A 72,089-nucleotide genomic window follows, 5' to 3' on the forward strand; every position below is an offset into this window, starting at 1 on the left:
TCGGATCCCTAGTCGAAGCGAAATGGAGCGCACATTGATCTAGTAAGAATGATATAGGCATTTAGAATAACCCATCGAGCCAAAAATCCAACCCGAGAATATGTATCAATTAGAACCCACTCACAAAAAGCCGAACGATTTACTTCTCTCGATACTTAGTTAGAAAAAGTCGAGCCAATAATTTTGAAACCCCACAAAGAACCCCACTAACGTTAGCGACTCTTGAGTGTCAACATGAGTGATTTTGTTTTTTACGATTTTGTGATGTGTTCATTGACTAGTCTCTACATGTCTATTAGATCATTAGACACCACGCCAGTGATCTTGATTGTCGAAAAAAAAATAATAAAAAAAGAAAAAAAAGGTGTGTGCTTTTATTTTGTTTATTTTCTTAATTCTTTCTGTGATTTGTTTTGGTGTGGTGTTCTGTGAAGTTAAGTTTAGAGACTTGTGTGTGCTTAATTGAAGTTTGGGGGGAAAACACGGGAAAAGTAAGACTAAGTGTGAATGAGCTTTGTATGAGGGTTATGATTTTGGTGAGAAATTGAGTCGCTAAGGTTAGTGTTTGAGCCATTCAAAAATTCCATTCCTTTCCATACCTTTGACCCGAGCCTAAAACATTACAAGCTTTTATGACCTATTGACGAGCTAGAAATGACGTGTGCGCTTTAGTGGAGATCAAGGGTGAAGAGAAGGCTTATGGTGTGTTGAATCGTATAAATCATCATTCAAAGGAATCGATTCTTGTGGTCGCATATTAGGATTGGAAAGGCTACGAGACTGGGGATCGAAAGCTAATCGAGACAAAAGAACATTGCAAACGGCTTGAGCTAATACGAACTTGTATGGATTCATTTACATTTGATAGTTGACTTAGAGTTTAAAACGATGGATTTTCGTGATGATGTAAGTCTAGAGGGTTGAAGTTGAGGCAAATATGAGTTAGTCATTCTACTTAAAGCATTGAGATTTACCATTTTAGTGTAGGTAACTTCTTTGGTGTGTTTTATTTTGTGTTTATGGTTTTGTTGCTTGAGGACAACGAAGGTTTAAGTTTGGGGGTGTTTGATAGGTGTCTGTCGTACGTAGAAAATCCTATCATCCAGACTAAATCCGGGCTTGTTCTTGAGTAGTTTTGAGGTTTTTCGTATGTTTTGAAGGCTTTTAGGTCAAGATGGGATTGTTATGATACTTTGGGTAAATCTGTACAAAGCGAGGCATTCGGGATCGAAAATGAGTAAAAAAATGAAGAAGGATTCAAGAAAAAGTGCAACCTCGAGCCACGATAGGCCAACTGCGCGCCGCGAGTTCTGGAGATCCCACCCACGCCAATCTCTGAGCGTATTGCGCGTTCCGTGATGTTGTGGAAATGTTTACCTCACGCCGCGACCTCCATACTGCGTGTTGTTGCGAAAATTCTCGCACACACAAGTGCACGTGGTCGCAATAGTAATAAATCATAAGAACGAGTTGATCCCTCGAGGATTAGCTAAATAAGTAATCCGATAATCACAAGCTAATATAGAACTAAAGATAAGTGATGGAGTTGTTGTCACAAATATTCATTAACAAGTCACAAAATTAAACAAATAAATGGCACGAAATTTCTAATGGATGAACGGAAGGACTATGGTTCACGACACGACTTGGATTCGCAGAACTAAGAAAAGAAACAAGCTATTGAGTTTCACACATTTTACTACTCATACTCACTTCGATAATATTGATAAATCTCTCTCAAGCATCTAACAACCTAACCGATACCGAAATTTAATCTCTCGATCTCAACTCCTAACAAGCACGGCTAGCATTAAAATCAAGAGTATTCGCACGAGTCTAAAATAGCCTAGCTATGTCTAGCCTAGGAATGTATTCTAGTAACCCAAAACAAAAGCACAACAACCTAATATTTCTCAAGCATTAGAGTTGAAAATAAACCAAGCATGAGTTCATGACATTCATACAAGCATTAAGCAAACTTTTGGATTAAGTCAAAGTGATGAGAAAATCAACAACTTAGCAATTCTAATTCAATGAATCCTACATCGTTATGAACCCGCTATACCATAGCCCTCTATGAGATTAGTTCATATTGATGACTATGACAATAGTAATACACAAAGATGAACACAAGAACAATAAACCAAAAGACATCATACTTGAATTAAAGAGAGTAAGAGATAGAGAACCAAAAGACATCATACTTGAATTAAAGAGAGTAAGAGATAGAGAATATAACACTGTTTAAGTTTGTAGCATTGGTAGAACTCGGCAACTCAATCCTTCTCTTCAAATTTGAGCCACCAAGAATGAACAAAATTCTGGAAAATTTTGGAAAAAATAAGAAAATAAAAAAATAAAAAGATGTTCTTGATAGATTCCACAATGTCTCCCTCCTTGCATGACTTCTTCTGAAAGCATTTATCTTTTTAAGGCTGAAGGGACTTGTTTTCGGAGCAACCTAGGCTTTCCAATCGCATCAAATGGCTGAAAATCACTTTAAAAATTGATGAGAACGAAGTCTGATAGGAGGAGCGCGCGCCGTGCGCTTCACCGTTTGCGCCGCGCGGTCCTTTTTTTCGCTTCCGCGCGGTCCGCGCATAAGACTCTGTATCTTTTTTATGTAGTTTTTCCACTCCGCGGGGCGCGCGAATTAGACCTCGCGGTGCGCGGAGTTGAAAAATTTCTTTCCTTCGCTTTTTTTCTTCGTTTTCGCTCTGTTTTGACTCCAACTAGCTTATTTTTCCATAGTGAGACTCCAAACACTAGTAAAACCCACATAGACTAGAAAATCCATCAAAACACTCTAAAAACAATTAAAATCCTTGATGACTCGTTGGTTTTAGGCTCGGGAGATAGGAGTTTTACTCTTGATTAACGCACCTATCAAATCCCCCCAAACTTAAACTGTGACTTGTCCTCAAGTAACAAAAGAAAATGAGACACACAAATAAAAAAAGGAAGAAAGATAAAAATATGTGGATAGAATTCTAATGCTAAAAAAAATGCCTCAAACAACTTGTCAATGCCTCAACTCAAATTTATGGATTTATGTAGACATGAAAACCCATAGACTACCAAATGTAATAGAAATCTTATGAGCTCATGTTACCTTATACCATTTTATAATGCTTACCGTCTTGTGAACTTTTGGAATCCGGGTCTCATAGTCTTTCCAATCGCCGTCAAGAGAACACAAAATCGAAAATGAATGGGAATTTATTTCGATTCGACACATCCATATGCCCATTCTTCTTAAATTGCTCTCTACTAATGTGCATACATCATCTCCAGCTCGTCAATGAGGTCTTAAAAGGCTTATAATGTTCAAGGTGATCGATATCTTTGCACCAACTTGAGGGGGAGTGTTAAATTATGGAATTTTTAGTAGCTCAAACATCAACCTTAGCGACTCAAATCTCACCAAAAATACAATCCTCACATGAAGTTCACTCACTCACCCATCCCTACGTTCTTGGCATCAAATTTTGCCTAACAAGAATGTTTTACTTAGTCTTTTATTCCCCGTATTTTCCCCCCAAACTTCAACTCAACAACAACAAGTGGCAAGTCTCTAAAACAAAAACATAGAACACCACGCCAAAATAAAATATATGACATAAATAAACACTTTTTCGGTACATAACAATATAAATAATCACCGGTGTGCTGTGTCTAGTGGACAATGTAATATGTAGGGATGAGTCAAAGAACATGTCGTAAAATAGAGAAAATTTCACTCAATCGTGTCACTCAAGATTCGCTAAAGTCAACGAGGTTCTTTGTGGAATTTTCAAATCATTGGCTCGGCTTTTTTTTACTACGTATCGAGAATGGATAGTGTTTGGCCTTTTGTGAGTGGGTTCTAAAAGATAAACAATTATGGGTTGACGTTTTGGCTTGACGGGCTATTCCTAATGCCTAAATCATCCTTGCTAGATCAATGTGCACTCAATTTCGCTTCAGTTAGGGATCGGAGAAGGTTCTAGTGTGTTTGGTGTTCTTAACAACCGGTTAAACTAATCCTCCCGGTTCCTTAGGCTTCGAGACATAAAAAATTTGGGTCTAATTTGGCAACAACCTAGCTCACTACACTTCTTTCACACAAGGTAGCACATGGGTCTATTTTCACTATCTATGGCTTAAGATTTTAATATCATTGGCTATCACAAGTGGATCATTGGCAATTGAGCATAAATTCTACTAGAAACACACAAAAATTGAAATTAAAACATCCGATTTATGTACAAAAATCACCCCCGCAAGAGAAGAAAAACTCTCCCCCCCACCCAAACTTAAAACACTACATTGTCCTCGATGTAAATAAAAAAGGAGGAAAAGTACAAACCTCGCGGGGGTGGTCAAACTCCTCTACTCGTCGTCGTCATATTTCTCATCCTCATCATCGTTATCGTCTTCGGCTTCGGGAGGAACGTATGGGCTTGGTTCCCATGGAGGATAGAAGGTATAAGGCTCCATGAGGCGTTGTGGGTAAGCCGGGTAGACGGGGACGTTGGGGTAGGCACCGGTACTCGCATCGGGAGGAGGCACGTAAAATAGGTGTTAGCGAGACATCCATTGATTGTATACACTCGGGTGGAATTCATCTATCTCCCGCTCGCGCTCCCCGAAATCGTTGAGGAAACTCCCAAGCACGTTGGTCCTATGACCAAGGGTGAGCACATTGTTGTCGATGCGGCCCAATTGTTCCCCAAAGTTTTGCATCATGGCCATTAGTTCTTGATTGTGGTTTCCCGCCGGTGGTCCTTTGGCTTGGGCTAGTGGCGGTGGCTGCTCAACCTTGGGCTCGTCATAGATAGAGGCGCTGGGGACCACTTGATATCGCTCCGGGACATCGGTAAAACGCCAGCCGCGTGGGTGTGCTTGTCCATTGCTTCCATTGCGGGAGCTTCAAGATCTTCTCATCGTTAATTGGGATGTCAAGCAGTGCGCGTTGCTCGGAGTTTGGAATTTTGAACTTGGCGTCGAGGAAGAGTTGCGTAATTAGCCCGTCGTGGCCAAGCGTGACATCGGTGTCACGTCTTGCGCAAAACAAGAATCGTTCTTGTAGGAGCCTCCCGATATTGATCCCTTGTCACGTGACAATGCACACCAAAAGAGCTAATCTTTGGTGGTCGAGTTGGTGTGGCCGCAGGTTTGGGAGGATCAAAGCACAAATGAAATATGGCCATGCTTTGGCGAAGTGGTTGGTGCCCGAGATTGGGAGGAAGCTTGGGACTACTTGCCCGTGCACGGTCTTCATCTTGTAAGTGGCACCAGGATAAGCAAGCAACCGGATCCACTCTTCCCATTGAGGTTGGATAGTGAGGTTGAAGTAGTTGTCATTCTCAGGCTCAGGTATGCCGATATATGCACTGAGAGCGGTCGGCGAAATGCTGATGCAGACATTCCGGACCCGGACTACATTTCCCTCCATCACCGAGAGATTGGCGTAGAATTCTCTTACTAGTTTCGGTGAGGCTGGCGTAGTGATGTTGCACAAATTTCCCCACCCAAGAGCCTCGATTTGAGCCACCATATCTCTGCATTGTGTAGTAGGCTCTAAGGTCTGCTCGGGAATCAACCCATTTTTTGAGATGACATCACATACTTCTCCCACGCCCTCTAGCAATGTCGATGGCCGAGTCAATGAGGCTCCCGATCGTCGGACTCTCTTAGGTTGGGTACGCGATAATGACGCTCGATGCAACTACACAAGTAAGCACGTAATAAGTGAACGTTGTTAGATCTAATGCTTAAATCATGAACTTATCTCCCCCCCCCCCCCCCCAAACATAATTCTAACCCATTCTTAAAATCAAATATAAATATTCACATCACATATGTCTATTTTCATGAAAGGATTTTCACTCAGGTATTTCATAGTAGGATATGATTTAAAAGTGATTAGGCCTCTAAAAGTGTGTTTGATTTCGAGAAAAAAAAAATGAGATTTGGAGAGAAAATGAGTTAGGGTTTGGAAGAAATTCGGAGAAGAAAAGAGGAGAGAAAGAGTCTGCAAGTTTTTTAAACCAGATTTTTGGTTCCGCGCGCCGCGCGGTCCAAATTTTTGGTTTTGCACGTTCCGCGCGTATGACTCCGGATCTATACGCGTCAAAATTTTTGGACCTCGCGGAACGCGCGTAAGACTCTGGCAAAATTTTTTATAAATTTTTTCGATTTTTTTACAAACAAATTGAAAAACTGTTAACGAAAATAGTTCTAAATAATGCAATAAAAGAAAAACGCTGGTTGCCTCCCATGAAGCGCTTTAGTTAACGTCAATAGCTTGATGGGGTACTAATTTCTTATTCGATGATGTCGAGTTATGCCACCGCTTTCTCGTTTTCGAATACGCCGCCATAGTATGGCTTCACTCTTTGCCCATTCACCATGAATTTGTCGCCACTAATGCTCTCGAGCTCGTACATGCCCGATGAGAATGTTTGCGTGATTGTGAACGGTCCGGACCACCTTGACTTGAGCTTTTCAGGAAAGAGCCTCAACCGGGAGTTATAGAGAAGGACTTGTTGTCCCGGCTTGATCTCCTTTGACACGATATGTTTGTCATGCCATGCCTTCATATTCTCCTTTTAGATCCTCGCGTTCTCGAATGCTTCTTGTCGAAACTCGTCAAGTTCATTGAGTTCGAGGAGTCTTTGTTTCCCGGCTGCCTCGTCGTCAAAGTTGAGGAACTTCATCGCCCTCAAAGCTCTATGTTCGAGCTCTACCGGAAGATGGCACGCCTTGCCATAGACTAGTTTGTATGGAGACATACCGATAGGGGTCTTGAAGGATGTCTGTGTTGTCAATGGTGCCCACAAGAAGAGTTGTAATCTTTATATTGTACATTTGATGTAATAAAGTCTCATGAAGACTCTTGCTTGTAATTGCTTATTCAATAATAAAAAGTTGAAACGTTCATTCAATCTTCCTTGTTTAAAACTTTATGATAAAACCTTAATCTTTAGTCCATAAACAAACTAAACAACTTACGAAGAGACAAATGTAGATTTGCATGAACAAACTCTTCGTAGTTTGCTTAAAACGATATATTCGCAATCTAAGGGTCAAAGGACTATTGACCTCAGTATGATTGTTAGAAGAATCTATGATGTCTGGTTATGAGGCATTGAGAGTTGGAGACTCTATAGTTCTTCTAGGTATCTTCTGAAGGTACTGAATTGACCAGTACACTTCTAGAGACAAGATAAGAACAAACAATTTAACCTCTTATGTCTCAAAGTCACTACGTATGACTTGCATCGTGCTTACCTTAATCCTGAAATGAGACATGTCATTTCACACCTTAGTATTCTCATTTGAGAAAGTCAGAGTTCGGACTCACTATGTCATTCCGAACAAAGCCTATTGGTGAAGTACTAAGTTGTGAGAATGTCATGAGTAACTTTGTGAAGTTCTCATAGATATGGAATTCATGTACAAGATTGCTGAAGTGCAATGTATATCACATCATGCTTTGTTCCTTGGAGTGTGAATAAATGAACTGGCCAGTGTCCAAATTGAGTCCTGACTCTTTTGAATGAAACAATGTGACTTGTTAGCTCCTCGTCAATACATTGTTTCTAACTTATTCACAAGCGACAAAGGAGTTGAGGAAATAACAGCTAGAAGGGTAAAATTGTAATTTTGTAAATCCCGACTAGCTGATGATATTCATGAAGGGTAAACACTGATAATATTCTGTGGATCCACTCATCATAATTAGGTTGAATTCTTGAGTAGAAAATAAATGCATTTGAACCGAGAGATTTTCAGTGTCAACTCTTTAGTGGAGTCAATTGACATTAAGCTAAACTTGGAAAATGTTTGTGAACTTTTGAGTCCAAGTATTTAGCTCAAGCTTAGTTCATTTGGGTCCATGAGGTCACTGTCACGAATCACATCGAGTAGGAATAGTTAAACTGGAAGCTAAGTCAAAACAAGAACGAAAATTGTCAAAAGGGTATTTTTATCTTTTGAGACATAGGATGAAATGAATGTCAATAAATTTTTTGACAAGTTCATTTGATGACTTAATGTCACTCGGCCAAATTAGAATAATTGGGCCTTGTGAATTAATTTCATTTCATAAGAATTTTATTGAAAATTCTTAATGGGCCTTTTTCATGTTGTCATGAACAAGTGGAAAAGCTTCTAGAAGGCCTTTCTAGATTGAGATAGGCGCCCAACATACCCAAGAGAAAGAGAGAATTATTTGTGCATAAATGTATGAAGATACTTGCCAAAAGAAAAAGAGGAAACAAATTTCCCCTAAGAGGAAATGAGGTAGGCGCCCAAGAGAAAGACAAGGCAAGGCAAGGAACAAAAAAGGAAACAAATCCAAGCCTTCTAGAAGGCTTGCCTTGGCCGAGTATGTCATAGAGGAAAAGAGGAAATTGGCTCATGAATATGTGATATTCTATAGAAGAGGAAACTACCTTATTGAAGGTAAGACTTCTCCTATAAATAGGAGCCTCATTCTTCTCATTTTTCTCATTCCACATAAGTTAGAGATTGAGAGCCTCTCTCTCTAGAACTTGTGGTTGCCGCCCCTTCCTCTCTCTCTCTAGTTTATTTTCGATTTTTGTTTTGGCACCTAGGTCCTCATTTGACCTAGTGTTTAGCTCTGCGACTTCAAGACTCGTTCTTAAGTCGTAGTGTTTAAAAGTGCCCACTCACTAATTCCTTTTCTCTCGAGTGATTTAGTGATAGAAACTTTCGCGGTTGCTCGAGGTGCCGAGGAAAGGAAGAGAGACGTGCTGCGAGGGGAGACGAACGTTGCAACCTTTTTCCAAAAGCTTCTCAACGTTCAAGCGTCTAAAAAGGTTAGTAAACTTCTATGCTCATAATTGTTTTTATTTACATGTGCTTGCACTTTGTCTAGGTTAGTAAAAACTGTTTTACTTGAAAAATAAAATTTTTAAAATTCTGCCGCTTAACGAAGTGTTAAACTTAACCCTAGATCAATTCCAACAGTCTGGTATGCCCATAGAGCATCGTCGAGCTTGTGAGCCTAGTCCTTGCACGAGCTTCCCACCGTCTTCTCTAGGATCTTCTTTATCTCGCGGTTAGAGACTTTGGCTTGACCGTTGGATTGAGGGTGATACGCCAAGGCTTTCCGGTGAGTAGTGACACTATATTTTGCAAGAAGTGCAGCGAATTAACGATTGCAAAAGTGAGAGCCTCCGTCACTTACAATTGCTCGCGATGTGTCATGGCGTGTGAAGATGTTGTGCTTGAGGAAGCGGAGGACTTCTTTCCCGTCGCTTGTTGGAATGTATTCTAGTAACCCAAAACAAAAGCACAACAACCTAATATTTCTCAAGCATTAGAGTTGAAAATAAACCAAGCATGAGTTCATGACATTCATACAAGCATGAAGCAAACTTTTGGATTAAGTCAAAGTGATGAGAAAATCAACAACTTAGCAATTCTAATGCAATGAATCCTACATCGTTATGAACCTGCTATACCATAGCCCTCTATGAGATTAGTTCATATTGATGACTATGACAATAGTAATACACAAAGATGAACACAAGAACAATAAACCAAAAGACATCATACTTGAATTAAAGAGAGTAAGAGATAGAGAATAGAACACTGTTTAAGTTTCTAGCAATGGTAGAACTCAGCAACTCAATCCTTGTCTTCAAATTTGAGCCACCAAGAATGAACAAAAGTCAGGAAAATTTTGGAAAAAATAAGAAAATAAAAAAATGAAAAGATGTTCTTGATAGATTCTACAATGTCTCCCTCCTTGCATGACTTCTTCTAAAAGCATTTGTCTTTTTAAAGCTAAAGGGACTTGTTTTCGGAGCAATCTAGGCCTTCCAATCGCATCCAATGGCTGAAAATCACTTTAAAAATTGATGAGAACAAAGTCTAAGAGGAGAACCGCGCGCCGCGTGCTCACCACGCAGTCCTTTTTTTTCGCTTTCGCGCAGTCCGTGCGTAAGACTCTGCATCTTTTTTATGCAGTTTTTCCACTCCGCGCAGCCTCGCGGCGCGCAGAGTTGGAAAATTTGTTTCCTTCGCTTTTTTCCTTCGTTTTCGCTCCGTTTTGACTCCGACTAGCTTATTTTTCCATAGTGAGACTCCAAACACTAGTAAAACCCACATAGACCTGAAAATTCATCAAAACACTCTAAAAACAATTAAAATCCTTGAGGACTCGTTGGTTTTAGGCTTGGGAGATAGGAGTTCTACACGTGATTAACACACCTATCACGCGCCGCGAGGTAAAGAAATTTGGGCGCCGAAATTCTCCGAGCGTGAGGCGCGGAACGCGATGTCCCAAAGATGTCAACCTCGCGCCACGACCATTACACCGCGCACCACGAGGTGCGCCAAGACAAAAAGAGGAAACACGGATTTTGAGTCGATCTGAGCCGTTGGATCACTTTTAATTACCCATTATGTTCCGAAAATTAAGAGAAACACAAGGATTTCGACCTAGGTCTATAAATACACCTCTCAACCTCTTGTTTAAGGATCGTAGTTCTTTTTTTATAGTTTTTACTTAGTGCTTGTGAGAGATAGAGAAAGAGAGGAGAGCCGTTCTTCATCAATTCTCGTCAATTACAGTTTTCTTCTTCTCTTTTACTCTTGAACTCTCGTATTTTAATTTACAATTGAGTTTTTAATTATGGTTTCTTCTTTTTCTTATTATATTTTTGTTTTCTCGCTACGCCATGACCTAATTCCATTAAGGACTATGGCATAGCGGGTTTAGGAACTTTCTTTTTGTCCAAGTTTCTTCTCTTTTTGTCTAACTCACTTCCTTTTTCTTTGTGAGTTTCGATTCGGTTATGGATATGATGTAGTATATTGAAGTTCAATTTTCATTATCTACTGCTTTTCTTAATTCAAATCTGTTTTAATGCTTGATCGAGATTAGCTACCTTGTTCATGATATCGATATTGTACTTCAACTTGATGCTTGAGAAAGATTAGGTTGTTAGTGTTACGGTTTGAATTACTATGATGCATTCTTAGGCTAGAGATAGCTAGGTTTTCATAGAATCGTGTGAATTCTCTTAATATCAATGCATGTTTTTGTTAGGGATTGAGATCGAGAGAAGATTTTCCTAATTTTGACATAGGTTGTTAGATGCTCGAGAGAGATTTAGCAATATTATTTTGTGAGTATGACTAGCAAAGAGTAGTGAGTTGATTATTGATTGTGCGTGAAACTCGTGTATCTGAACCGTTGAATAAACCCGTGAAGCCTTGGTCCTTAGCCTCTCTTTCTACTTACAACTGTTATTTGAGTGTTTTGTTATTAATTGCTTTAGAACTTGTCAAAAATTTGTGACATCTGTTCATCTCCTCTTCAAGTTCAATTCGTGCTAGTTGATTTGTTTGTTAATTAAGTTTTTTCCTCGTGGGATCGACACTCGTACTTAATTCACTATACTACTTGAGCGACACGTGCACTTGCGCGCATAAAAATTGCAACACCTAGCCAAACGTTGACTATTTATATGAATTTGATAAATCGCTCATCTTAACACGATTAAGTCAACTAAATAATTAATTTCTAAATTTAAACACATAACAATTCAAATTTAAATGAAGGACTCACAAAAATATTCAAATAAAAAAGTAGAATAAATAAGTTAATATCTATTAATATGTGTCAATTGTTGTAAATATTCTATAAATATATGTAAATACGTATAAATGTGAACTAAGATTTTAAAGAACACAGAATCAGGGAAAAAAAAAGAACTGTTGCGTATATTTTGGACATTGATATACTATCGGAAATCTACAAAATAATGTAGAAATAACTGCTTTCTGTATTTTTTGAAATATAAGAGAGAATATTTAAAATTTAAAATTTAAAAAAATTCCCTTAAATAAAATGTTGTATTAATAATCAAAATTTAAATAAAAATTCGGAAATAAAAAAGAGGGACAAACCTGAAAAGCATAAAATTTTCTGATAGGTTACGTCCTCTTTGTGGCTATTTAACTAAGATTTACGAAACATTGACTATATAATAATATCAAACATTTAAGTTAAACTATTTTCCTAATGGACCCTTCCTAATATTACATTCAAATATACAATATAAATAATGTTCTTTTTAAATTAGTTATAAACTTCATAACAAATGCTCAAACGAAAAAGTAACCACAAATCTACCTCAAGCGAAAGCATGTGGTTGGTAAGCTGTTGGTTTTTTAATAAGACAAAAATATCTTTCTTTTTCTAAATGTAACTGGCTATGAGCTTAAAGGTAAATCAAAACTTTTAAGAAGTTTTTTCTTTTTCACTCCCTCAAATACCAAGACTTGTAAACGCACAGCATATTACATACAAATGTTGTACAATTTTTTGGATCATTCATCTTTAGTTTACTCAAAATGGCACACTGTATTTCTGCAGTCGTTTCTATATATAAGGAGCGTAGCTATTTTATCAGTTAGAGCTTCGAGCTTCTTTATAGCATGAAAAATAGCTCTCGATCATTGTTTTGAGAAGACAAAAGAAAGAGCATGTTTGCGTGGGATTTCCCTTCTCATGGAAGATTAAAAGCGCTCGCAGGTAAAAAAAATGCTTTCCAAAAAGTGGATTACATACACTATCTTCAGTCCAACTACAATACTCTATCTTCAGCCAGTCCAACTAAACCATGTGTTTCTTTTTCGTTTCTCATTATTTTTCCAAATGGTCTATAAAAATATATTCACTTATTATTTTCTGGTGTATTTTTCCGTGCAGAGGAATTGAGGATGCAGAGAAGTACAAGAGAGCATCAACATGGAATACTCATTTGAGCAAGATAGCAGCACCAATCTGCGTGTTGCGAGGTCGAGGAGGCCGTACAGTGATACAGCGTCGTCCTCGAACCTTCAAACGTATATGTATAGCTAGTTGTGATGGCATATAAATATTATAGCATATCGACGTATGTTGTGTAAGCTTTTCACCACCTACACGGCTACATGGAGTTTTAGTATTATTTTGATGGTACGACCGGGACTGTCATGCATTTTGTTAAAAGCTAGTTATTAATGTTAGTCATTTTCAAATCACCAAAATAAAGGAGTGGTTGCTTTTCCTATAATGGTTCAGTTTTTTTGTCTTTTATTCTTATTACAATAAAATAATAATTAAACTAAATAAAATTATCACTATATAATATAAATTATATTACCAAAAATAGCATATATGCATTATGGTAATGAGTTAGGCATATAGCCTGCTTAGATTAGAATAATTTAAACTAAACTAAGACACATGTGTGGTACTATGGAAATGCATGCACGAATTCGATTATTTCTATAATATTTGAATAATTAGACTATAATTTTAATTAAGAGTATACACATGTTTTGGTTATTTCAAATGGTTTTTTCTATGTATACACATGTTTTGTGATTTTGAGTGAGATGAGAAAAAAAAATGAGGTGAAATGAGACAAAATAAATAGATTTATTACCATCCAACTCAATTTCTCACTCCACTCTAGAGTGAGATTTAATAATATTAAATTAGTTTATCTAATGCAAAACAACCTCAAAACTTACTATTTAAATATGTTGTGTATCTGTATTCATTTATAGAAAAATTGCATGTCAAACTTTTTTATTTATTTTAATTTGGTATGAAAATTAATTTTGATGTCATAGAGAATAACTACACCAAAAGAAATTCATAAAAAAAAAATTAATACGTTTCATAAACAAACTATATTACAAATATATATATATATATATATATATATATATATATATATATGTATGAATAATAGTTTTTTAGTATGATATAATTTACTTTATAAATTTTATTTCAAGTATGTAAGTGTAAAATGTAATCTGTGTTTATTTTATGAAAAAAAAAAAGTATACAACATTACTTTATATAAAAGATAAAAGTTTTATATGTAGAGAGTAGTGTGCAATAAATAGAAGTTTGTTCAAATTATTAAAATAATATAAAAAATATACAAAAAAAAATTATATTGAAATTGAGTATTGAATTGAAAATAAAACGCTACATTTTAAAACTTTGAGTATTGAGTAGATGGGAAGAGGCGGCGCCACCGTGCTCCGGCGGAGGTGCAAAAATAAACATGGCTGCGGATTCGTTTAGCAAATTTGGTTATTCTGTAAATCGATGTGTCTTCATTGCCCGTCTTGATCTTACTCTTGCTATCTCTTCATTAATTTTAAAAAATTTTAAGGGGTATAAGTATCATAAAAAATTTACTATATCTCTTTCAATTTTATTTTTCTTTCTTTATTTTGATTTTACTTGATGTAACCACGGTTTTCCTCCGCCACAAACGAGGGTTTATGAATAAAAATTTTATGGTTTCGTCTGTGACTAATTAAAAAAAAAAAGTATAAGTTATAGTTTAAAGACTTTGGTGGAGAATCTCTCTTAACCAAGGGTCGCTCTACCGTTACCGTACCGGGACTTCAATTTTGGGGGTAAACCTCTTACCGGAGGAAAATCGAAGGGTATTCAAACAAAAAAAAAATCGGTACCGGCAAGAAACCGCTTACTGTAGAGAAAACCAACAAAAATGTAGGAAACCGAGGGGTATTTAGAGAAACATTTTGAAAAAATAAACATATTTTTCATAGTTCAAACTTCATAGTTCATACAACGAATACATGATATCAATTCATCATCACAAATCATCATATTAATCATCAAATCACCATATTCAACTCAAGAACATCATTCATCATCATTAAACATCATAAGTATCATATTCATCTGAAGAACATCCACTCAAGAACATCATAATCTCATATTCATCATCAAATCTTCATCTACAACATCAAAAAACTCATCTTCGGATTAAAAATCAATGTTTTAATTCGGATTAAATCTAAAAATACATAGAAAATCATAAAAAAAAAAAAAAAAACAACCAATAAACTCATATTCATTGCTCAAACCCTTGAAACCATGGATTAAAGTAAAAAAAAAAAAAAAAAAATGAAAAAATCCAAAATTTGAGAAATCTCTGAAACATACCTACCGAAAACCAAGGAAAGTTGACAAAAAAAAGGCTACGACATACTAAAACAATCGAAAAGCACCAGAAACCATCGAAAACTATCGGAAGCCACCGGAAAGCGTCGGTAAATTGGAACAAAAACGGTATCTATCAAACCAGTACCGGTCCTCTCCGGTAAGGCGGTTTCCGGCCGATTTCAGGTCGGTTTCCGCGAAAGTCAATCCTTACTCTTAACGCTCTCACTTACACACAAACCACATAATATATACATATATATATATATAGTCTTTCACATCATTATCATTAAAATAATGCTCGTTTGTACATATGTGGTCACTGAATTTCTGAATTTTGAGTGTTTCGTCATATTTTATTTTGCACCACTAATCCTTGAATCTTGAATAAGCTTCACAATAATAAGTGCGCCTAATTATGCTCGACAGATTTATAAGACGTGTGAACGTAGCTTTAATATGTTGCGGGCCCAATTGTCAATTTGGAGAACATTGACGTGAAGTCAACGACGAGGATCAAGCATTGGTTTTGCTTTATTCTTTGCCGAGGTCGTACGAGCACATGGTTGACATTCTTCAACATGGTAGAGAGGAGATTATTCTCGATGAGGTTGTTGGAGCTTTGAAGTCAAAGGAACACAAACGACGGATAGAGATGGAAGGTACTAGCGGAGATGGCTTGTTGTATACTAGTTCTGTTCAGATAGTTTAGGGATAATTATTAGTTATTTATTTATTTAATTAATTATGAGAATAGTTAGGAAAGTCAGTTGTATATTTTTATCCTTTCCTATTAGTCAGGAAGTTGTTTATCTTTGTGTGTATATCACCGTAATTGATCAATAAAGAAAATCATTCCGCCATATTATTTTTACAATTAGGTTTGTTGATTGAGTATTGGTTCGTCGTTTTGTTCAAGGTGTTGGGAATCTCTCGGGTCTCAATGAGAGACCGAGAATTTGGATTTCACGGTTTATGTTGAATATGGTATTGTGGAATTGACTCGGTGCGCGTCTTTGAAATTTCACAGCTTGTTCACATATCGGATCGGGACGAGCGAGAGCTGGCGGAATCGAACGCATAGAAGCCGAAAGTTAAAGAATTCAGAAAATAGTGAAGCTCGATCTCACTCGTGATTCGTGTTATCGCTTTCTAGCGTTAGACTTGCACTTTAATGATTTGGATTTATTTTAAATAATTACGGATTAATTACTTAAAGACGTTCGAGAATTTAATTTCAGTGTATTATTTTGGAATTTCTCGGTTGCATGGTTTGGGATTATTTATTTAATTTATTTAAGACTCGTTAAAATAATGATTTGATTTTATTTCGTACTATTTCTTCGGTACGAACACGTACGGGTCTTAAATAAGTTTAATTTCCGAAAAGCCGGAAAATCAGTAATTAAATTCTTGAACCCTAAACCGACTCACAACGAATCCCGACAACGAACCTTAAACACTTCAACATCTTCCGAATCAAATAATCAATGAAGTTTCAACTTCAGATTCTAGTTCACTCGACGCTTCAGGACGTATCAAGAGTCTCTAGAAGCGCGTGAAGCAAGGCAACTCCTCAAGTCCGTAAGTTTTCGACGAACTATTCCGGGTAAGTGTGGAGACCTAAGTCAACTACATACCAAGGGAATAACTTTGTTTACGTCCATTGTTACGTGTTAGTAAACAAGAGTAGGAAAAGCCATAAAAACGAAAAAATCTCAAAGATTTAAGGCTTCGGCCGCTTTCCTTGAAAACTTAGCTCAAGTTCGCTCGATAAGTTCAAACATAGACTTGTGAAACCCGGCCTCTTCTACGTGACATAATCATCCCTTAAGTTTTATGCTTGACCCGTTAGAACGAGGGAGATAGGAGACCTGTGTTTAACTCTCGGATTCAAATCGAGGGTAGAAGTATCGGGAGTCACATCCCAAGTCTTCAGATTAAAACATTAACGAGCACAAAAGGGAAATGATATTTCTTTCGAGATTTATCCCGAGTCTCTCTCCTGTAAGTAGCATAGGTGTGTGTTGTCAATGGTGCCCACAAGAAGAGTTGTAGTCTTTATTTTATACATTTGATGTAATAAAGTCTCACGAAGACTCTTGCTTGTAATTGCTTATTCATTAATAAAAAGTTGAAACGTTCATTCATTCTTCCTTGTCTGTTTGAAGCTTTATGATAAAACATTAGCCTTTAGTCCACAAATAAACTTAACAACTTACGAAGAGACAAATGTAGATTTGCATGAACAAACTCTTCGTAGTTTTCTTAAAACGATATATTCGCAATCTAAGGGTCAAAGGACTTTTGACCTCAGTACGATTGTTAGGAGAATCTATGATGTCTAGTTATGGGGCATTGAGAGTTGGAGACTCTATAGTTCTTCTAGGTATCTTCCGAAGGTACTGAATTGATCAGTGCACTTCTAGAGACAAGATAAGAACAAACCATTTAACCTCTTATGTCTCGAATTCACTACGTATGAATTGCATCTGAATAAAATCGAAATCCTAGGATCTGAGATTGATGGGAAGAATGTCATAGATATGATCTTAGAAACTCTCCCCGCATCTCTTGATACCTCCAAGATGAACTACTCCATAAACAAGCTAGAGTACACTGTTACCAAGCTTATGAAGGAACTTCACACTGCTGTAGGTCTCACTAAGAGAAAGAGGAATCAAGGAGAGGCACATGCTACTGAGCAAAAAGCCTCACAAGGCCGATAAAAAGAACTGACCTGCCTATCTCTAAGCAAAGGAACATAGTATTGTACTAGTTACCGAAGCATGCTTAGTAGCTGATAATGTATCAACGTGGATTCTTGACTCCGCTGCTACTAACCATATTTGTTGTTCCTTGACTGGTTTCAAGAAAACCAAAAGCTTAGAGGAAGGCGAGTTCTGTTTCAAATGGGGTGATGGGAGCCTGGTGTCTGCGAAGACTGTGGGATCCGTGACGCTGTCTTTTGAAGACAACACTTTAAACTTCAATAATTTTTATTTTGTCCTTTGGGAAGAACTTAATATTCGTTGCTCGTCTTCTTGAGCAAGATTATTGTTTAAAGTTCATTAAGAATGGAATTCGTATTTCGTTTCCTGATAATTCTTTTGTCGCTGATGCATGTATGAAGAATGCTCTTTTCTACATCCATCCCACTCAACCTTCTCTATTAGACATCGAAATAGATAACGATCTAATTAAGGAGCCAAAGAGGATCAAACTTTCTGAATCCTCCGATCTAACAAAATCAACATACCTCTGGCACTTAAGACTTGGTCATATCAGTCTAGATAGGATTAAGAGACTTGTGAGGGATGGTCCACTCCAAGCCTCTGCAATAGGTTCACTACCTACTTGTGAATCCTGCATAGAAGGAAAAATGACTGAGCGACCTTTCTCCAATAAGGGTCGAAGAGCCACTGAGCTGCTGGAACTAGTACATTCTGATGTATGTGGTCCGCTCAGTCATCAGGCACGTGGTGGATACGAATACTTCGTTACATTCACCGACGATTACTCAAGATATGGTTTTGTCTATTTGCTCAAATACAAATCCGAGACCTTTAATGTATTTAAGGTCTTTAGGACTTTAGTGGAAAATCAAACTGGCAAACAGATCAAAACCCTTCGATCCGATCGAGGTGGTGAGTATATGTCTGGAGAGTTCGATGACTTTCTTAAAGAAGAAGGTATCGCTTCTCAGCTTACAGCACCTGGCACACCTCAACAAAACGGAGTGTCGGAGAGAAGGAACCGAACTCTAATGGAGATGGTTAGATCAATGATGAGTTACTCATCACTCCCTCTTTCCTTTTGGGGGTATGCCCTCGAAACAGCCGCTTACATTCTTAACCTGGTACTCCATATGAAAGATGGACTGGCCGTAAAGTAAATCTGGTCCACATCCGAATTTGGGGTTGCCCTGCACATGTGCTAAGGCAGAAGACTAGCAAGTTGGCTAGTAGGTCAGAATTGTGCTTGTTTGTGGGATATCCAAAGGAAACCAAAGGTTTCATTTTCTATAGTCCCGAGGACGATAAGTCTTTCGTTAGCACGAATGCCCGTTTCCTCGAGGAGGACTTTATGAAGGATGCGAAACCTAGAAGCAAAATTGTGCTTGAAGAAAAGTTGGGTGAGGAAGCTTCTACCTCATCTGTAAGAACTGTTCTTACCCCAAGTGAAACATAACCTAACTCATCAAAATCTCGTCAAGTAGTACTTCGACGTAGTGGGAGGGCTACTCAAAATCCTGACAGGTACATGTCTTATGGAGACTCTCTCGTAGCCGTCTCTAACATGGATGATCCTGTTTCCTATAGCCAAGCAGTGGCTTGTTCCGAATCAAACCTTTGGCTTGACGCCATGAAAGTTGAAATGCACTCGATGTACGTCAATAAAGTCTGGAAACTTGTAGACCTTCCTAAAGGGATCAAACCCGTAGGGTGTAAGTGGATATACAAGAAGAAAAGGGGTCCGGATGGGAACGTCGAGACGTTCAAAGCACGACTTGTGGCTAAGGGATATACCCAACAAGAAGGGATTGACTATGAAGAAACCTTCTCGCCAGTCGCGATGCTTAAATCCATCCGCATACTCCTATCCATAACTGCAGCTCTCGACTATGAGATCTGGCAAATGGATGTCAAGACAGCCTTCCTAAATGGCAATCTTGACGAGCGCATTTACATGGCTCAACCGGACGGTTTCGTGGAAAAAGGTCAAGAGACCAAGGTTTGTGAGTTACTTAAGTCCATTTATGGAAGCATCTAGGTCATGGAATATTAGATTCGATGAAACTGTGAAAAGCTTCGGCTTTGAACAGTCAATAGATGAGCCTTGTGTTTACAAGTTAATACACGAAGGCAAAGTTGTGTTTCTGGTATTGTATGTCGATGATATATTACTCATAGGTAACGATGTGGGTAAATTATCTGAGGATAAGGTCTGCTTAGCAAAGCAATTCGATATGAAGGATTTAGGAGAAGCCGCGTACATTCTGGGGATCCAAATCTTTCGAGATCGGAAAAACCTGACCATGTCGCTCTCTCAAGCATCTTATATTGATAAGGTGATGGATCGCTTCTCGATGCAAGACTCCAAGAAGGGCCAAACACCCTTTAGGCATGGAGTCTCACTCTCTAAGGACTAGTCTCCCAAGACTGCACAAGAGATTGAAGACATGAGGAAAATTCCTTACGCCTCTAGCGTAGGAAGCCTCATGTATGCTATGCTTTGCACTAGACCTGATATATGTTTCGATGTTGGTGTAGTTAGCCGTTTCCAATCCAACCCTGGACCCGAGCACTGGATTGCTATTAAGCATGTTCTTAAGTATCTTCGAAGAACTAGGAACTTGATGCTTACATACTCAGGTACTGACCTGACTATGACGGGATATACCGACTCCGATTTTCAAGCGGATAAGGATTCCAAGAAATCCACTTCGGGATCTGTGTTCATCCTTAATGGTGAGCTGTTGTGTGGATGAGTATTAAGAAAATCTTGTGAAGCATGGCTTAGAAACTTAATGGTGAGCTGTTGTGTGGATGAGTTCATCCACAATGGAAGCAGAATATATGGCTTCTTGTGAAGCATCCAAAGTGGCTGTATGGCTTAGAAACTTCCTTAAGTATTTGGAAGTTGTTCCAAACGTCGACGAGCTCATGACCCTTTATTGTGATAATAGTGGGACTGTCGCTAACTCAAAGGAACCTCAAAGCCATAAGCGCTCTAAGCATATTAAGAGGAAATACCATTTGATTCGAGAGATCATGCAGCGCAGAGACGTGGAGGTGAAGTAGATCTCTGGCAAATCCATTCACCCAGGCCCTAGCGAACAAGGTCTTCGACCAACATCGAGAGGGATTAGGCATGAAGGACTACACACATCTTCTTTGAGTCAAGTGGGAGTTTGTTGTCAATGGTGCCCACAAGAAGAGTTGTAGTCTTTATTTTATACATTTGATGTAATAAAGTCTCACGAAGACTCTTGCTTGTAATTGCTTATTCATTAATAAAAAGTTGAAACGTTCATTCATTCTTCCTTGTCAGTTTGAAGCTTTATGATAAAACATTAGTCTTTAGTCCATAAACAAACTTAACAACTTACGAAGAGACAAATATAGATTTGCATGAACAAACTCTTCGTAGTTTGCTTAAAACGATATATTTGCAATCTAAGGGTCAAAGGACTATTGACCTCAGTACGATTGTTAGGAGAATCTATGATGTCTGGCTATGGGGCATTGAGAGTTTGAGACTCTATAGTTCTTCTAGGTATCTTCCGAAGGTACTGAATTGACCAGTGCACTTCTAGAGACAAGATAAGAACAAACCATTTAACCTCTTATGTCTCGAAGTCACTACGTATGAATTGCATCATGCTTACCTTAATCTTGAAATGAGACATGCCATTTCACAACTTACGTATTCTCATTTGAGAAAGTCAGAGTTCGGACTCACTATGTGATTCCAAACAGGGCCTATTGGTGAAGTACTAAGTTGTGAGAATGTCATAAGTAACTTTGTGAAGTTCTCATAGATATGGAATTCATGTACAAGATTGCTGAAATGCAATGTATATCACCTCATGCTTTGTTCCTTGGAGTGTGAATAAATGAACTGGCCAGTGTCCAAATTGAGTCTTGACTCTTTTGGATGAAACAATGTGACTTGTTAGCTCCTCGTCAATACATTGTTTCTAACTTATTCACAAGCGACAAAGGAGTTGAGGAAATAACAGCTAGAAGGGTAAAATGGTAATTTTGTAAATCCCGACTAGCTGATGATATTCATGAAGGGTAAACATAGATAATATTCAGTGGATCCGCTCATTACAATTAGGTTGAATTCTTGAGTAGAAAATAAATTCATTTGAACCGAGAGATTTTCAGTGTCAACTCTTTAGTGGAGTCAGTTGACATTAAGCTAAAATTGGAAAAGGTTTGTGAACTTTTGAGTCCAAGTGTTTAGCTCAAGCTTTGTTCATTTGGATCCATGAGGTCACTGTCACAAATCATATCGAGTAGGAATAGTTAAACTAGCATCTAAGTCAAAACAAGAACGAGACAAGTTTTGTGAAAATTGTCTAAAGGGTATTTTTGTCTTTTTAGACATAGGACGAAGTGAATGTCAATAATTTTTTTGACATTGTCATATGATGAAAAATGAAATTTAAATCACACGGCCAACTTAAAGAATTTGGGCCTTGAGGATTAATTTCATTTAATAGAATTTTACTTGAAAATTCTTAATGGGTTTTTCTTATGTTGTCATGAACAAATGAAGAAACATCTAGAAGCTCCTTCTAGAAGCTCAAATTTCGTCCAACCCAAGGAAAATAAGGCTGAATTTCGTTCATGCCATAGTGGGAAAGAGAGTTTATTTTGTGCATTAATGTATGAAGATACTTGCCAAAAGAAAAAGAGGAAACAAATTTCCTCTTGAAGGAAAGTGCATTTTCGGCCAACTAAGAGAGAACGAATGAGGAAACAAATCCAAGGACTTGCATGACATGTCATGAACGTCCAACATGGGTAGAAAAGAGGAAATAAGATTTACTCATGCCTCCCCTATAAATAAAGACCTCATTCCTCTCATTCTAGTCATTCCACATAAGTTAGAGATTGAGAGCTTCTCTCTCTTGACCTTGTGGCCGATCCTTTCTCTCTCTAGTTATTTACGGTTTTTGTTTTGGCACCTAGGTCCACATTTGACCTAGTTTTTTAGCTCTTCGACTCTAAGACTTGTTCTTGAGTTGTCCTGTTTAAAAGTGCCCACACACTAATTCATTTCTTTCTCGAGTGATTCTTGTGATAGAAACTTTCGTGGTTGCTCGAGTTGGCGAGGAAAGAAGAGAGACGTACTGCGAGGGAGACGAACGTTTTCAACCTTCCGAAGGCTCATCAACGTTCAAGCTTCTAAAAGGTTAGTAAATTATTTATGCTCATAATAGTTTTTATTTACATGTGCTTGCTCTTTGTCTAGGTTAGTAAAATCGTTTTACTTGTTAAAAGAAAATTTTTAAAATTCCGCCACTTACCGAAGCGTTAAACTTTTTTTTAAACCCTAGATCGATTCCAACAGTGTGTACTATGAGTGCTGCAGAGTACCCAAACCATAATGAACTGATGTCGATGGTACTAAAATAAAGAAAACCCTGACGGGCTATGTGGCCCTGGGGGATGGCGCTGAGTACTCATATATCGGGGAGTCGACAGAGAGTCGTACCCGACTTTGTTGCTAGGCTATGAGGGCCTAAGGAATGTACCATGACGGGCTATGTGGGCCTACGGGTTGCGCCGACGTCGAACGAAGTTGATACCATTAGTGGATCTCGGATAAACGTTAAAACTCTTAGGCCGTCGGACGACTGCTGCTCGAAGTCTGAAGGTGGTCTCTTGTCGTTTCAATGGTTATAGCGGGGGATGTGTGTAACCTTGCGGACGGAAAGTACTAGTTAGAGTATGCGCGCATTAGTCATGCTCTAGAACTAGTTAGATTTGCATCAATACATTCTTATGTGCTTGTTTGCACGTCATATGTTATCACATGGCATTAGATGCTTTACTTTCTAAGTTAGACTCCAACTTAATGAGTTAATCGACTCATGATTTTATGACCCTTGGTAATATATAGAAGGGCAAGGCGGCGATGTAAATAAGAAAGCTGAAGACGAAGACCGGACGTCTATCTCTTGACCTATGGGCTAATGGGAACTCACCCGGGATCAACCTCTTCTATAATAGTATCTATATTTTATTAAACTCCTTCCGTAATCTACTCTCTTAGAACTATCTCCTGTAATTATACACAAACCCAGAAGCTGATATGTACATATAAAGAGTCGTTATGAGACTCAAAGTTCGAATTGAGATAAAGGAAAAAAATTCCCGGGTTTTTCACATAACCACTTTTAATACTTATGTATTATCGTATTATGTTTAATATAAGTATTATGGTTATTATGTTTATTTGTTTCTGCATCTGTTTGATATGAAATATTAATATGTTGATTATATGATCTCTGACGTCATCTACCGTTGCGGCTCGTGAGGCGACGAGAGGTCGCGGATCGTGATAGGGTTGATTGTTGTGGAATATTCTTATTGTTATATGTTGATGATATGTTGTTAGCGTCGAAGAATAGGAGTGAGGTCTACAACGTGAAACCGCTTTTGGGAAGCGAGTTCAAGGACATGGGACCAGCTAAGAAAATTTTGGAGATGGAAATCACACGAGATAAGAGGCATGGTGAACTATTTGTGTCTCAATGTGGTTATCTTTGGAAGGTGGTTGCTAAGTTCGGGATGTCCGAGGCCAAAGCAGTTCAAACACCGTTGGCGGTTCATTTCAAACGTTCCGCGAGTATGTCACTGAAGACCGAGGATGGTCGAGTGAGTATGGAGCAGATTCCTTATGTGAGTGCCATTGGAAGTCTCATGTATGACATGGTGTGCACACGACCTGATTTAGCGTACGCGACTAGCCTTGTGAGCCGGTTTATGGCCAACCTCGGTAGAGAACATTGGGAGGCAACGAAGTGGGTCCTTCGGTTCATCAAGGGAACTTTGGATGTCGGTTTACTCTATAGGCGGGTGAATGAAGGTGAAGCGAAGTTGAGAGGCTATGTTGATGTGGACTTTGCGGGTGACTTGGACAAGACGAGGTCGTTGACCGGGTATGTATTCACCTTGTTTGGTTGTACGGTGAGTTGGAAGGCGCAATTACAATCGGTAGTTGCACTTTCTACGATAGAGGCCGAGTACATCTCCGCCACGGAAGGTGTGAAGGAATCTCTCTGGTTGAAGGGGTTAATCGGTGAGCTCAGGATCGTGCAAAATGAGGTGGAGTTGTTTTGTGATAATCAAAGCGCGATACACTTGACCAAGAACCAAATGTTCCATGAGAGGACGAAGCACATCAACATAAAGCTACACTTGATTCGAGATGTGGTCGCCGAGGGCTCCGTGGTTATTGAGAAAGTGCACACAGACGAGAATTCGGCGGATAAGGCTACGAAGGCGGTGACAGGGATCAAGTTTTGGCATTGTTGCGACTTGATCAACAACGCGTAGTTGAGCAACTAGAGGAGGACGTGGAGAGTGGTTCTACAGAGGTTCTCGGTGTTATTAGTTGTTGTTCGGTCCAAGTTCTTCTCAAAGTCAAGGTGGAGATTTGTGAACGTGGCATTAATATGTTGTGGGCTCCACCCTTTGTTTATTTGTTTCCCTTATATAAAGCAAGTATGTATTGTTGAGAAATAACATACCGAGAGAAACAAATAGAGAGAGAGAGAGAGAGAGAGAGAGAGAGAGAGAAAGTGTGGGTGAGAGAAAGAAAGAGGGAAAAACAACCTAGAACAATTTGGAGAGAAAATCTTTAAGAGAAAAGAGAAAAGTGTTGAGTACTTGTAATCTTTGTAATCTCGGATTATTCTATGTTAGTGGAACTACTCTCCAAGCAGGAAGTAAGACATCTTTGGTCTAAACTTGGGTAAAATCTCTCGCCTTATCTTTTTCAATTATTGTCGACTAAACTCTGGATTGGAGCCACGGATGCATATATATATATACATATATATACATATATATATATATACATATATATATATATATATCATTGTGCTAGTATATTCCATATTCCGCAGGTATCCGACTCCGAATCGTTCCCACAAGACGCAATCTTGAAAACTTCATTATACCCAATGATACGAGTACAATTGTTCCAACGTACACGTGGTCAAAAAGATATTGAGCCACCAAGATAGGAAGCGGTAAGACCCAAGGAAATTGTCACGCAATATATGTCCCACAAAATAGCACTGCGTGTAACCAAGTTTAAATTTTGAGAAATTGATGCATCTACAAATAAATTTTCTATTCATTTTCTATTTAAGGTCCACTGCTTTCATAAATTTTCTATTTTCAACCAAAATTATAATTTAGACAAATTTACACATAAATTTTGAAAAAATAAAAAATTTAATCTATTTTTACCATTTTTTCTTTTAATTTTTTTTTCTTATGTGAGTCATGCATATGTCAAAAAATCTATTTTTAATTTTTTTAAAATCTGTGTTTGTTTGACGATTTGTTGACATATGTATGTCAACAATTGACACAATTTGTTGACATATATATGTCACAAATAACAACACTATAAAGTTTGTTAATATGTTGACATATATTTTAACAAATGACACGATTTGTTGACATATATATATATATATATATATATATATATATATATATATATATATATATATATATGTATATATATATATATATATATATATCTCAACAAATGATAACATCGGAAAATTTGTTGATTTATTGAGATAGATGTTAACAAATGACACGATTTGTTGACATATATATATGTCAACAAATGATAATACTGGAAAGTTTGTTGATTTATTGACACAATTTATTGATACAAATCCTGAATTAGTTGACATATATGTAATCAAATAATAATGACACAATTTGTTAACATGCGACGCTAAAACATTCCTTAATTCACTATGAAAGACCTGCCAATTCACTGTGAAATATAAACGATTATTCAGTATTACAGTCAATTGCATGTAAATACCACGGGTGACTCAAATTGCAAATTTCAGCAAACCAGGCTCACCAACCAACCTGGACTTTGTTTGGTCAATAATGCTCTTTTTTATAGTTCTCTAAAGCTTTATAAAACTATAGAACTCTTTTTATGAGCCAGCTTTTCTACAAAGGCGAAGGTATAGAACTCTTCATCCGCCGTCGCCGTAAGGTGAAGACAGATCATCTTCTGGTCGAACTATTAAAAATCCAACTGCGTACGGCACATGCACATCATTTAATATTACTGTCTCTAAATCAGCAACTATGAATGAATGCATTTTATCATTAGAAGGTATGATAGCTGTGAGACGTTATGCTCATTACTAAACTTGTTGGTTCATATTAAATAAGCGAATTACTACAACAGAATAACTAAATACATAAAAAATTAGTAGCTATGCTCTATTATGACTAATATTAATTGTAACAACTGAATCAAATAAATAGAAATCAAAAGCTCCGTTCAAAGGAAAGAATAAGGTAAACAAAAACAACATGATGGAGAGAGAGCCGTGATTTCACGAAATCACAACACTAACACATTCTCGAGGCATTTATATATACGTCTTCATTCCCATCCAAATTTATTATATCGCTTTGGCATTAGAGTTGTATGTTCATGATATAAACAAAGCAAAAACCATGATAATGAAAACAACAAAAAATACTATCTTTTACAGACTAATCGTCATAACGTTCCAACCCCACGAATTCATTCAAATTGGGGAACAAAGAAGAAGATGAAGAATGCTCCTTGGATATTCAGTGGATGACCCAAAAGCTTTTGGTCGACCAAGTCCTTGACAAACTTCACAGACGAATGAATGGCGATTTAAAGCCAAATCAGGAACAAAGTCCCTGACCACTAAATCTCTGGGGCGGGACTCTGGCGGCGGAGGCTACAGAGGTGACGGTGGTGGCTACGGCGGAGCCGGCTGATCGTTGGTCGTAGCCATCTCGGTGATCACGACGTCCGTCTCTGTCCGTATAGCCGTCCGTCGCCGGAGTTGTTTTCCCATAGCAGTGTCCCAAGGTGGAACCCTAGGTGAAAATTCTCCGACGACAAAACTGAGATCCTCTCGCTCGCGAGTAGAGAGACGATCAAGCAACGGTTAGCGTGGGTGGTGCGGTGTAGTGCCAGAGGTTTTCGTCGGTGATTGATTGATGAGTTTTTTAGTTTTGGGTTTTAAAGGAGAGTCCGAAAGTGAAGGAAAGAAAATGGAGGGAAAAAATATATTTTTACAGAGGTTACTAATAAAAAATTAAAAATGTCCAAATTAGTTGTGTTTTGGTGGAAAAAGTGTTTTCAAACACTAATAAATTGGTTAATGTCTCTTAAATTTTTGCTTATACATGATATAAATATAAAATAGAATAAGTAAAACAAAATTTAGCTCCACGATTTACAACAAAAATATGTCCTACGTAACACAAGAACACTATTTTTACGTGAGCTGCAAAAAAGAAAAGAAAAAAAAAAAAAAATCAGTCTTAAAAGACTCTTTGAGTTTATTCCATTATATCCTCACTCTTCATCATCAGCTTCTTTCGGAGCTACTTCTTGACCAGAAGTAATTGGTTCTAATTGGGCCAACTCGCTTTCATGGTCTAACCTCTCATTTTGAATTGAGTTCACGTCAGTCGATATTTCCGGAACGCCAGAGATCGCTTTCCCTTCATCATCGTTGGAAACATTTTCACTGATCTCTGTTGTGACCTCTGGGGGCCGAGAATCTGCTTCCTCATCCTCCTCGACAGGGACAGTAGTTTCTTCTTCGGAATCACTTTCTTTCTTAGAATTAGTCGCACCGGCTGGGAAGGACTGGAAAGCATCCCAATCATCATCATCATCATCATCATCACCACCATCAACTTCTTCTCTCTCTGCCATGTCATCCTTGTTAGGAAGCGGTATTTGGGCCGGTGGTTTCGACATCTCTCTAGTTTCTACTGTTGGAAGTGGTAAGCGTATCCCTAGGGACGGGAGTGTGGATTTTTCATGCACTACGCTTTGATCTTGTGAAATGGAAGCACGGATGACTCCCTATAAATAAATAAATAAAAAGTTGCATAAATAGTAGAGATTAGTAAGGGGAAATTACACTCGCGATTTCAAAGTTACGACCAACTAGTCGGAGTCAGGACATAGAAATTGAATAGCTTAAACCTCAACAAGGTCCTGTTAGAGTATTGTAATGGGTCAAAATTCCGATTGAATGATGGGCTATATATATATATATATATATATAAGAAAATGGAGAATGAATACACACCTGAAGTTGCTGCCGGTGAGTTACAGGCATAGCCAATAACACGTCCTTGAAATATATTGCCCAGGAAGGAAGCTGTGCAACATGAGATACAAGTCTCGTAGCTGTGTTTCTTAGATCATTGAACTCCTGCCATTGAAAAAAAGAAGAAAACTCAACCAAGGACCAGAGAGGTGAGTCTGGAATGTTCTTGTGAAAATTAATCACTATGGTACCTTAGAATGGCCATCAACTGGACCCATGATGATCAGGACCGTGGCTTCCAAGAATAGATTCACAAAGCCTCTATGAAGTTCAGCGTCTTTTGATACTGTATGAAGAAGCACTAAAAACCTCAAGCACTCACCCGCAACAAGTGCTGATTCTTGAGTTATAGGGTTCTGTTATCAAGAGAAGTGAAAGAAATAAAACATTTTGACATAATCATGGTTCCCATGAAGATATTCAAAAAGCACGGTAGGAGAAAGAAACCTTCATTATCTTCTCAATCATCAAAAAGATGTCTCTGATAAATTCACCAGCAAAGAACAGTAGAAAAGCATTATATTCCGCCTTTGTGCCCTTCTGAATCATGCCCTTTAATACCTGCAATCCAATAGCCTGAACCTGCAGGAATGAATCTTAATTTTTTAGAAGTTATATCAACTGTGAACATAGTTATACACAATGGAAATCATAGGCTTACCCGTATATTTGAGTCGGTAAGAGTACTTTGGATACAAACGACGCAATTTTTTATCGTGGCAAGGTATATGGTGTCGTCATCACTGTGCTCTCCAAGACATTCTGTTTCATAAACCAACTTGGCAAATAATATAGTTTGCTCAAGTGAACAGGCAAGCTTTGCCTGCCATAATGCACGTTGATCAGATTTGCGCTCCATTAGATGAATTCTTTCTGTGCTATCTTTTGTCAAATTGGCAAGCGAATTGAGACAAGATCCCAGTATCATTCTTATTTGAGGAACACCTTCATCACTAAATTTATATTTATCTGCACAAGAAAACTCGGTTAGTCTAACCAGAGAGACAAAATTGACATCTTATAACGCAAGCATTTTAATACTTGAGCATATATGCAATAATTCCATCAAGTTCTAATATTTGTGCCACAACTATATCATTGTATGGTATCACATACGAGAGTTTATTTAGAAATGGATACAAAAACAAAAACACATGAACACAACTGACGGCAATCTGAACAAAAAAAAAAACTTAAAAAAACCACTAACGACAGTAATCAGCAAAAGAATTATACTTTTAATCACTCGCTGCTCTAGTGCACACCATATGATATATGGACGAAATTAATAACACCCAGAGGCTGAACACGAAAAAACATGTCCGAGCTCAAACTAAGTAATTTCTGACAAAGTACAAAGGCACCACAAAGGGAAAAACACACAATTCAAATGGAAGCTTATTACAGGAAAGAATTGGTAACTCGTAGTCATAAATGCTCACCAATGAATTTCTTGATTAAGAAGCTGCTGCACTGAAAAAAACCAATCACTTTGGACAAACATAAGTCTGTTGAGGCTTCTTTCACGCACTTGTAACCAATTAAAAGAAATGCCAATGCAGCTGAAGTCAATTGGTTCTGCAAATTGATTTACAAAAAGATGGACTGTTAAATAGAAATTCCTTGCGAATACAAAAAAATTGCTGAACTGAAAACAAAGCATCTAGGGTGACAAACATCTCACCTTTGGCTCATATAATTTCACTAGTATTTCTGCGGTAGCAAATAAAGCAGAAATTGAATCTTCTCTGTCTAAGTAATCCGGCGATACGACATCAGTACTGGAAAAGGGATATATAAACATGTGATACTGCATTAACATTGTAGATTCTTAATCATATAGGGAGCTTAAAACATAATGTATAAGTATTAAGAACATGTACCTCTTAAACATTTTAAATAGATAAGCCGTACATAGCTCCATGGCCAAATAAGAAAAAAGTTCAGTTTCAAAAAAACTTTGGGGGCAGTTCTGCACAACCTGTTAAAAGAACTTGTATGAGCTATGGCCTCAAATTGACAATACATATATTTAAATAGGCAAGATGTAGGATGTAATTTTAAAACAATTGAACTACGAACCTAATTATTAAACCAACTCTGATAAACCAATTATTCAAAAATAATTAAACTTTGTCATGCCAATGTTTTCAAAACCCCTACAACCTAAGTAATGTACGAATTTCTTACACACTTTCAAAAGCTAAAGACCACTGGAAACTCGATAGAGGTAAGGCATAAAGCTTTCAATCTATCCCTTCCAACTCTTGGCATAAGAAGACATCCATATTGCACAGATCAAACCATTTACTTTAGAGAAGGTATCCAATGCTTACCTGTGATATCACACACACTGATAGACTGTCCCATGAATGATCCGTGTGCATCGAATATGAAAAAACCTGAACCAGTTTGACCAATACAAATTACGTACGCGATTAGCTGTAGATCTTTATCCGGGTTTCTTCCAGGACTTTTGAGATAAGGAATATAATTATACAGTTTATAATATATATATATATATATATATATATATATATATATATAAGCATTTAGAAGTTAGAAACAAATGATCTAAAGAATGACTCTGACTAGGCAGGTAATAGTTTGACCTTCATACATGGTCATTTTAGGCACAAGAAAAATCAATCCAAAGTAATAAAATCCTTTGTTGGAAAAAATCGATCCAATTTACATTTTGCACCCATTATATCTCCAAAGAAAAACCAAGATCAATAGAGGTGAATTCTCACCCAAAGTAATTCTCTGCATATATCCACGGTAAGAAAACCTGCACTTGCAAATCTTTTCGTCGAGAGAAATTGAAATACTGGTAAAACAATCTCATATAAGTTTATACCTGGAGAACTCAACTCTTCAAAAGTTGACTCTCCCTCGTAGCCAACTTTTGAACAAGCCCATGGGAGTTTCAGCTTACTAGAAGTTGGATGCTTTCCCCGGAATAAAACAAGCAAAGAAAACCCCCAAATAAATCGATACGTTTTGGAATCTAGTTCCACCATGCTATGTCCAGACAACAAACCATCTTCTGATACATTCCCAGCAGTGTCCTTGGAATCGCTATTCTGATGAGGATTTACGGGAACTGAATCCAGCACAAGTGCTTGCAAAATTATAGGCCATGTTTCTTCTAAACATGTCTGAAGTTTTGATGACACCAGAGGCGACTGAATTCCAGTAAGAAAGGAATTCCACTGGACATACAAGGGTTAGCATTAATTATGTTGGATAAGTTTCTTCATAGCTAAAGAAGTAGAAGAGAAACAGCTGAGCAAAAAAAAATAGAAGAAAATAAAACAGAACTCAAGCACGTAGCTACCTTTTTCCTGTGATGCACATTCAGTAAGACATAACTGTAGTCGCACAAAATGCCTACCCAGTAGTTTCCAAGAGTGCTTGAACTCTTTGAAAATAGTGGTAACAGCGCTAGGTATTCCTCTGGAGACCCACTATGGCACCTCCTCAGAAATGTGTACGTATAACATTTAAGAGATGCATGTGCAGCTAAAAGTCTTATCTTGATCTGTTAATCAAGTAAGAAAAATTAGAGAACATCTAATCTGGACGTAATTCACATTTTAAAAGGCAAGTGGCTTTATTTTCTTCTGAATAGCCCCAGATAGGCTGACTACGGAATATGATTAGCTATTGCTCCCTCGAGTATAAACAATGCGTTGATGAAAAATACCTTGCAAGAGACCCATTCAGCAAATGAGGGATAGTAAAGGTCCCCAAACTCATCCAGTGGACGTGAAATCAATGAAAAAATGCGCTTAATTGCAACTTGGTCACCCTTGATGATTCCATTTGTTAGTATCTGAAAGTTTCAAATGCCATTTATGTATATTCATAATCATATATATTATTGGAAAGGAAATATATATGTCTTCAAACCTTGGTAGCCAACTGCAAGCCTGACTCCAGTAAGATAGGGCCTGATGAAGAATCTAATGCAGTTCGGACTGCAGATACTAGTTGGGCCTGAAATTAAGCAAGTAGTTCGTGACTGACAAAAATTGATGAAACACGGCTGGCAATTTTTACATAACACTTCACACAATCACTCTTTCGGACCCTAAAAATAACTGCACAAATGATTTCTATAAAAGCAATAAAGGTCTCATATATTTCTAAAAGGAAAAAATAAATATAAGGCAAGATATATACCTGATATTGTTCTAGTAAAAGCTTCTCTGGAAGCTCGGGGTCAGGCGTCCTTTCAAACTGTCAACATCAGCACAAGATGCTTATTTTTTTTATAATAAAAACTGGGAGAGAAAACGAGCATGAAAAAATATTCAAAAAATAAAAATAAAAATGAGCATGAAAAGCATAAAATTTCCTTATATTCGAAATTCTCAACAAGCAGTATTTTAGAATGCAACCTTAAGAGTCAACCTCATCACTAGTATTATAGTACTTCTCTACAATAATGGAATTTATTCTCTATTTTTTAATGACAATTTTTCCTTTCTCTATGCAAGCACTAAATGAGTACATCAGAACTCTGTCGCTGAGAAAAAAAAAAGTAACCTGGTAAATATACCTTGTCAAGAATGGTACTTAGAAGTCTCACGCCAACTGGCTGCATGCTCTCAAATTGGATGGTGCTTATCTATGAAAACATATTGGGGAGGGGAGTGTGAATTCTAATTTGAAGCCAAATTTTAAATTAAACAAACGACACTAAGCACCTTTGTACCTGATAAGCAAGTGATATTAATTCTTGTATATGCCTGACTAGCCAGTCACCAGAAGCCTGTCCATTAATGGTTTGTTTCCTTGCTAAAGAGAGATCAAAATGAGCAGGATTCGCCCCAACAGCTACGGGAAGATGACTCAGACACCTAACAAATATTCAAAAGGTTGATGTGTCACTGATACAACACAATATATGAACAAGTAAAAAGGAATGAATAAAGTTTGATGCATAAGAAAATACAAGTGGAAACATAATCAACATCACATACTCAGCAGCAAACACTCTGGTCTTGTATCTAAGCTGTTTATCTCTGTTCGGTTCATGGGAAGCTTCAGATGGGTTGTCATGAACATGCATACCTCTGGAGCTAGAGACCATGTTTTCATCATCATGTCCATAAGCTGCATCACCATCTTGACCATTTGAAAGATCATTACCTGCACCATATTTTTCTCCAACACCTCTCCTTGTCAAAGTCGCAAGAACCTGGTGAAGATTTCAACACGCATACCGTTACGACATAAATTACTACAATTTCGTCCACATTTTTTATATTAATTTTTTTTAGAAGAAACTAAATAAAAAATAAGAAAGCTTCTACTATGAAGCAAGATACAAGCTACAGGGCGCTAAAAGAAATTGGTTCAAAGATATCTTTGAATATCATAAGCAAAAAAAAATACATTTCAAAAAAAAAAAAACAAAAAAAAACCAGCATATTTTATCAAGAATAAACTCTGCTGGCTTAAATTACATATTAGCTCCCTAATTTACACGTCTGGCTCCCTAAGAATAAACCAAAGTTTAGGAAGTTAATAGATGGCTCCATATGAATATATGTGGAGAGGGAAAGAATTGTTTACCACACTACGACAAATCGATATCCAATGAGATGGGCAGGACGGGCAAGATGCATAAAGCAAGCGCATAATTGTGGCACGCACTAGTTCTCCAATACTATACAACACAAGGAATGTAACCCAAAGCATTAGTTGCTCCTTATGATGTGCACGTGCATGTTTGCTCATATTAATATTTTCATAAATCAAACCCAGAGATGCAATTCAGTTTTAATCTTTAGTACAGAATAAGGTGAATAAACGTCAAATATGCCATGCTGATAAATCTGCCGCGGTAAATGCTCAGCTAGACAAGTAGATGAAACTAGCTAACTAGGGCTAATCAAAATTTGCTCTTCCCCTTGGCATTTTGCAAAGCAATATGAAAGAATTATTGACCACTTTTTAAAGAGAGACTTCTATAACTCAAACCCACAATCTCTCTAGTGTAAGTTGAGGTACCTACCACTTAGCTAACCACTCTTACCAAGGAACTAGTATCTATACAGATGGAAGTCCTGGAAAGTGAAAATCAATTCCAATTTTCAGATTACTTTGGAATTTTGTCGTAAGATGAAAACTCATATTTTTGTTTATGATTGTGCCATCCAAAACTGGAGACCGATAGGAACTTTTTTAGCGTTGTCAATAAGTAGAAACAGAATAAAACTAACATAAGCAAAAAGATTCCTCAACATACTCAGAATTAGTCTCTTCATCAAGCATATGAAACAGCTCATCTTCGATTTGCTCATCAACAATGGAAACCTGAGAGAAAAAAAAAATTATCATCCTTAACAAATCATCCCGAAATGAGGCTGTCTACAGGAGTAAGAAACCAAGGCGTACAGGATCCTTTTCGATGAGATGTCGTAAAGTAGAAACAGCGAGATGTCTTAAAGTCGGCTGCAAAAGAAATAAGGGAGAAGGAGGCACCATTATAAAATAAAGTGGAAACATATAGGAACCTATCCTATGACCCATGTAAATCAACCTGTCTTGATGAAAGTGTGGGAAGCAGAGTTTGCACATGGGAGTGAACAGACACAGCTTGCGGAGCAAAAAGAACAAGCTGCTGGGTAAATCGGACATTCCTGCGAGGCAGTGTAGCATAGATATAAGCACTCAAACAGATAAAAGATAAATAGCAACACTTAAAATATGCTCTTCCAAATCAAACATCTTCAATAGACATTAATGTTTAAAGCAGATGGGTGTTGAAGAGAATGCAAGGAAAAAGTAATATGCGAACATACTCGAGCAATGTCGCTGTTTCTTGCCCAGAACTTATCTCTGCAATAACAGACTGCATAAAAAAGTTGAATGCATGAGGCCAATTATCAAGAAAACAGAAAACAACTTCCAGTTATTCGAGATTGATTATTCTGTCAATCTAGCAAAATCAGACAACTAACAAATATATGTACGTACTCTCACAAGATACATAAAATCTATGCTAATATGTACCTTACAGCGTGAAAAGAAAATACTTCCTGGGGCAAGTTCTGGACCAAGAACAGCAACAATAGCATTTATCAGGCGGCCAACTCCTTGTTGAAGAACAACCCATCCATTGTCTTCGGACAAGAGAATGTCCAATGCAAGTCCAAGAGTTGCCTGCAAAAAGTATAAACAAAAGATATTTGTTACGTTTTTAGTTATCTAGGTTATTAATTAGAGATATTAGGGGTTTTAAATTATGGAGTTAAGGTTTATGGTTTTGGGCTCGGCACATTAAGCTGTAATCCTTGGTCTATTTAATAGACCCTAAGTAAATGAGAAAAGTCGCCAATAACCAATCACCAAAAGTTTAGACTCTCTCAAAGGAGGGGAGACTAAGATTGGTGAAAGATTGGCAAAGCTACCGTTTCGAGATCAAATCCCGGGTCGTAACAATATTTCACACTGATGAAATGCCAAGGCAGCATTGACGGTCATGAGAAACTGGAAAAAAAAAAAAAAAAAAAAAAAAAAAAAAAAAACAGAATGCGAATTACCTGGACATGAGAAACAAAGGACAAACCAGCAGCTTCGACTGTCAAAAGAAGTCCGTGCAAAGACCAGATCTGTAAACCGGGTAGAGAACTCTTAGCTAACATTGAGATTGAGCTCACAGTTGCCGGCACAAGAGTAGATAATGCCATGCCTCCTGCACTGCAAACTAAACATGTCAGATTATATGCTAAAGAATCAAGAATAATGAAAACACCATACACACACTCACAACAGAACCTTGCTACACAATAGGCACCATTGATGCATTTAGAACACGAAGGACCGAAAAAAAATGAGGAAATATAAAATTACTCACCTGCGATGAATACAACCGAGGGAAAGGGCTACTGATCCTGAATAGTTTGAGTCTGTGGGTCCACTTAAGTCACCAAGAAGCACTCTGGACTGTATATCATAAAACATAGCGAGTGAATGTCTACATAATTGAGTAGTTTTTGGGTTTAAGAGGAAGAGCGCGTGAAAACACGTCATTCTCCCAACTAAATATCAAAACAAGGAGAAAATTCCACGAGAAGGATGTATAACTGACCATTTTTGCTGTAAAGACATCATTTCCAAGGCGAGCTAAAAGACCAAGACCTTCTGAGGAAGCTCTACGCTGCGAAGCACATATATCTCCCTCTCCCAGAATACTCTGCCAAACGCAGAGTCAGCACATTTTTTTTTAAAAGAAACATTGGAACTTTATTAACACATCACGGCGAAGCCGGAGAAGAGTACAGAGAGAAAGGTCAGAACATATTTGTTCAAGTCGAAAAATTCTTAAATGATGAAAAATTTCTCGGAAGTGCAGATTTGGCACCTGAAATATGGCTTGTGCAGAGTTTAGTATATCCTCTCGTAGTGGTTGGGGCCTTAAAAGAAGCAAAGCCTGACGAGACAAAAACAAAAAAATCAAAATAAAAAAGCATAAACTGTTAGTCGATGCTAAACATCAAATGTCCACTTCTAATTTATTCTAAAAGTAAGCACCTTAAATCCAGCAAGTAACCCCACACATATATTTGTGACGCTGGCTGAATGCCATAGCTGCTTTTTTCCAGCCTTTAGACATTGCTCTACTACTCCAAGAAGTGACAACATACCACTGCTATCCTGGAAATTCGAGATCTATTTAGAACGAGAACTTCAGAAATGGTCGCAAATAGTTCACCGCATACTCTACCTGAGAAGCAAACATGAGCGCAAAGCATTGCAGCATCTGGTTGACCAAGGTCTTGTTGATTGGCTCAGGCTTCATGTTCAAATTCACCTCTCAGCTTATGAAGATAAATAAGTTGAAAACTAAAACACTTAAACATTGAATCTATAGAATAAGATCGGTATATTAGTGGATAACAGTCATTATCCAACCATAAGTAAAAAAGAGCAGGGGAGGTGCTAACTTCCCCAACAAATAGAGATAACTATTACCACCTTCGGCATTTTTTTTACTACCTTGAAACTTTGAAGTTTTTTTTTTTTTTTTTTTGTGATAACTGTGGTGTCCAGGTAAGACCCGACTAAAATCCTCGAGGCCCTGGTATTATCGACTGGGAGACAACCTCAGTGGCCCCAATTGTTGCATCCAAGGGGAATCGAACCGGGGACTGACAAGGTCCTAAAGAATCGCCCTTACCACTAGGACCAACCCCTTGGAGTTAAATTTAAACTAGTTTTATCTTCCATGCAACCTGAGTTCTAATGAGCCTAGTTCCAAACACAAAATCCTTATGGACAGATACGCAATAACGGTAGGGTGGGAAATTAGGAAATGCATACAAAAATAATACATCATGTTTTGATGAATGCATAATGGTAAAGTCAACCTTTTTGAGCAGGGGGTATTTAAACCAGCAATAATACCTGAGGAAAGCTTGACACTTCATTTTCCCAAACACATGGCATAAGGCCATCCTTCCCACCTTGAAAAGCACGAAGTTCATCTTCGAACCAATCCCTGCAGAAAAAAGAAGACTTGGATCTCATATGAAACCGAATGGAGACTTATTTGCTATGGGCATCAACTTCATGATGCAACACTGTCAAAAGTCCCGAAACATTGACACGTGCGGTTATTAGAAACACACACTAGTTTTAAATGAGTAGAGACCTTCCAGGAACCCATGGACCCAACCACGCGTCTCTTTTATCTAACAGTGACCTCAAGCATGAGCTCTCCTGGTATCCAGCAGGATCCCTGTTATGTTAAACCAGGAAGGAAAAATGGAACAACCATCATTTTCACTCCTATGTGCTATGATCAGCCTAGAGCACTGGAAAATAAAATGAGTCCATATCATCTTCAAATTACAGCAGAGTGATATGTCCCTTAAAGATGCAACCAACATCACCTGAATGGTGCCGTGCATAATTGTATGATTTGGGCATGATCGTTCTCATATACCATCGGATTGGGAAGAGACTGATATGCTACTAGTGTTCTGATGATAAATATGTCAATTTCAGGCTTTATATTCCGTTGGTCCCTCGCCACTATTGCTGATACATAGGATAATGCCCTGTTTCACAACATGCAATAATCACTATAAATTAGTTGTCTGCAAAATATGTACAAGCAACGTTGTATATAATGAAAATCGTAATGATGCCAGAACAAAAAGACATACCTACTCAGATATACAAGCACAGGCTGAAGTAATATCCCATTGTCGAGTGAACTAGGAGAAACAAAGCATTTCAAAAACGACGTAAGGGCATCAACTGCCGCGGACCATATGCTACAAGAAGCAAGATAGCAATAAACCAGATTAGTAAATCCTTCCATATGCATTTCCACACATATGTTTGGATATATATATTTCATAAACATTATAAATAATAAAAGAAAGAAACACTGAATGGGGACAAACCGAATCCTTGATGCCAAATCTCCAGTTTGTTTGATTTCATGTTCAGGGTTTCCACTAAACCAGTCAGCCCACAGAGAAAGAATGTCAAAAACTTGGTCCTCCATTTCCTGCATGGTCCATGTGGAGCTTATAGGTAGGCATGGATGCAATTCTTTTCCTAAAGGGTGTATGATCACGCAAGATCAAACGGAAACAACTGTTTACCTCTTTTGGCATGGAAGCGAGAAGAGATGATAAAAGGTACCATCCAGCCTCTTGTTCAACTGCGGCAGCAACAGGGTTGCGACTAGATTCTGTCAGCATTTTCTTTGAAACCTCAAGAACTGTTCTGGGAAATCTGAGACACCAGCACAAGTGATTTGAATAATAATTAGTACCATTTACAAAATCTAAGATACTTCATGATGGTCAGAATTAAATGAGTACAAGATTCAGCTTAAATCCGAGATACTCCTTGCTCTCGCTGCAGCAGACGAATTTTTTTTATGAGACAGTCCTGGAGTTGATTTGTTAATTTGGTGTTTTATTTTTTTATTTTGAATTGATGAATAGATAAGGCATCGGGGTTACATAAATATCCTACGTTCAAGTTAATGAATTATTCAACTCATATCTGCCAAAATCCGTTGTTTCAACGCAGAGCAATGATAAAGACTACATATACAGTTTAACCAAGAAACTGGATAAAGACCTTCAATAAATTAACCGGTAGATGTCGTGGGTAAAATTGTTACACAAACCTAATTAGTTATCAGAGTATGTACAATCTCGTATCATAAGTTATTTAGTGAACTAAAACATATCTTCACGAAATCTCATGGCATCATCCAAGATGACAGGTTATTTATACAAGCCTATCCACGATACTAGGAAGAATATCAGGAAAGAAAAAAATTCAAATAATCACCTAGCTGGATAACCAAGAGGTAACTTTGGGGAGATCGACACAAAGGCTGCTAACACGGTAGCTTGGCCGTGCAAAGAATTCAAATCAGATTGCAAATTACTCCCCTACAAAGAAAATAAAGGAACTACTGCAGTTAGTTATAAGTTCCCTACATGTTATGGCTAAGATAAGATGGTAACAGGAAAAATTTGGTCATGCATATTCATTCACATTATAGAATGAATTTAAAGTAGAAACGAAGATTGTGGTTAACAGAGAAAGCGGAAAAGAGTGAAGAAGTAATAATAGATCTTCCCTACATGTTATGGCTAAGGTAAGATGGTAACAGGAAAATTTGGTCCAGCATACTCATTTACAATATGGAATGAATTTAAAGTAGAAACAAAAATCTTTTCCTCTTGTAATGAGTTCAAGTCCTTAGCGGACTTGGCTAGGGATCGGTCTAGTGTTCTGTAATTCCCGTTTTTCAGGGTCTTTTGTTTCTTGTTTTCGGCTTCTTTGTACTCTTTGTATTCTTCTCCGGCCTCGCCGTGATGTGTTAATAAAGTTCCGATGTTTCTTTTAAAAGAAAATAAAAAAATACAAGGTCTTGCATTTTTTTTTTTTGGTAAAGAAACAGAGAGTAATAGTGGCAGAAGCCAAGGACAAAAAGGTGAAGAAAAAAAAACAAGACCAGGAAAGAGCAAGGGAATCCCAGACAGCGGACTGCACGCCAGCCCAAACTGAAAAGAACCCCAAAACTCAGACCTCAAACTAAAGCAGCAGCCCAATCCCTAGTTAGAACAGATAAAGAGAAATCCCTAAACTCATTACAGAGGCAACATAGTAACATATAAACATTATAACAAAAAGCCATCACAAAATCAGGTCTAGGTTGCACAACAAATTTACCTTCACAAAGGGAAGATTCTCTCTTAAAGCGTTTAACATGGTCACGACATAAGAAACTAAGCCCCCAACACAGGTGGGATCAACCTCTGCCAGCGTACGCAATGTTAATGCTGCCTCAATTCTCACCTGACAAAGTTTTAACTCAACATTCATCAACCAAATCTTAGCATAAAAACCATGAAGATTATATATATATATATATATATATATATATATATATATATATGTATATATATATATATATATTGACGACAATCATTTCCTTGTGCGTCGTCCTGGACTAAGATTATCCCTCGGTGATTCCCCAATTAATTTAATAGAAGAGCAAGTGAAATAAATGTAAAAAAATAAATAAAGGGGGAGCAACAATGCAAAATGGTAGATCGAGAGCTTACATGTTGTGAAGAATGAGATACTGCTGCAACAACTGTATCATCAAGTATCTCCTTGAATTCGGATGGAACCTGATAATTGCTCATGTAAAACACCTCTTTATTTTTTATTTTTTTTTTAGAATGAACTGATATATTATAAAAGAACTCAATATCATCACCATGCAGATGGAGACACAGGCACAAGCAATTTTTTACCTCTCCCAGTGTTTTCAGGGTATATGACAAGGTTCGTAAGGCTGCAACTTTTATGAAAGGATTGGCATCATCCAATTGCAGCTGCAAGTTTCATTCGAAGGTTAAAAAGTAAAAGCGCCATGGAACTTGGAGCAGCTATCAGACATTGAGATTTTGGAAACACAGGCCATACTATAAATTTCAAAACTGAAATTACCTGTTTTCCAAGAAACACTAAAAACTCCCGCTGAGCAGGCTCTGTCATCTGATCAGTCACGCCAACACGAAGTATATAGAGAACGCATGCCTAAACAAATAAGGATTGATTAGTCATTTATTGATACAAGGAGAATATCACCAATATGCTCAATCAATGTATAACGTTAGCATTCAACAGAATCAAGATATACACACGCCAATTATGTATCACTGAAATCCACAAAGTGAATATTTATGTAGGAAAAGTTATTTTACCAGTAAACAAGCCAACGATAATCCATTGATTAAAAAAAACACTGTAATAACATAAGCTGGCACTGACTAACAATTTTTAACAGCCTTACCCTCTCCCGTTTCATGTTATTGAATAAAGATCTATTAGGCTATGCTATATAACTTGATAAATAATAGGACTAACCAGTTCATCCATAACTCCTTTAAATTTTGATGAAACTATAATTCAAGATGATGATGGTAATTATAGCCCTATGATGATTTAAAAAAAAATGTAAAAGAAAGTGACTTGTCGAAATACCAGAGCATGAGAGTCAGCAGAACCATCAGCACGCAGCATGTCAATGACTTGCAAAGCAAAAGTCTCGAGTTCACTATCTGATTGTAAATACTTTAGACGAATAACCTACAACATATATTTCAAGGAAAATTTGTGAAGCGTTAATAAAAAAACCCATAAAAGAAATGCACAACAAGAGATCAAACTTCCAACTCAACCCAGTATCAACTTTTATTACAGCTTCACAAATTGCAGCAAGATAGCTAAATGAACGGCAAAAACAAAAACAAAAACAAAACAAACAAACAAACAAACAAAGGCTCAAGCGAGCAGCTATAATATGAAAACCTCAGTAAATGAAGTTTCAACATAAATCAGAAACGAGACAAAGAACTGCTACTGCTTAAATTTATGCGATAACTGCTTATGATGTTCTTCACTACAGCCATTGGGTAAAGATAATTGCGCCCTTGGACAAAGGACTAGTGTGGCAATTACCTGCAAAAAGAATACCCAAGACAAGGTAATTCCAACCCGCAAGTCCTTTGACCTAGATCCGTTTGCTGCATATTAAAAAAATTGTTCAAACAGTTCAGATATTTATACATATTTAGGTATGTACCAATCATGTGAAATATGTACATATTTACACGCAAGTGTAAACCTCATACACACATTTCATAGTTTGCAAGCTAAGCATGTCATCAAAAATTAAATGCCCATGAGTTGGCAATTACATTTGAGCCCCTTTAAAGAGTTGTAACTGGATAAAGTGACCTATTTCTACAAACACTTGATGTAAAAGGCAATTGACTAACAGAATTACTTAGTTATTGCTTAGGTTGAATTATTTCCATGTTTCGGTAACATCGTATTTAGATATTATAAGGATTAGGTTAAGTCCAGTTTTATTATTATGTGTTATGTTATAAGGATTAGATATTATTATGCAGTTTTATAGCTTTGTGGCTTTTTTCTTCCTGCTCTGAGTTTAAGTCTTTTTCTTTGGCCGATTTGGCAAGGGATTGGCCCAGTGCTCTGTAATTTTTCGTTCTTTTCGGGTTTCTGTTTTCAGTTTTTGAACTCCTTGTATCGGTTCTCGGCTATGCCGTTTTAAAGTAATAATAAAGTCCCGTTGTTTCTTTTAAAAAAAATTATTATGTGTTATGTTTCTAGTAAAAATAGGATTATGTTAACCCTGATTCAATGGGATCAAATAAAATCCCTTAGTCTGTGGGTTATTCGTGATTATGTTGATCTACTTTTTGCAGCTAGGTTATTATTTAAGCAACATGTGGTTATGCACTAACATCAGTGCATTGTATTCCGTAAATTTTCATAACTACATCAGGTTGGAAATTACCTTTGGTGAAAGGCAAAGTTAAATACCTCTGCAAACCACCTTCTATCTTCTTCGCTGGAATATGAGAACCCTTTCCCTTCGGTCGAACCTAAGAGTGATACATATTTTAATCTTGAAATTGTAGGGAGAATTACGAGAAACCAATGGTCTTCAAAAAGTTAATGCCCAAGCATGCATCCAAATTTAGCAACACTCATTAAGAAAAATATCACACCTAAATGACTGTCCACCGACGGAACATATTTGTTTATACAAATAAGTTCGACATCCAAATTTCATTAAATTACAAAGACGTTATTAAAATGAAGAAAGAAGTACAAATGACAAAAACAGAGCTATATATAACACCTGAGCATCTGGATTCATTCCAAGAGCAAGCAAGGAAGCCAACGCTTCAGCAAATGCATCCCGAACAGATGAAACCGGATCATCAAGGGCCTGGTACAAGCAACAGTACGAAAAACAAAACAAAAATAAATATAAACATAAACAACCAATGAAAAGAAAAAGTATGACCATAACATGGCAGGTGACAAACGTTAAAGAAGGAACCTACTTTCACGCAATAGGAGGCTGAATTCTCAAGATCTCCCACTCCCAAACCCGGTCCTCCAACAGTGGCAAACGCCTTTAAACATCTCGCAGCAGCTATTCTTACTAGAAATGACTTATCCCCAACTGCGAATCGCATGATGAGACGAAAGGATTCAGTATAAGCCTGAGAAGCAGCTGTGCCACCAGAACCTTCAAGAGCATTCTGAAGCAAGTGAAGAGCCTCTTGTCTCACAGATTCCTGAGTGTGAAAAAAATGTGATTAGAATAATGGCCCATGGAAAAGAGAGAGGCCCGAGAGCATTAATGCTAAATGGCAATTAGAACCCATATATTAAAAAAAAAAACCTAAAAATGTGACAAAGGATGACAGCTTGGTGCTAAGCACCTCCAACTCGAAACGGGGAGATGGGTTTAAGTCAGATAAAGTTTCTTACAAAGAGAAATGTGATATTCTGAATTCTAGAGCGAAAAAGCTAGCAAGGTTCTGCAGATCCAGACTATAAAGAATCCCTTTTTGTTGGGAGGTTAAAATGCCCAGAAGAAAAGCCATTCCGGCTCAATGACAATCATGATTTACCCAATGCTTTAGAGTTTATAGAAGCCCCATCTAAAACTTGATTCACATTTTCTCCCCAAGTCTCTGGCAGATTTACAAGAGATTGGGCAAGCGCCATATGATAGCCGAAAAGAAAGAAGTTCCTTCCTTTTGTTTAGCGACTCATCCCGGTTACCAGGGGCGGGAGCTTTTGTCCCCTTAGAGTTTTTGTGTATAAAGACCTACATGGTCTCTTTTGGTTGTTGTCTCTTTGAGACACACTCTAGATTAGCTATTGTATCTAAGTTTCACCTTTCCTCTATGTAAAGGCCTATAAGGCTAGCTTTTGGTAGTGGTTTCGTTTTATGGTGTGGCTCAGCCCGGGTTCACGTGCTCGATTGGCGTTGGATCCGTGGAGCTAGCTATAAACGTCCCTTCTTTTGTGTAAAGTGGCTTTCGCCCATTCATATATATATAATGAAGTTACCGTTTCAAAAAAAAATTTCTCCCCAAGTAAAAAAAAAGGAAGTTATCGTTTAAGACAGAAATTTGATTAATGAGCATACTACCTCATTGAATTTGATAAGTTTCATTGCAATGCTAGTTGTTTCTAGTAAACCCGATGTAATTCTTCTCCCAAAATGTCGATAGAGTTCTCCTAAGCATTGTGCAGCACCTGCACAATTGATTCAATGACATAGCGCACAAACAAATCAACGAAAAAAAAAAAAGTGGTTCTCTGCCTGTAAGGCAATATATAACATAAATCAATGTTTTAGAAAGGCGGAAGAGAATAAGCATTGGTATCATATTCAAATAGCAACCAACCAGCGACTTTCTGAGGCTCGCTTCTCTTCCCATCAGACAGAAACCCTTGGAGTGTGCTTGCTCTCGAGTATATCGAAATGGCATCTCCCTTGGATATAATTCTAGCCATTGCCATGGATGCCAAATGCCTGACAGGCCTACGAGCCCCGAGAGTGAGCAAGGAATACAGTGCATCCTCGCACTTCCTTTGCCACAACAAGATAGATTCCTAGAAAAAGCATTAATCAGAAACATTAGGTCACACTTCTATACGGAATCTGAACTTCATTCGGTCCAATAAAGTCTTAAGTAATGGTTTCTAAGTGACAACTATCTCTCGATCGAAACGAGAAAGAAGTATTGGATATTTTCGAAGGAGATGAAATAAACATGAGAACAGAGTGTGAAAGGATGGGAGAGACCTTGGGCTCTTCGTCAATGGCGGCGATGAGATCGGATAGGAGATCGAAGCAGAGAAGAGGCTCCGGCGATTGCTGTACAGCGGAGGCGACGATGGATTCCAACTGCGCCACAAGAACGCCGAACCTCGACAACGGAACGTTATCTCTCACGTAATTCCGCGCCATTAGAGCTCGTCTTTATGAATCAACGATGCCGAGAATAAGAAACAGCTCATCCAACTGTATGAAACTCCAATGTTTAGGGATCCAAAATACTAAAAAATTAAAAATACAAAGGAATTGAATTTTTCACAGCAAGCTAGTAGCGAAGTAACGGCAAGAGTGTCGTACAGCACATTCGGTGGGACACGTGGACGAGACCACCTCGGCTGACTGAGTCAGATAAACGCCGTCCTCTTTGCCTTCTCGGCGAGATTCTACGAAGGTTAGTATTTTTGGCTCTCAAAATGTAGGCTCTTTTTGTAACCGGAAAATAGAAATGGAAATCCCTCATAAGTTGAAAAAAAAAATATTGATAGGAAATGCTAAAAAAAAAATGTATAACTAAAACGAGGATTTCATTTTCCTTCGAAAATCAAATGGAAAATGTGAATCTCTCTAAATTTGTCTATGAGGAGATCACATTTGTGTGTCTCGTCTAGAGACCGAGCAAGAAAAGCTCAATAAAAGGGTTTATTTGAAAAAAAAAAAAATTTCGAGAGGCTAATTAAAAAAATTCATTTAAAAAAAAATGGGTCAAAACTGTAAATTTTTTAGGATAAAAAATGTAAAACTTTTTAAAAATTGGCAGAAAATGTAAATAAAAAAATTAGAGGGACTAATTAAAAAAAATCATGGTAAAAATGAAAAAAAAAAAATTTAAATGGATCAAAAGTGTAAATTTTTTAGGGTAAAAAATGTAAAAAATTTTAAAAATTGGCAAAAAAATGTAAATAAAAAAATTTGGGGGGGTTGGAGCCCTCCCTGAACCTGAGTTATCTCCGTCCTTGGTCTCATCGTTACTTTCCCGTCAATTTTCTCTCATATTTTCCATGACTTTCAAACACAATTAAAATTTTGACTTTTTCTATTATTTTTTCTCACATTTTTATTTTCTTTATTATTTTCACTTTCTCCCTTATTTTACGGATTCCAAATGAAGCCATGGGTTACCTCGAGAAGGTGAGAGGCGCCTGTGTTTATAGGCGACCAAGAGGTCATTGGTGGGCCCCCTTGGCCGAAGATAACACGGGTTGGCGTCATTGGCGTGTCCCTTGGCCGAGGATGATGTAGGTCGGCAGAGGATAACATAGGCTCGGCAGAGGATAACATAGGCTGGGCAGAGGATAGCATAGGATGGCGTCATTGGTGGGCCCCCTTGGCCGAGGATAGCCTTGTGAGGCCGAGGTCGAGCTCGCGAGGCCGAGGTCGAGCTCGCGAGGCCGAGGTCGAGCTCGTGAGGCCGAGGTCGAGCTCGTGCGGCCGAGTGGAGGTCGAGCTCGCCTGGAGGTCGAGCTCGCTTGGAGGTCGTTCGTGAGGCCGAGGTCGCTCGTGAGGCCGAGGTCGAGCTCGCCTGGAGGTCGAGCTCGGGTGGCCGAGTGGAGGTCAAGCTCGACTGGAGGTCGAGCTCGCCTGGAGGTTGTTCGTGAGGCCGAGGTCGCTCGTGAGGCCGAGGTCGAGCTCGTGAGGCCGAGGTCGAGCTCGGGCGGCCGAGTGGAGGTCGAGCTCGGGCGGCCGAGTGGAGGTCGAGCTCGAGAGGCCGGGACTTGGCCGGCCGGGGCGTGTTGTTACCGAACTGGCGGATAATACAGTGTTTTCACGTGGTTCACCGAACCGTGACGTCTATTGACATCTTTACCCCTGTCGGTCGTCGACGGGCCGACAACATTAGCCCCCCGAGTTTCTGGTCGAGCGTAGGCCGAGTGGAAACTCAAGAATCACGTCGACATGCAGACTTCAGACAACCACTCTCGGGTTTATGAGTACATCGTGGAGCGGCTTCGGCGCATTGCGAGGGGCGACTTTAATGCGTCGCGAGGGACGGCTTTTGTGCGTCGTTGAGACGGCTTTAGTGCGTCGTTAAGACGGCTTTATTGCGTCGCGAGGGACGGCCTTTGCGCGTGGCTTATTTTTTCGACCTACCTGTGAAGGCGCGATCGATTTGCACGACTTGGGCCCCGGGGGGCCTTGGTGTCATATCTGTGTGATTGGGTTTTTCGCGGGCGCTGGCTAGATCAGGTACGCCCGGTGGACGCAAGCCTTTGAAACCCATTTGTAACTCGCTACCTAACGGCGCACGAGCTGGGCGGCGAGCGTGGTGCCACATTCGTGTGGCGAGGTTTCCCGTGGACGCTGGCTAGACCAGATACGCCCGGCGGACGCAAGCCTTTGAAACCCATTCGTAACTCGCTGCCTATCGGCGCACGAGCCGGGCGGCGAGCGCGGTGCCGCATTCGGGACTCGACTCGAGGACTCATGTAGAGTCTGCACGAGGAGACATGTGGCGAGGTTTCCCGTGGACGCTGGCTAGACCAGATACGCCCGGCGGACGCAAGCCTTTGAAACCCATTTGTAACTTGCTGCCTATCGGCGCACCAGCTGGGCGGGGAGCGCGGCCCCGCATTCCGGACTCGACTCGAGGACTCATGTAGAGTCTGCACGAGGAGACATGTGGTGAGGTATCCCATGGACGCTGGCTAGACCAGATACGTCCGGCGGACGCAAACCTTTGAAACCCATTTGTAACTCGCTGCCTATCGGCACACGAGCTGGGCGGCGAGCGTGGTGCCGCATTCGGGACTCGACTCGAGGACTCATGTAGAGTCTGTACGAGGAGACATGTGGCGAGGTTTCCCGTGGACGCTGGCTAGACCAGATACGTCCGGCAGACGCAAACCTTTGAAACCAATTTGTAACTCGCTGCCTATCAGCGCACGAGCTGGGCGGCGAGCGCGGTGTCGGGACTCAACTCGAGGACTCATGTAGAGCCTGCACGAGGAGTTACGTGAAGGGTCGGGATGAGGAGTATCGGTCGACTCGTGGACTTGGACCCAACTTGAGGAATGAGCTCGTCTCGAGGAGCGAGCTCGACTCGAGGATCGAACGAGACTTGAGGAGCGAGCTCGACTCGAGGAGATGCGTGGAGAGTCGGCACGAGATATCAGCCGACTCGCGGATTCGGAGATCGACTCGAGGAGCGAACTGGACTCGAGGAGCGAGCTCGACTCGAGGAGTTATGTGAAGAGTCGGCACGAGGAGTATTAGTCGACTCGCGGACTCGGAGCTTGACACGAGGAGCGAGCTCGACTCGAGGAGCGAACTGGACTTGAGGAGCGAGCTCGGCTTGAGGGGCGAGCTAGACTCGAGGAGCGAGCTCGACTCGAGGATCGAACTGGACTTGAGGAGCGAGCTCGACTCGAGGAGTTGCGTGAAGTCGGCACGAGGAGTATCAGTCGACTCGCGGACTCGGAGCTTGACTCGAGGAGCGAACTGGACTCGAGGAGCGAGCTCGACTCGAGGTGCGAACTGGACTCGAGGAGCGAGCTCGACTCGAGGAGCGAACTGTACTCGAGGAGCGAGATCGACTCGAGGAGTTGTGTGAAGAGTCGGCACGAGGAGTATTAGTCGACTCGCGGACTCGGAGCTCGACACGAGGAGCGAGCTCGACTCGAGGAGCGAACAACACTCGAGTAGCGAGCTCGACTCGAGGGGCGAACTGGACTAGAGGAGCGAGCTCGACTCGAGGTGCGAACTGGACTCGAGGAGCGAGCTCGACTCGAGGGGCGAGCTCGACTTGAGGAGCGAGCTCAACTCGAGGATCGAACTGGACTTGAGGAGCGAGCTCGACTCGAGGAATTGCGTGAAGTCGGCACGAGGAGTATCAGTCAACTAGCGAACTCGGAGCTCGACACGAGGAGCGAGCTCGACTCGAGGAGCGAACTGGACTCGAGGAGCGAGCTCGACTCGAGGGGCGAGCTCGACTCGAGGAGCGAGCTCGACTCGAGGTGCGAACTGGACTCGAGGAGCGACCTCGACTCGAGGAACGAACTGGACTCGAGGAGCGAGCTCGACTCGAGGGGCGAACTGAACTCGAGGAGCAAGCACGACTCGAGGTGCGAACTGGACTCGAGGAGCGAGCTCGACTCGAGGAGTTGTGTGAAGAGTCGGCACGAGGAGTATTAGTCGACTCGCGGACTCGGAGCTCGACACGAGGAGCGAGCTTGACTCGAGGAGCGAACTGGATTCGAGGAGCGAGCTCGACTCGAGGGGCGAACTGGACTTGAGGAGCGAGCTCGACTCGAGGTGCGACCTGGACTCGAGGAGCGAGCTCGACTCGAGGAGTTGTGTGAAGAGTCGGCACGAGGAGTATTAGTCGACTCGTGGACTCTGAGCTCGACACGAGGAGCGAGCTCGACTCGAGGAGCGAACTGGACTCGAGGAGCGAACTTGACTCGAGGAGTTGTGTGAAGAGTCGGAACGAGTAACAGTCGACTTGCGGACTCGGAGCTCGACTCGAGGAGCGAACTGGACTCGAGGAGCGAGCTCGACTCGAGGAATTGCGTGAAGTCTGCACGAGGAGTATCAGTCGACTCGCGGGCTCGGAGCTCGACTCGGAGAGCGAACTGGACTCGAGGAGCGACCTGGACTCGAGGAGCGAACTGGACCCGAGGAGCGAGCTCAACTCGAGGAGCGAACTGGACTCGAGGAGTGAGCTCGACTAAAGGAGTTGTGTGAAGAGTCGGCACGAGGAGTATTAGTCGACTCGCGGACTCGGAGCTCGACACGAGGAGCGAGCTCGACTCGAGGAGCGAACTGGACTCGAGGAGCGAGCTCGACTCGAGGGGCGAACTGGACTCGAGGAGTTGTGTGAAGAGTCTGCACGAGGAGTATAAGTCGACTCGCGGACTCGGAGCTCGACACGAGGAGCGAGCTCGACTCGAGGAGCGAACTGGACTCGAGGAGCGAGCTCGACTCGAGGAGTGAACTGGACTCGAGGAGCGAGCTCGACTCGAGGTGCGAACTGGACTCGAGGAGCGAGCTCGACTCGAGGAGTTGTGTGAAGAATCGGAACGAGGAGTATTAGTCGACCCGCGGACTAGGAGCTCGACTCGAGGACCGAACTGGACTTGAGGAGCGAGCTCGACCCGAGGAGCGAACTGGACTCGAGGAGCGAGCTGGTCTCGACGAGCGAGCTCGACTCGAGGGCCTAACTGGACTCGAGGAGGGAGCTCGACTCGAGGAATTGCGTGAAGTCGGCACGAGCAGTATCAGTTGACTCGCGGACTCGGAGCTCGACTCGAGGAGGGAACTCGACTCGAGGAGCGAATTAGACTCGAGGAGGGAGCTCGACTCGAGGGGCGAACTGGACTCGAGGAGCGAGCTCGACTCGAGGTGCGAACTGGACTCGAGGAGCGAGCTCGACTCGAGGAGTTGTGTGGAGTCGGAACGAGGAGTATTAGTCGACTCGCGGACTCGGAGCTCGACTCGAGGAGCGAGCTCGACCCGAGGAGCGAACTGGACTCGAGGAGCGAGCTCGGTTCGAGGTGCTACTGGATTCAAGGAACGAGCTCGACCCGCGGTGCGAACTGGACTCGAGGAGCGAGCTCGACCCGAGGAGTTACGTGAAGAGTCGGTACGAGAAGTAACAGCCGACTCACGGACTCGGAGCTCGACTCGAGGAGCGAACTGGACTCGAGGAGCGATCTCGACTCGAGGAGCGAACTGGACTCGATGAGCGAGCTCGACTCAAGGAGTTATGTGAAGAGTCGGCACGAGGAGCATTAATCGACTCGTGGACTGGGAGCTCGAAACGAGGAGCGAGCTCGACTCGAGGAGCGAACTGGACTCGAGGAGCGAGCTCGACTCGAGGAGTGAACTGGACTCGAGGAGCAAGCTCGACTCGACGAGTGAACTGGACTCGAGGAGCGAGCTCGACTCGAGGTGCGAACTGGACTCGACGAGCGAGCTCGACTCGAGGAGCGAGCTCGAGTCGAGGAGCGAACTGGACTCGAGGAGCGAGCTCGACTCGAGGAATTGCGTGAAGTCGGGACGAGGAGTATTAGTCGACTCGCGGACTCGGTGCTCGACTCGAGGACTGAACTGGACTCGAGGAGCGAGCTCGACCCTAAGAGCGAATTGGACTCGAGGAGTGAGCTTGACCCGAGGAGTTACGTGAAGAGTCGGTACGAGGAGTAATAGTCGACTCGCGGACTCGGAGCTCGACTCGAGGAGCGAACTGGACTCGAGGAGCAAACTGGACTCGAGGAGTGAGCTCGACTCGAGGTTCGAACAGGACTCCAGGAGCGAGCTCGACTCGAGGAGCGAACTGGACTCGAGGAGCGAGCTCGACTCGAGGAGTTGTGTGAAGTGTCGGCACGAGGAGCATTAGTTGACTCGCGGACTGGGAGCTCGACACGAGGAGCGAGCTCGACTCGAGGAGCGAACTGGACTCGAGGAGCGAGCTCGACTCGAGGAGTGAACTAGACTCGAGGACCGAACTGGATTCGAGGAGCGAGTTCGACTCGAGGTGCGAACTGGACTCGAGGAGCGAGCTCGACTCGAGGATCGAACCGGACTCGAGGAAAGAGCTCGACCCGAGGAGCGAACTGGACTCGAGGAGCGGGGCTCGACTCGAGGAGTTGTGTGAAGAGTCGGAACGAGGAGAATTAGTCGACTCGCGGACTCGGAGCTCGACACGAGGAGCGAACTGGACTCGAGGAGCGAGCTCGACCCGAGGAGTTACGTGAAGAGTCGGTACGAGGAGTAACAGCCGACTCGCGGACTCGGAGCTCGACTCGAGGAGCGAACTGGACTCGAGGAGCGAGCTCGACTCGAGTAGCGAACTGGACTCGAGGAGCGAGCTCGACTCGAGGAGCGAACTGGACTCGAGGAGCGAGCTCGACTCGAGGAGTTGCGTGAAGAGTCGGCACGAGTATTAGTCGACTCGCGGATTCGGAGCTCGACACGAGGAGCGAGCTCGACTCGAGGAGCGAACTGGACTCGAGGAGGGAGCTCGACTCGAGGTACTACTGGACTCGACGAGCGAGCTCGACCCGAGGTGCGAACTGGACTCGAGGAGCGAGCTCGACTCGAGGAGCGAGCTCGACTCGAGGAGGGAATTCGACTCGAGGAGTTGTGTGAAGAGTCGGCACGAGGAGTATTAGTCGACTCGCGGACTGGGAGCTCGACACGAGGAGCAAGCTCGACTAGAGGAGCGAACTGGACTCGAGGAGCGAGCTCGACTCGAGGAGGGAATTCGACTCGAGGAGTTGTGTGAAGAGTCGGCACGAGGAGTATTAGTCGACTTGCGGACTGGGAGCTCGACACGAGGAGCAAGCTCGACTCGAGGAGCGAACTGGACTCGAAGAGCGAGCTCGAATCGAGGAGTGATTTGGACTCGAGGAGCGAGATCGACTCGAGGAGTGAACTGGACTCTAGGAGCGCGCTCGACTCGAGGTGCGAACTAGACTCGAGGAGTTGTGTGAAGAGTCGGAACGAGGAGTATTAGTCGACTCGAGGAATTGCGTGAAGTCGGCACGAGGAGTATTAGTCGACTCGCGGACTCGGAGCTCGACTCGAGGAGCGAGCTGGACTCGAGGAGCGAGCTCGACCCGTGGAGCGAACTAGACTCGAGGAGCGAGCTCGACCCGAGGAGTTACGTGAAGAGTCAGTACGAGGAGTAACAGTCGACTCGCGGACTCGGAGCTCGACTCGAGGAGCGAACTGGACTCGACGAGCGAACTCGACTCGAGGAATTGCGTGAAGTCGGCACGAGGAGTATTAGTCGACTCGCGGACTCGGAGCTCGACTCGAGGAGCGAGCTCGACTCGAGGACCGAACTGGACTCGAGGAGCGAGCTCGACCCGAGGAGCAAACTGGACTCGAGGAGCGAGCTCGACCCGGGGAGTTACGTGAAGAGTCGGTACGAGGAGTAACAGTCGACTCGCGGACTCGGAGCTCGACTCGAGGAGCGAACTGGACTCGAGGAGCGAGCTCGACAAGAGGAGCGAGCTCGACTCGAGTAGCGAACTGGACTCGAGGAGCGAGCTCGACTCGAGGTGCGAACTGGACCCGAGGAGCGAGCTCGATTCGAGGAGCGCACTAGACTCGAGGAGCGAGCTCGACTCGAGGAGTTGCGTGAAGAGTCGGCACGAGGAGTATCAGTCGACTCGCGGAATCGGAGCTCGACTTGAGGAGCGAGCTCGACTCGAGGAGTTAACCGGACTCGAGGAGCGAGCTCGACCCGAGGAGTTGCGTGAAGAGTCGGCACCGGGAGTATTAGTCGATTCGCGGATTCGGAGCTCGACACGAGGAGCGAGCTCGACTCGACGAGCGCACTGGAGTCGAGGAGCGAGCTCGACTCGAGTAGCGAACTGGACTCGAGGAGCGAGCTCGACTCGAGGTGCTACTGTACTCAAGGAGCGAGCTCGACCCGAGGTGCGAACTAGACTCGAGAAGCGAACTCGACTCGAAGAGCAAACTGGACTCGAGGAGCGAGCTCGACTCGAGGAGCGAACTTGACTCGAGGAGCGAGCTCGACTCGAGGAGCGAACTAGACTCGAGGAGTGAGCTCGACTCGAGGAGTTGCGTGAAGAGTCGGCACGAGGAGTATAAGTCGACTCGCGGACTCGGAGCTCGAATCGAGGAGCGAGCTCGACTCGAGGAGCGAACTGGACTCGAGGAGCGAGCTCGACTCGAAGAGCGAACTGGACTCGAGGAGCGAGCTCGACCCGAGGTGTGAACTGGACTCGAGGAGCGAGCTCGACTCGAGGAGTTGCGTGAAGAGTCGGCACGAGGAGTATCATTCGACTCGCGGACTCAGAGCTCGACTCGAGGAGCGAACTGGACTTGAGGACCGAGCTTGATATGAGGAGCGAGCTCGACTCGAGGAACGAACTGGACCCGAGGAGCGAGCTCGACTCGAGGTGCGAACTGGACTCGCGAAGCGAGCTCGACTCGAGGAGTTGTTTAAAGAGTCGGCACGAGGAGTATTAGTCGACTAGCGGACTCGGAGCTTGACACGAGGAGCGAGCTCGACTCGAGGAGCGAATTGGACTCGAGGAGCGAGCTCAACTCGAGGGGCGAACTGGACTCGAGGAGTTGTGTGAAGAGTCGGCACGAGAAGTATTAGTCGACTCGCGGACTCGGAGCTCGACACGAGGAGCGAGCTCGACTCGAGGAGCGAGCTCGACTCGAGGAGCGAGCTCGACTCGAGGAGTGAACTGGACTCGAGGAGCGAGCTCAACTCTAGGGGCGAACTGGACTCGAGGAGTTGTGTGAAGAGTCGGCATGAGGAGTATTAGTCGACTCGCGGACTGGGAGCTCGACACGAGGAGCGAGCTCTACTCGAGGAGCGAACTGGACTCGAGGAGCGAGCTTGACTCGAGGAGTGAACTGGACTCGAGGACCGAACTGAACTCGAGGAGCGAGCTCGACCCGCGGAGCGAGCTCCACTCGAGGTGCGAACTGGACTCGAGGAGCGAGCTCGACTCGAGGATCGAACCGGACTCGAGGAGCGAGCTCGACCCGAGGAGCGAACTGGACTCGATGAGCGGGCTCGACGCGAGGAGTTGTGTGAAGAGTCGGAACGAGGAGTATTAGTCGACTCGCGGACTCGGAGCTCGACACGAGGAGCGAACTGGACTCGAGGAGCGAGCTCGACCCGAGGAGTTACGTGAAGAGTCGGTACGAGGAGTAACAGCCGACTCGCGGACTCGGTGCTCGACTCGAGGAGCGAACTGGACTCGAGGAGCGAGCTCGACTCGAGGAGCGAGCTCGACTCGAGGAGCGAACTGGACTCGAGGAGCGAGCTCGACTCGAGGAGTGAACTGCTCGAGGAGCGAGCTCGACTCGAGGAGCGAACTGGACACGAGGAGCGAGCTCGACTCGAGGAGTTACGTGAAGAGTCGGCACGAGTATTAGTCGACTCGCGGATTCGGAGCTCGACACGAGGAGCGAGCTCGACTCGAGGAGCGAAATGGACTCGAGGAGCGAGCTCGATTCTAGGAGCGAACTGGACTCGAGGAGCGACCTCGACTCGAGGTGCTACTGGACTCGAGGAGCGAGCTCGACCCAAGGTGCGAACTGGACTCGAGGAGCGAGCTCGACTCGAGGAGCGAGTTCGACTCGAGGAAGGAACTCGACTCGAGGAGTTGTGTGAAGAGTCGGCACGAGGAGTATTAGTCGACTCGCGTACTGGGAGCTCGACATCAAGAGCGAGCTCGACTCGAGGAGCGAACTGGACTCGAGGAGCGAGCTCGACTCGAGGAGTGAACTGGACTCGAGGAGCGAGCTCCACTCGAGGAGTGAACTGGACTCGAGGAGCGAGCTCGACTCGAGGTGCAAACTGGACTCGACGAGCGAGCTCGACTCGAGGAGCGAACTGGACTCGAGGAGCCAGCTCGAATCGAGGAGTGATTTGGATTAGAGGAGCGAGCTAGACTCGAGGAGTGAACTGGACTCTAGGAGCGAGCTCGACTCGAGGTGCGAACTAGACTCGAGGAGTTGTGTGAAGAGTCGGAACGAGGAGTATTAGTCGACTCGCGGACTCGGAGCTCGACTCGAGGAATTGCGTGAAGTCGGCACGAGGAGTATTAGTCGACTCGCGGACTCGGAGCTCGACTCGAGGAGCGAGCTGGACTCGAGGAGCGAGCTCGACCCGAGGAGCGAACTGGACTCGAGGAGCGAGCTCGACCCGAGGAGTTACGTGAAGAGTCGGTACGAGGAGTAACAGTCGACTCGCGGACTCGGAGCTCGACTCGAGGAGCGTACTGGACTCGAGGAGCGAACTCGACTCGAGGAATTGCGTGAAGTCGGCACGAGGAGTATTAGTCGACTCGCGGACTCGGAGCTCGACTCGAGGAGCGAGCTCGACTCGAGGACCGAACTGGACTCGAGGAGCGAGCTCGACCCGAGGAGTTACGTGAATTGTCGGTACGAGGAGTAACAGTCGACTCGCGGACTCGAAGCTCGACTCGAGGAGCGAACTGGACTCGAGGAGCGAGCTCGACTCGAGGAGCGAGCTCGACTTGAGTAGCGAACTGGACTCGAGGAGTTAACCGGACTCGAGGAGCGAGTTCGACCCGAAGAGTTACGTGAAGAGTCGGCACCGGGAGTATTAGTCGACTCGCGGATTCGGAGCTCGACACGCGGAGCGAGCTCGACTCGAGGAGCGAACTGGAGTCGAGGAGCGAGTTCGACTCGAGGTGCGAGCTGGACTCGCGAAGCGAGCTCGACTCGAGGAGTTGTTTAAAGAGTCGGCACGAGGAGTATTAGTCGACTAGCGGACTCGGAGCTTGACACGAGGAGCGAGCTCGACTCGAGGAGCGAACTGGACTCGAGGAGCGAGCTCAACTCGAGGGGCGAACTGGACTCGAGGAGTTGTGTGAAGAGTCGGCACGAGGAGTATTAGTCGACTCGCGGACTCGGAGCTCGACACGAGGAGCGAGCTCGACTCGAGGAGCGAGCTCGACTCGAGGAGTGAACTGGACTCGAGGAGCGAGCTCAACTCGAGGGGCGAACTGGACTCGAGGAGTTGTGTGAAGAGTCGGCACGAGGAGTATTAGTCGACGCGCGGACTGGGAGCTCGACACGAGGAGCGAGCTCTACTCGAGGAGCGAACTGGACTCGAGGAGCGAGCTCGACTCGAGGAGTGAACTGGACTCGAGGACCGAACTGAACTCGAGGAGCGAGCTCGACCCGCGGAGCGAGCTCCACTCGAGGTGCGAACTGGACTCGAGGAGCGAGCTCGACTCGAGGATCGAACCGAACTCGAGGAGCGAGCTCGACCCGAGGAGCGAACTGGACTCGATGAGCGGGCTCGACGCGAGGAGTTGTGTGAAGAGTCGGAACGAGGAGTATTAGTCGACTCGCGGACTCGGAGCTCGACACGAGGAGCGAACTGGACTCGAGGAGCGAGCTCGACCCGAGGAGTTACGTGAAGAGTCGGTACGAGGAGTAACAGCCAACTCGCGGACTCGGTGCTCGACTCGAGGAGCGAACTGGACTCGAGGAGCGAGCTCGACTTGAGGAGCGAGCTCGACTCGAGGAGCGAACTGGACTCGAGGAGCGAGCTCGACTCGAGGAGCGAACTGCTCGAGGAGCGAGCTCGACTCGAGGAGCGAACTGGACACGAGGAGCGAGCTCGACTCGAGGAGTTACGTGAAGAGTCGGCACGAGTATTAGTCGACTCGCGGATTCGGAGCTCGACACGAGGAGCGAGCTCGACTCGAGGAGCGAAATGGACTCGAGGAGCGAGCTCGATTCTAGGAGCGAACTGGACTCGAGGAGCGACCTCGACTCGAGGTGCTACTGGACTCGAGGAGCGAGCTCGACCCGAGGTGCGAACTGGACTCGAGGAGCGAGCTCGACTCGAGGAGCGAGTTCGACTCGAGGAAGGAACTCGACTCGAGGAGTTGTGTGAAGAGTCGGCACGAGGAGTATTAGTCGACTCGCGGACTGGGAGCTCGACATCAAGAGCGAGCTCGACTCGAGGAGCGAACTGGACTCGAGGAGCGAGCTCGACTCGAGGAGTGAACTGGACTCGAGGAGCGAGCTCCACTCGAGGAGTGAACTGGACTCGAGGAGCGAGCTCGACTCGAGGTGCAAACTGGACTCGACGAGCGAGCTCGACTCAAGGAGCGAACTGGACTCGAGGAGCGAGCTCGAATCGAGGAGTGATTTGGATTAGAGGAGCGAGCTCGACTCGAGGAGTGAACTGGACTCTAGGAGCGAGCTCGACTCGAGGTGCGAACTAGACTCGAGGAGTTGTGTGAAGAGTCGGAACGAGGAGTATTAGTCGACTCGCGGACTCGGAGCTCGACTCGAGGAATTGCGTGAAGTCGGCACGAGGAGTATTAGTCGACTCGCGGACTCGGAGCTCGACTCGAGGAGCGAGCTGGACTCGAGGAGCGAGCTCGACCCGAGGAGCGAACTGGACTCGAGGAGCGAGCTCGACCCGAGGAGTTACGTGAAGAGTCGGTACGAGGAGTAACAGTCGACTCGCGGACTCGGAGCTCGACTCGAGGAGCGTACTGGACTCGAGGAACGAACTCGACTCGAGGAATTGCGTGAAGTCGGCACGAGGAGTATTAGTCGACTCGCGGACTCGGAGCTCGACTTGAGGAGCGAGCTCGACTCGAGGACCGAACTGGACTCGAGGAGCGAGCTCGACCCGAGGAGTTACGTGAATTGTCGGTACGAGGAGTAACAGTCGACTCGCGGACTCGAAGCTCGACTCGAGGAGCGAACTGGACTCGAGGAGCGAGCTCGACTCGAGGAGCGAGCTCGACTTGAGTAGCGAACTGGACTCGAGGAGTTAACCGGACTCGAGGAGCGAGTTCGACCCGAAGAGTTACGTGAAGAGTCGGCACCGGGAGTATTAGTCGACTCGCGGATTCGGAGCTCGACACGCGGAGCGAGCTCGACTCGAGGAGCGAACTGGAGTCGAGGAGCGAGTTCGACTCGAGGTGCGAGCTGGACTCGCGAAGCGAGCTCGACTCGAGGAGTTGTTTAAAGAGTCGGCACGAGGAGTATTAGTCGACTAGCGGACTCGGAGCTTGACACGAGGAGCGAGCTCGACTCGAGGAGCGAACTGGACTCGAGGAGCGAGCTCAACTCGAGGGGCGAACTGGACTCGAGGAGTTGTGTGAAGAGTCGGCACGAGGAGTATTAGTCGACTCGCGGACTCGGAGCTCGACACGAGGAGCGAGCTCGACTCGAGGAGCGAGCTCGACTCGAGGAGCGAGCTCGACTCGAGGAGTGAACTGGACTCAAGGAGCGAGCTCAACTCGAGGGGCGAACTGGACTCGAGGAGTTGTGTGAAGAGTCGGCACGAGGAGTATTAGTCGACTCGCGGACTGGGAGCTCGACACGAGGAGCGAGCTTTACTCGAGGAGCGAACTGGACTCGAGGAGCGAGCTCGACTCGAGGAGTGAACTGGACTCGAGGACCGAACTGAACTCGAGGAGCGAGCTCGACCCGCGGAGCGAGCTCCACTCGAGGTGCGAACTGGACTCGAGGAGCGAGCTCGACTCGAGGATCGAACCGGACTCGAGGAGCGAGCTCGACCCGAGGAGCGAACTGGACTCGATGAGCGGGCTCGACGCGAGGAGTTGTGTGAAGAGTCGGAACGAGGAGTATTAGTCGACTCGCGGACTCGGAGCTCGACACGAGGAGCGAACTGGACTCGAGGAGCGAGCTCGACCCGAGGAGTTACGTGAAGAGTCGGTACGAGGAGTAACAGCCGACTCGCGGACTCGGTGCTCGACTCGAGGAGCGAACTGGACTCGAGGAGCGAGCTCGACTCGAGGAGCGAGCTCGACTCCAGGAGCGAACTGGACTCGAGGAGCGAGCTCGACTCGAGGAGCGAACTGGACACGAGGAGCGAGCTCGACTCGAGGAGTTGCGTGAAGAGTCGGCACGAGTATTAGTCGACTCGCGGATTCGGAGCTCGACACTAGGAGCGAGCTCGACTCGAGGAGCGAACTGGACTCGAGGAGCGAGCTCGATTCTAGGAGCGAACTAGACTCGAGGAGCGAGCTCGACTCGAGGTGCTACTGGACTCGAGGAGCGAGCTCGACCCGAGGTGCGAACTGGACTCGAGGAGCGAGCTCGACTCGAGGAGCGAGTTCGACTCGAGGAGGGAACTCGACTCGAGGAGTTGTGTGAAGAGTCGGCACGAGGAGTATTAGTCGACTCGCGGACTGGAAGCTAGACACGAAGAGCGAGCTCGACTCGAGGAGCGAACTGGACTCGAGGAGCGAGCTCGACTCGAGGAGTTGCGTGAAGAGTCGGCACGAGGAGTATCAGTCGACTCGCGGACTCGGAGCTCGACTCGAGGAGCGAACTAGACTCGAGGAGCGAGCTCGACTCGAAGAGCGAACTGGACTCGAGGAGCGAGCTCGACCCGAGGTGCGAACTGGAATCGAGGAGCGAGCTCGACTCGAGGAGTTATGTGGAGTCGGAACGAGGACTATTAGTCGACTCGCGTACTCGGAGCTCGACTCGAGGAGCGAGCTCGACCCGAGGAGCAAACTGGACTCGAGGTGCTACTGGATTCGAGGAGCGAGCTCGACTCAAGGTACGTACTGGACTCGAGGAGCGAGCTCGACTCGAGGAGTGAACTGGACTCGAGGAGCGAGCTCCACTCGAGGAGTGAACTGTACTCGAGGAGCGAGCTCGACTCGAGGTGCGAACTGGACTCGACGAGCGAGCTCGACTCGAGGAGCGAGCTCGACTCGAGGAGCGAACTGGACTCGAGGAGCGAGCTCGAATCGAGGAGTGATTTGGATTAGAGGAGCGAGCTCGACTCGAGGAGTGAACTGGACTCTAGGAGTGAGCTCGACTCGAGGTGCGAACTAGACTCTAGGAGTTGTGTGAAGAGTCGGAACGAGGAGTATTAGTCGACTCGCGGACTCGGAGCTCGACTCGAGGAATTGCGTGAAGTCGGCACGAGGAGTATTAGTCGACTCGCGGACTCGAAGCTCGACTCGAGGAGCGAGCTGGACCCGAGGAGCGAGCTCGACTCGAGGAGTTGCGTGAAGAGTCGGCACGAGTATTAGTCGACTCGCGGTTTCGGAGCTCGACACGAGGAGCGAGCTCGACTCGAGGAGCGAACTGGAATCGAGGAGCGAGCTCGATTCTAGGAGCGAACTGGACTCAAGGAGCGAGTTCGACTCGAGGTGCTACTGGACTCGAGGAGCGAGCTCGACCCGAGGTGCGAACTGGACTCGAGGAGCGAGCTCGACTCGAGGAGCGAGTTCGACTCGAGGAGGGAACTCGACTCGAGGAGTTGTGTGAAAAGTCGGCACGAGGAGTATTAGTCGACTCGCGGACTGGGAGCTCGACACGAAGAGCGAGCTCGACTCGAGGAGCGAACTGGACTCGAGGAGCGAGCTCGACTCGAGGAGTGAACTGGACTCGAGGAGCGAGCTCCACTCGAGGAGTGAACTGGACTCGAGGAGCGAGCTCGACTCGAGGTGCGAACTGGACTCGACGAGCGAGCTCGACTCGAGGAGCGAGCTCGACTCGAGGAGCGAACTGGACTCGAGGAGCAAGCTCGAATCGAGGAGTGATTTGGATTAGAGGAGCGAGCTCGACTCGAGGAGTGAACTGGACTCTAGGACTGAGCTCGACTTGAGGAGCGAACTAGACTCTAGGAGTTGTGTGAAGAGTCGGAACGAGGAGTATTAGTCGACTCGCGGACTCGGAGCTCGACTCGAGGAATTGCGTGAAGTCGGCACGAGGAGTATTAGTCGACTCGCGGACTCGGAGCTCGACTCGAGGAGCGAGCTGGACTCGAGGAGCGAGCTCGACCCGAGGAGCGAACTGGACTCGAGGAGCGAGCTCGACCCGAGGAGTTACGTGAAGAGTCGGTACGAGGAGTAACAGTCGACTCGTGGACTCGGAGCTCGACTCGAGGAGCGTACTGGACTCGAGGAACGAACTCGACTCGAGGAACTGCGTAAAGTCGGCACGAGGAGTATTAGTCGACTCGCGGACTCGGAGCTCGACTCGAGGAGCGAGCTCGACTCGAGGACCGAACTGGACTCGAGGAGCGAGCTCGACCCGAGGAGTTACGTGAATTGTCGGTACGAGGAGTAACAGTCGACTCGCGGACTCGAAGCTCGACTCGAGGAGCGAACTGGACTCGAGGAGCGAGCTTGACTCGAGGAGCGAGCTCGATTCGAGTAGCGAACTGGACTCGAGGAGTTAACCGGACTCGAGGAGCGAGTTCGACCCGAAGAGTTACGTGAAGAGTCGGCACCGGGAGTATTAGTCGACTCGCGGATTCGGAGCTCGACACGCGGAGCGAGCTCGACTCGAGGAGCGAACTGGAGTCGAGGAGCGAGCTGGACTCGAGGAGCGAACTGGACTCGAGGAGCGAGCTCGACTCGAGGTGCTACTGGACTCAAGGAGCGAGCTCGACCCGAGGTGCGAACTGGACTCGAGGAGCGAACTCGACTCGAAGAGCAAACTGGACTCGAGGAGCGAGCTCGACTCAAGGAGCGAACTGGACTCGAGGAGCGAGCTCGACTCGAGGAGCGAACTAGACTCGAGGAGCGAGCTCGACTCGAGGAGTTGCGTGAAGAGTCGGCACGAGGAGTATCAGTCGACTCGCGGACTCGGAGCTCGACTCGAGGAGCGAACTAGACTCGAGGAGCGAGCTCGACTCGAAGAGCGAACTGGACTCGAGGAGCGAGCTCGACCCGAGGTGCGAACTGGAATCGAGGAGCGAGCTCGACTCGAGGAGTTATGTGGAGTCGGAACGAGGACTATTAGTCGACTCGCGGACTCGGAGCTCGACTCGAGGAGCGAGCTCGACTCGAGGAGCGAGCTCGACCCGAGGAGCAAACTGAACTCGAGGTGCTACTGGATTCGAGGAGCGAGCTCGACTCAAGGTACGAACTGGACTCGAGGAGCGAGCTCGACTCGAGGGGCAAGCTCGACTCGAGGAGCGAGCTCGATTGAGGTGCGAACTGGACTCGAGGAGCGAGCTCGACTCGAGGAATTGCGTGAAGTCGGGACGAGGAGTATTAGTCGACTCGCGGACTCGGAGCTCGACTCGAGGACTGAATTGGACTCGAGGAGCGAACTGGACTCGAGGAGCGAGCTCGACCCGAGGAGTTACGTGAAGAGTCGGTACGAGGAGCAACAGTCGACTCGCGGACTCGGAGCTCGACTCGAGGAGCAAACTGGACTCGAGGAGCGAGCTCGACTCGAGGAGCGAGCTCGACTCGAGGAGCGAACTGGACTCGAGGAGCGAGGACGACTCGAGGTGCGAACTGGACTCGAGGAGCGAACTGGACTCGAGGAGTGAGCTCGACTGGAGGAGTTGTGTGAAGAGTCGGCACGAGGAGCATTAGTCGACTCGCGGACTGGGAGCTCGACACGAGGAGCGAGCTCGACTCGAGGAGCGAACTGGACTCGAGGAGCGAGCTCGACTCGAGGAGTGAACTGGACTCGAGGACCGAACTGAACTCGAGGAGCGAGCTTGACCCGAGGAGCGAGCTCGACTCGAGGTGCGAATTTGACTCGAGGAGCGAGCTCGACTCGAGGATCGAACCGGACTCGAGGAGCGAGCTCGACCCGAGGAGCGAACTGGACTCGAGGACCGGGCTCGACTCGAGGAGTTCTGTGAAGAGTCAGAACGAGGAGTATTAGTCGACTCGCGGACTCGGAGCTCGACACGAGGAGCGAACTGGACTCGAGGAGCGAGCTCGACCCGAGGAGTTACGTGAAGAGTCGGTACGAGGAGTAACAGCCGACTCGCGGACTCGGAGCTCGACTCGAGGACCGATCTGGACTTGAGGAGCGAGCTCGACTCGAGGAGCGAACTGGACTCGAGGAGCGAGCTCGACTCGAGGAGCGAACTGGACTCGAGGAGCGAGCTCGACTCGAGGAGCGAACTGGACACGAGGAGCGAGCTCGACTCGAGGAGTTACGTGATGAGTCGGCACGAGTATTAGTCGACTCGCGGATTCGGAGCTCGACACGAGGAGCGAGCTCGACTCGAGGAGCGAACTGGACTCGAGGAGCGAGCTCGATTCGAGGAGTGAACTGGACTCGAGGAGCGAGCTCGACTCGAGGTGCTACTGGACTCGAGGAGCGAGCTCGACCCGATGTACGAACTGGACTCGAGGAGCGAGCTCGACTCGAGGAGTGAGTTCGACTCGAGGAGGGAACTCGACTCGAGGAGTTGTGTGAAGAGTCGGCACGAGGAGTATTAGTCGAATCGCGGACTGGGAGCTCGACACGAGGAGCGAGCTCGACTCAAGGAGCGAACTGGACTCGAGGAGCGAGCTCGAATCGAGGAGTGATTTGGATTCGAGGAGCGAGATCGACTCGAGGAGTGAACTGGACTCGAGGAGCGAGCTCCACTCGAGGAGTGAACTGGACTCGAGGAGCGAGCTCGACTCGAGGTGCGTACTAGACTCGAGGACTTGTGTGAAGAGTCAGAACGAGGAGTATTAGTCGACTCGCGGACTCGGAGCTCGACTCGAGGAATTGCGTGAAATTGGCACGAGGAGTATTAGTCGACTCGCGGACTCGGAGCTCGACTCGAGGAGCGAGCTGGACTCGAGGAGCGTGCTCGACCCGAGGAGCGAACTGGACTCGAGGAGCGAACTGGACTCGAGGAGCGAACTGGACTCGAGGAGCGAGCTCGACTCGAGGAGCGAACTGGACTCGAGGAGCGAGCTCGACTCGAGGAGCAAACTGGACTCGAGGAGCGAGCTCGACTCGAGGAGCGAACTGGACACGAGGAGCGAGCTTGACTCGAGGAGTTGCGTGATGAGTCGGCACGAGTATTAGTCGACTCGCGGATTCGGAGCTCGACACGAGGAGCGAGCTCGACTCGAGGAGCGAACTGGACTCGAGGAGCGAGCTCGATTCGAGGAGTGAACTGGACTCGAGGAGCGAGCTCGACTCGAGGTGCTACTGGACTCGAGGAGCGAGCTTGACCCGAGGTACGAACTGGACTCGAGGAGCGAGCTCGACTCGAGGAGTGAGTTCGACTCGAGGAGGGAACTCGACTCGAGGAGTTGTGTGAAGAGTCGGCACGAGGAGTATTAGTCGAATCGCGGACTGGGAGCTCGACACGAGGAGCGAGCTCGACTCGAGGAACGAACTGGACTCGAGGAGCGAGCTCAACTCGAGGAGTGAACTGGACTCGAGGAGCGAGCTCCACTCGAGGAGTGAACTGGACTCGAGGAACGAGCTCGACTCAAGGTGCGAACTAGACTCGAGGAGTTGTGTGAAGAGTCAGAACGAGGAGTATTAGTCGACTCGCGGACTCGGAGCTCGACTCGAGGAATTGCGTGAAGTCAGCACGAGGAGTATTAGTCGACTCGCGGACTTGGAGCTCGACTCGAGGACCGAACTGGACTCGAGGAGCGAGCTTGACCCGAGGAGCGAACTGGACTCGAGGAGCGAGCTCTACCCGAGGAGTTACGTGAAGAGTCGGTACGAGGAGTAACAGTCGACTCGTGGACTCGGAGCTCGACTCGAGGAGCGAACTGGACTCGAGGAGCGAGCTCGACTCGAGGAGCGAGCTCGACTCGAGTAGCGAACTGGACTCGAGGAGCGAGCTCGACTCGAGGTGCGAATTGGACCCGAGGAGCGAGCTCGATTCGAGGAACGAACTGGACTCGAGGAGCGAGCTCGACTCGAGGAGTTGCGTGAAGAGTCGGCACGAGGAGTATCAGTCGACTCGCGGACTTGGAGCTCGACTCGAGGAGCGAGCCCGACTCGAGGAGCGAAGCGGACTCGAGGAGCGAGCTCGACCCGAGGAGTTGCGTGAAGAGTCGGCACGGGGAGTATTAGTCGACTCGCGGATTCGTTGCTCGACACGAGGAGCGAGCTCGACTCGAGGAGCGAACTGGAGTCGAGGAGCGAGCTCGACTCGAGGAGCAAACTGAACTCGAGGAGCGAGCTCGACTCGAGGTGCTACTGGACTCGAGGAGCGAGCCCGACCCGAGGTGCGAACTGGACTTGAGGAGCGAGCTCGACTCGAGGAGCGAACTGGGCTCGAGGAGCGAGCTCGACTCGAACATACTTATTGATATAAGGTATGAGCTCAATGTTGAGGCTATTGACATTGTCTTTAAAAGGACTAATAATTAGACCTTAGACAATGTCTAATTTCCGAGAATAACTACATGTGTTGTAAACACTGTAATTTCTGGAAATAGTGAGATACTTAGTTATTTAAATATAGTAGATCCTTAAAGACCTGTGTATATATTGAATATGAACACGACAAACAAGGATGAACTATAAATAACCAAGTAATGGAAATAGGTCAATAAAGTTCTTATTTAAACACGTTCAATAAATCACACTATAGTAAGTGGTGATGAGATCAAACCATGCAATTGTGCAACCTGTTTTGGCACCAAAGGGATGTACACCTTGATAGGGAGACTTGTTATCTTTAGATATAAAGTCTGGTGTATAATCTAAAGGTATGCGAAGTGTTAATTTGTTCTAAAGTAAATTTATTTACTGTGAACAAATTGACTTGACCTTAAATGGTAAGTCAAAGAACACTTGCAAAAATGCATGAACTAGAATGATATGAAAATGGGACATATGTCAGATCGACATAAATGATAGAGTATAGATAAAAGTGGGAATCCATATGATGGGAATCTCAATCCTGGGTCAAAGTCTAAACCATCTATAATGATGGCAAAGAATTAAATTGGCTGAAGAAAACTTATCTTCTCTGGTCAAAGTGGGAGATTGTTAGGAATATTGCCCACTTGAAGATAATGAATAAATGATTACTAAATTCGATAATAAGATAACTTTATTAGCATTATATGATTAGTGGGTTGAGTTCTAAACAATTAGAATCAATAACAACTATCTTCCATAGCCTCCGTATCTAACTGAGTCACGTGATGGGCACCTGAGTTCGGGCGGTGAGCTAAAACATGGTCGATGACTGATATACGCCTGGAAAGCTATATCTAAAGTCATATATGTGGAACACATAGGTGAAGGCTGATCACTATGTGGGAGCATTCTACACTTGTGGTAAGTGTACGACTTGGACAGGTCTTGGTGTAGATGTGTCGTTTAAGGACCGTTACGACACACTAACCGAGGTCACTATGATGGTCACAGTGAGACTTGATCTAAATCCTGAAGTGATCATGGACACTGGGTTATGTTACTGGGCTCTTTGACTAATTCGCTAAAAGGCTATTCATGCTAATCACAGCTTATGTCTTGGGAGTTTTCTCAGAGCATGATTCGAGTGGGAAGTGATTTACAGATACGGAATCCAGCCTTCCTGAAAGAAGGTTAGTGTTCACTCACCTAAGGGTTGATTCCAGAACCGATAGATTGCTAGCACTTTCGAAGTAAGTAACGTTCGAAAGAATCTTTCGCTGGGGAAGCAACAATGCTTAGGGCTGATATGTATCAAGAGAAGTATAACGGAAAAATTGACTTCTCTTGACACGGGTTGAACCTGGAGGATCTTGATCATGAACTGACTATATCAGTGGACACTCGTCACGATGAGTAAATATAATTCTAGTATAAAGGAGAGTTCAGTCTTGGCTTACAAGGTGGAGTATTTGACCAAGATTAGACGAATCGATGGACAAAAGAGAAAGGACTATTTCGTCTTTTTCATCGGATTTGTTAAGCTCCTATTACTAGGTCCATAGTCTCCGATTCGGCTCTGATAAAGGCAGATAAGAACTTTCTTATAATAATGTTTATCATTATTAATCTCACTTGCTGTAATTGTGATTGACAGCATTAATTCTGGAAAACGGGTATTCGCAGAATTAAATAAATATTTATGGTAGAATTGTTTATCTATTGTTTGATCAAGTAAATAAACAATTATTAATTATTTGTTTATTGTTGGACCAAGTAAATAAATAATTAATTGGGTTTTAAATAATTGGGCCTTGCACAAAAATATGAAAGTCGGATTTAGGGTTTTGGCACTAGGGTTTGCGCAAATCCCCTTGGCCGTGTGCCTAAAAACCGATTTTTATAATATTGGTATTTACCAATATTTTCTCTTTAGTTGTTTAAATAAAGGAGAGAGAATAATATAAGATATTTTCCTATATTTTCTCCTTATTTAAAGGAGAGTATTTAGGAGAATATTTAGGAGAAAATTTAGGAGAATAATATATTCTCCTTTATTATCTCACTAAATAAATTATTCTCTATTTAAATATCCCATAGATATTGATCTGATGGATGAGAGAAAAAGTAGGATTCACTTGTTGAGATCCAAGGGCCTAGATTAAATCCATTAGTGTGAACACAATAAAAGGAAATAAAATATTCTGGAAGATTCCATGAATATCTCCTTTTTACTACTATAAATAGGGGTTCATGAGAATGCAAAAATTAAGTTTTTTGACCTAATAATTTCGTGCAACCTAGCCCTCATTGGCCGTGCACTTCTGCTTCTCTTCCCCTCGGAAATTCGTTTCCATTCTTAGTAAAATAAGAGCGAGATCTCGAAACACCTAGTTTCGTGATCTAGTGAGATAAAGACTGTGCCCACTCACCTTTCTTATTCGCCTCGGAGATTACGTTTCGGAAGACTAAGGTGTCATCCTCGAGTCCTTCATCAAGACGACTCAAGACGAAGACGGATTGTGAAAGCTTTCAGTTCGTGAGCCAAAAACTGTAAGTATTCGTTTTTCGCTCTATATCGGTTGCTTGACTTATATGCTCTCGTGAATTAAATTAATTAAACATAACTAGATCTTGTTAATTATAACCATAATTTAATTAGCTTATGATCAGCGTAATTAATTATTTTTCTGCATTAATATGGTTATATGGTGGAATCATCTCAAAAGAGGCGCGTCGGAGCGATCGTTCGTGTCCGATGCGCGCTCGATCCACCAACAAGTGGTATCAGAGCTAGTTGTTATGATTAATTAATCGATTCGTTCTTGTAATTAATTTAAATATGGTTTGAATGAAATTATATGTGGATGTGAATTTCATGCAATTCAATATATGATATGTGAATTGTGATTCGTGGTTTGATCGTAGAATATTTGATTCTCGCTTTTCTAGATTTTTTGTAAACCCGAAATTCAAAGGGTATAGGTTTTATGTAATTATTATTATTATTGTTGTAATCCGATGGTGCGACGTTCTTGATCATGACGATCGGCGAGAGATGGATACAAAACGAAGAAGCATGACGGACGAAGAAAGCCTCCACGACTACGCCACAAGAAAACTTGTCACAAAATTTTGTGACAAGTTTCGGCCGTCCTCTTCGTGCCGGGCCGCGCCCTCGTGGCGGCGGCGGTCCGGTGCAGCCTCAAGTCTAATCTTGACCTAGGTCAAGATTAGAGGATTCGTCCGGGCCTCAGCCCGGAAACCCTAGTGGGCCCACGGGCCCACTCATTAAAAAAAAAAATACCGAAAAAAAAATTAAGTTTTTTAAATGTTTTATTTAAATAATTGTATGGGCTGAGCCCTAATGATTTTTTTATTTAAAACATTACAAAATAAATGATTATGATATCGATTTATTTTAAATGGGACATTGGAATGTGCCCTTACTTAATTAATTTTTTCGATAAAAAATTAGAAAAATTAAATAATTTGATATTGATTTATTTTTCTAAGGGACATAAGAATGGGCCCAATTGAATCCATGGGCCAATATGATTGGGCTCATCTTGATTTACTTTATAGAATCAAATAGGAAACGATCAATCCGAATCAAACCATTCTTGCATGCTCTTGCTTGTTTATTTAATTACTATGCCATGCTTGTATGCTATAACTTAGATCATGTATCGTATGTTAATGGTTGTCATGGGCTTTCATTCATTAAAATTGTCTAATTGGATTAGGATAGTTAATTAATGAATGAGTTGAACGGATCGGAGAGCTTTGTCACCAAGCCGATAAGAGGCTAAGCTGAGAGGTACTTAAGAAGACCTAGTGTCTCACCTTCTCTACTGGGAGCTTTTCCGTGATGGAATACTTTTAGGATAATCAAGACTAGATGTCACGAATTCCTAATCACTAAGCTATATCGAAACATCTGTTTTTAAGGGTAGCTTAGAAACACTCGAGTTTTTAATATGACTTAGTTAACTCGAGTGGATCACCTAGATTAAAGTTAATGCTAGGAAAATTAAAATACTGAAAGTATATTGAGTCATAGGTCTCCAACATTGACACAACACCGTGAGGATGAAAGATCCCCTCGTGACCGGCGGTTTTCTAAACATGGTGGTCACTTCCATTCGGAAGGGCTTTTCTGATTCCAATACCAAGGTTGTGTCTCTGACGATAGGTGGGAGGGTTAATCTCTGCGTGTACTAGTTACGCTAGTGCGTATGAGCTAGATTTCTTTCACTGAAATGTTGGGTTGACTCATGCATGAACCAACCGGTGGTTGCTCAAGTGGCCAAAGATTCCTATAAAATTGGTAGTTAGTGAGCATAGTTATGAAGGTGCATGTACTATGATTGCTCACTAATCTGATATGGTTCTCATTTTCACTAGGTGCAATCCGTTACGTCACCAGAGTGAAATGGACCGTGGCTATTAGTCGAATTACCTTGGAATATAAAAACTGGGTTCTTTTGTTTAGTATTTTATCCCGTGCATGTTTGCATTATAGTTTTTATTTCCTTAACTATATTGATAGTTGTTTCTTTTCATATTGCCAATAAATGTGCTTTTTATGTTTTTAGTAATCATGTCGAACCCTATTATGGCCCTGTTGTCGAAAGACGTCCTGACTGGAGATAACTTCCCTAAGTGGAAGTCGAATCTCAACATTGTGCTTGTGAGTGAAAGCATTCGCTTTATCCTCACTGAAGACAGACCTCCTCTTCCTGCTCATGGTGCCTCCAAGAACTTGAGGGAGGACTATGACAAGTGGACTACTGCCAATATCAAGGCGGTGGCCTACATGCTCGCAAGCATATCTGATGCGTTGCGAACTAAGATGGAAGGGAAGGAGACCGCTGTGGAGATCCTTGACTCGTTGCAACAAATGTTTGGGATGCAAAGCGAGCAAGCCCGCATTGAGCTCACCCGTAAGTGCACTAGCACTAGGATGACTGCGGGAACTCCGGTGAGGGATCATGTCATGAAGATGACTAACTACTTCACCGAAGCTGAACTCCATGGGGCACAGATGGATGAGGTTACTCAGGTGGGAATAATCTTGAATTCCCTTTCGAGTGACTTTATACAGTTTACGTCCAACTACATCATGAACAAGTTGACGTATGGACTGTCTCAGCTGTTGAATGAACTACAGACTTTCGAGTCTATCACTCGACATGGGAAGAACAAAGGGTCAGCTCTCTATGCTGACAAGAGTTCTTCGCCTAAAACCAAGAAGATGTTGACTTCTGGTGCTGAGTCATCTAAGGCACGTTCGAATACTTCAAAGGGGAAAGGTCCCGCTAAGAAGGAAAAGAAGAACTTCAAGAGAAGTGGAAAAGGAAAAGAAAAGA

At 43.7% G+C, this 72,089-nt stretch overlaps 1 protein-coding gene across 4 annotated transcripts; it reads right to left on the reverse strand.

Moving 5' to 3' along the window:
- Nucleotides 1–27,947: 27,947 nt before the first annotated feature.
- On the reverse strand, nt 27,948–46,598 carry SWEETIE (HEAT repeat-containing protein). 4 transcript variants are annotated; one of them, XM_089616264.1, is made up of 49 exons: nt 46,453–46,598; nt 46,123–46,341; nt 45,722–45,929; nt 45,463–45,569; nt 44,360–44,596; nt 44,152–44,241; nt 43,804–43,891; nt 42,939–43,003; nt 42,462–42,566; nt 41,925–42,014; nt 41,729–41,809; nt 41,534–41,602; nt 41,139–41,264; nt 40,248–40,351; nt 39,545–39,677; nt 39,341–39,447; nt 39,098–39,208; nt 38,822–38,989; nt 38,581–38,667; nt 38,334–38,427; nt 37,654–37,722; nt 37,461–37,583; nt 37,291–37,359; nt 37,018–37,122; nt 36,784–36,872; nt 36,470–36,626; nt 35,940–36,089; nt 35,729–35,778; nt 35,467–35,566; nt 35,322–35,378; nt 35,173–35,240; nt 34,497–34,590; nt 33,902–34,119; nt 33,634–33,778; nt 33,478–33,546; nt 33,099–33,155; nt 32,826–32,912; nt 32,620–32,748; nt 32,251–32,454; nt 31,664–32,125; nt 31,247–31,312; nt 30,794–30,891; nt 30,595–30,691; nt 30,353–30,488; nt 29,572–29,879; nt 29,358–29,492; nt 29,102–29,266; nt 28,890–29,015; nt 27,948–28,660 (listed from the first exon to the last, which is right to left on the reverse strand). In XM_089616264.1, the coding sequence occupies exons 2-49, from the start codon at nt 46,285–46,287 to the stop codon at nt 28,142–28,144; spliced, it is 6,387 nt and encodes a 2,128-aa protein (XP_089472390.1). In that variant the 5' UTR covers nt 46,288–46,341; nt 46,453–46,598; the 3' UTR covers nt 27,948–28,141. The 4 variants fall into 4 exon arrangements, 1 of the variants encoding a protein (XP_089472390.1); XR_016299288.1 differs by lacking the exons at nt 27,948–28,660; nt 28,890–29,015; nt 29,102–29,266; nt 29,358–29,492; nt 29,572–29,879 and having other exon boundaries at nt 30,595–30,720; XR_016299290.1 differs by lacking the exons at nt 27,948–28,660; nt 28,890–29,015; nt 29,102–29,266; nt 29,358–29,492; nt 29,572–29,879 and having other exon boundaries at nt 30,375–30,488; nt 31,771–32,125.
- Between the last annotated feature and the right edge of the window lie 25,491 nt (nt 46,599–72,089).

Source organism: Urtica dioica, chromosome 1, assembly GCF_054948205.1.
Source record: "Urtica dioica subsp. dioica isolate 48M chromosome 1, U.dioica_male_clone48M_v1_H2, whole genome shotgun sequence".
Taxonomy (NCBI): Eukaryota; Viridiplantae; Streptophyta; class Magnoliopsida; order Rosales; family Urticaceae; genus Urtica; species Urtica dioica.

Bases quoted from the DNA above. Each gene is read 5' to 3' on its own strand.
- SWEETIE (XM_089616264.1), bottom strand. From the start codon at position 46,287: ATGGCGCGGAATTACGTGAGAGATAACGTTCCGTTGTCGAGGTTCGGC. The intron at 35,241-35,321 runs GTACGCCTTGGT...TTTTTCTCTCAG, and splicing joins ATCTCATCGAAAAGGATCCT to GTTTCCATTGTTGATGAGCA. The intron at 32,749-32,825 runs GTTTGAAGACAT...TGAAACTTTCAG, and splicing joins GCTTGCAGTTGGCTACCAAG to ATACTAACAAATGGAATCAT.